Source organism: Lethenteron reissneri, unplaced genomic scaffold (genome assembly GCF_015708825.2).
Source record: "Lethenteron reissneri isolate LAM-NWPU_2019-01 unplaced genomic scaffold, ASM1570882v1 scaffold_1328, whole genome shotgun sequence".
Taxonomy (NCBI): Eukaryota; Metazoa; Chordata; class Hyperoartia; order Petromyzontiformes; family Petromyzontidae; genus Lethenteron; species Lethenteron reissneri.
The window spans coordinates 51,275-115,690 of NW_026891034.1; the positions used below are offsets into that span (position 1 = coordinate 51,275).

Below are 64,416 nucleotides of genomic sequence, written 5' to 3' on the forward strand. Positions count from 1 at the left end.
GAGCCGGCCGTAACGTGGCAGGGGAAAGAAGACTCAGCTCGGGGTGCGCCTAACACGGCTGCGGAACCTTTGAGACCCGCAGCCCTTCCAACCCCGCCGCGGTCGCGATTGCGGGACGCCCCTGATGCTGCGCCGGCAAGATTGGGGGACTGGGACGTTGCCAGGCTTCCAATAGCGACAGACGAACTTCAACCTGTCGCTCTTAAAACCCTGCCACGTTCTCGTTCAGCGGGAGGGCCGCCGACCGTCCGGGACGGTCCGGCGACCCGCACCCGCTCAAAATCCCTCACATTTCGTTAATTATTGTGTTGTGTTCTTGTTCTTCGATATAATATTGTGTGTTCTGTGTCCTTTTTCATATTCGGTCGTGTTCGCCCGCATTGTTGTTGGAGTTGTGTTCAGCCGAGGTCGGCTGGATTTTCTCTACGGGGGAGGGTGGTGTAATGCGGGCGTGGACGACCTTCCGGAGGTGACGTCATGGGGGGAGGAGTTACGTCACGTGGGGGAGAGGGTTCAGGTCTATAAGGGGAGAAACCGGAAGCAGTAGGGAGTGATCGGAGACTGGGAAAGTGTGAGGCCACCCAGGGCGGAGTGGGGAAGAGAGTGGCGAGATCGCCACACACACACACACTCCGAGGATCGGCACCGTCGGCCAACGGTGACCGACCCCGGGGCTGGAGGAGCAGCGAGGAGACTGCAGAGAGAGCAGCGGGTCTGCAAGGGTGGAGTTCGGCAGCGGGGGAGTCTGCACGACGAGACAGCAGCGGGTCTGCAAGGAGGGAAGTGGGCTACGTGAGCGACAGCAGCCTGGGGCTGCAGAGCGAAGAGTATATAGGGGAGTGCTGTGAAGTGGGCTACGTGAGCGATAGCAGCCTGGGGCTGCAGAGCGAAGAGTAAGGGGGAGTGCCGTGAGGGAAAAGAGATCGAACCCAAATAAAGGACACAGGACAGAGAGAAGCGTACGAGTCTTTTATTACAAACTTTAAAACAAGTGAATTTTGCCCTTGTCTTTTACAAGATCTTTCAGAAAGCAATAGTTTGTGTCACATCTACAGGTACATAACATCAACAGTTATAACCAAATCGTATTCAAAAGTTTAATAAAAACAAGTGCCATAAGTCCAAGTGTATTAGTGTGCTTTAGGCTTTTCACTGTTAATAGTGACAGATGTTACCGTTCAAAACACTCGATTTCAGATTGATCAAGGAACAGATAACTTGCTGACACTAATGAGAAGGGTGATACTGAGATCTAGATTTCAGTAAAGAGACCAGGTCTGGCTTGAGGGCAGTGGTTGAGATGCGTAAAATATCACTCAAGTGGGAGTCACTCATCCTTGACCTCAATCGGTTCTTGTTTAAGTTCATAACTGAGAATGTTTGCTCACACAAATATGTGGAGCCGAATAAGCTCAGCATTTTCTTAGCGAATGACCGCATTTCTGGAAATCTGCTTTTGTCCAGCTGCCGGTAAAAGTCAACAAGAGAACACTGCTTGTGTTTTCCGCGGCACTCATCGTCACATTGCAGCTCAATGAGCTCTAGCTGCAGCTGTGAAGGAGCATCATCAGGGTCCACGGAGAAGGGAGAAGAGAAAAGCAATATGTCCTTTTCAATAACTGCAAAGTCCCGAAAGCGTTTGTTAAATTCCACAGAAAGAAATACGATAGCTGTTGCATAACTCTTCATTTGCGCACCGATGTCCTGTGGAAAACTGTCAATGACCTCTTTCAAAGCTGGGAAGTGTGCGGTGCAGGGCTCTGTTTGGAACAAGTGTCTTTGGAAAAGTTGCAGTTTGGTTCCAAAGGCCTTGATGTGAGCGTATAGCTGGCTCACCACTGCAACTTTTCCTTGAAGATTAACTTTCAGCGCATTCAGATGCTTCGTTATGTCAACCAAAAAAGCCAGATTTGCCAGCCATACAGGATCGGACAGTTCTTCCATTGGTTGTCCCTTCTCACCCAAAAAATTTCCAATTTCCTCTTTGAGAGAGAAAAATCGCTGCAGTGAGGACCCCGACTTAGCCACCTCACATCGTTGATATATTACGTCACCGTATTCAGCCTGGATGTCACGCAAGAACTGCTGAAACTGTCGGTGGTATAGAGCTTTAGAGTGAATAGAATTGATTTCCTTTGCCACTGGTTTCATAACATCGTCAAATTTGAGATGTTTGGCGCAGAGATCCTGCTGGTGAATGATACAGTGAAGTTTAATAGCGTTTCCTGCTTCTTCGCTGACTTTATTGCAGATCAGTGTGGACAATCCACTTCGCTCACCATCCATGGCAGGCGCACCATCGGTAATGATCCCAGAAACTTTACTCCATGGTAGTTTCATATAATCAACAGCTTCACAAACAGAAACGAATACATCTGTTCCTCTGGTTTGCCTTTTAAGGCTTTTGAGGTCAAGCAACTCCTCTGTCACGTTCATGTTGTCATCAACTCCTCTTAAAAAAATAAGTAGTTGTGCAGTCTATTTTTAGTCTCAGCCTTTGTTATGCAGTCTATTTTTAGTCTTAAGCCTCACCTTACCATATTAATAAAAGTATGCGGCCCTTGCCCCACCACCTTCTCCAACCATTATATAAACGGAGTGGTAGCTTCTGCAATCTCTCATTTACTTGATACAGCTGTCGTGGCTGTGACGGTACCACCTGAAGACGGAAGCTTGTGTTGCCTCCGAAACGTCGTGATTTTTATTTATTTTTTATTTTACTTTTTAATGTTTTTTACCTACGTGACTTTACCGAAAAAACCTAAGAATATGAATCATTGCAGTCACGAAAGCGTCAAATCTAGAATTATTTATTCTCACAGAGCTAGCGAGCCATAAATAACACATTATAAGACCGAAGCTGCGGGCCGTATGAAATCTGACCGCGGGCCAATAACGGCCCGCGGGCCCGACTTTGGACATGCCTGATCTAAACATAACCAAAGTCAATATTTTACTCATCGGACCTCCAAAACAACTGGTTTCCTATGAGGCATTTAAACTGGAAATTGACAATGTACCGACTTGTCCCGTGAAAGTGGTTAACAAACTTTGAGTTTTGCTTGACCATTCACTCTCCTTCAATGCACACGTTTCTAAGATGGTCTGGATCTCCTTCTTCTACCTTAGAAACACTGCCCGCTTACGTCACATTCTGTCACCTACTCACCTCTAATGACGAGTGCACACCCTTGTCTTTTCTCGTATTATTGCGAGGCTTTGTTACCTGGGGATCCGGCCAAGGTCTTGGGCCGACTGAGGCTGGTTCAGAACGCAGTCGCCAGGATGCTCACGCGAACCTCATTCCGTGAGCACATTGCCCTTGTGTAGTGAATCCAACCGAGTCGCAGACGTTGTCTTGGGAGCAACACAATGTATTTCAGTAACTCAACATAACACAACCTACACTTGGGTGTTGAATGCCCATCTAGCCATGCTACAGCAGAACTAGACACGGTTCGCTATCCTGGCCCGGACCACAAGCTGGGTCTTGGACCGCGTGGCTAGAGGCTTATTTTACCCGACGTGGATCTTCATCACCAGCAACACGAAGAACCCTGAGCCCCTCACGGGGCCCCCCGTTATATCGGCCTCGGCTGGGGCTGGCTCCGTCCCTCGCCGCGCCCACCTTCTAGATCTCTCAGGCTCTTTCCCGAAGGCTCCCGAGAGCTCTTTTATACCACGTGACGGCCCAGCGGCCCCCGTCCACCGGGGGCCCCCCTCCAATATCATCCGGTCACGTGTCGGCAGGTCAACCAGCGTATCATGCCCCAATGTAACCCTGGCTGGCTGACACTCCCTCTCCCTCCTTCACCGGGAGCCCGCATCGCACACTGTACGTGGTGCCTCCGCGCTGACCGGCGCTCACCCAAGTCAAACACATTATCCGCCGTGGCTTCGTAAGTCCGGCACCACAGTGACAATCACAGTCACTACACCTGTAATAAAATATCTGCATTGGCTTTCAATTAAATTTAGGGTCCAATTTAAAGTGTTGCTGCTAACATACAAGGGCCTTAAACGGCCTTGCGCCATTTTACATTCAACAGCTGATTCACTCACACGTACCATCACGACCTCGCTGATCTGCTAATTTACATCTGCTCCATGTGCTGAGAACTGGACTCTGCACCTGGGGTGATCGATCCTTTGCATGTGCTGCACCAAAACTATGGAATGCCCTGCCACCAGTGGACTCTGCACTATTTATATTTCTTAACTCCGTGCATGGCTCACTGAGATCCTTGAACGAATTGCACCAGAATTTACTTTGAAACCAGCAGTGGTCATGTTAATCTCTGCACGGTGGATGGGATTGATGACATTGCTGATCTCCAGATAAGAGGAAATCTGCCACCAGATTGCAAAAACTGTGCAAGCGCCTTCTAATACTTTAGATGCATGCAGACATGCGCTTTATTGACGAAAGCCGGCGGACATGTAAGATGCGCGGAGGGCAGTCTCCGTTTTAATCCTCGCGACTACCGTCTCCATACGACGTTGATGGCAGCGGCGGTGATGGTGTGCCGCCTTTGCCGTGCTTCAGCCACCGGTGCGCCACCAGCTGCGGGCCGCGCGAGAATCCCCCGTCGTAGTCAGCGCACGCCGCCACGGGCGGCTCTCCGCTGTGGGTCCTCCGGTGCCTCTTGAGGTTGGGCACCTGGGAGAAGGCCTTGCCGCAGAGGTCACACTCGTAGGGCCGCTCGCCCGTGTGCGTCCTGCAGTGGCGCGTCAGGTGCGATGCCTTGGAGAAGCACTTTCCGCAGGCGTCGCACAAGTGGGGCCAGCGGCCTGACGCGTGGACCACCGCGTGCTTTTTGAGGTCGGCAGGGCTGGCAAAGCTCCGGCCACACTCCTCGCACGGGAACGGCTTCTCTGCGCCCATCGCTGCGACATGGGGTTGGGGCACCGTCACACCCAGCGGCTTATTATGCACTTGTGAATAATAAAAGTAGCAATACGTTGTTGTTATTCCGCTTGTTTACCCATGAAAACCCGGCGGAGGCACCATCACACCCAGCAGCTTATGCCCTTGTGAATAATAATGAAAACCCTGGTTGCTGAACGAATACAGCATTATCAAGTCGCACTCCTTTACACAGAAAGTGCTTGCCACAAATGAACCATGATACCTCACTGATCTCGTCAAGGAGCATAAACTATCATCACGTAAACTCCGGTCACCTCGCAGCAGCAGTGGCTTTTGGTTAGCCCATTGAACAAAGAAGGTCACCACATCGCGCGGTGCTTTCGGATGCATTTGTGCGGCCGTCTAGAATGCTCTTCCTTCCGATATTAGGAAGCCACCGGAGCTATGCACTTTTAAATCTTCATCGAGATTGAGAACTCATTTATTGTGTTTAGTTTGTTGTCCTTCCCCCCGCACCTCCGATTAGCACGGTCAGCTACGTACGGTGAGAAAGAAGTTCAACATACATACATATATAGTTTGTTCATGGGAAGCCTGCCAAGTTTTGTCAGGAGGGGGCAATGTTGTTCTCGCTGTGGGTGTTTTCCCCCATTGAGTCATTTGCAGGTAAATTTAAATAATCGGTTTGTTGCGGCCAATACAAGTTACACTGTACGGTGTTTTGTTAGCTCTGGGAGGAAGCCACAGAACCCCGAGGAAACCGTCCACAACAGGGTGAGAAGATACAAACTCCACACAGAGATAGAGGTTTTTGGGTTAAATCGCGTAAATATAAACGTGTCTTTTTGGTTCTTTCGGTAAAGTCATGTAGAAGGGAAGTAATAAAGTAATAAAAATAAAAGAATGAAATAATTCTCACGACGTTTCGGCCACAACGCAAGCAGCCGTCCACAGGTGAAGAATGACCTGATGACAGCTGCTTGCGTTGTGGCCGAAACGTCGTGAGAATTATTTTATTATGTTTTATTTTTATTATTTTATTACTTCCCTTCTACGAGACTTTACCGAAAGAACCAAGAAAATGAATCCCTGCAGTCACGAAAGCTTTAAATCGAAATTTATAAACGTGTCGTTAAATTCGCCACCACCCAACAACCAATAAGTAATGTTTGTCACGTAAACAAAATGTGCCAATTAGTTACCAGTTCAGCACAAAGGTGTGTTGGAGCTTAAACCAACAACATTTACAATTCGAGTACAACGTTTTTGCCAATAATTACAACCAGCTTCATCAAGCGATAGCCAGAGTTGTGGAGAAATCCTCCTGCAAGTACGTTTAACTTATTTCGTACCGTACGTATCCAATCGTGCTAATTGAAGGTGCTTCATTTATCACGTGATCAGTGAAGATTTGCTGATGTATTCCTTGTGTATGGTTGTAAGCCATCGTGCACCCCTCAGGAATTACGGTGAAACGTAAAACACAAATACACTACGTGGTAGCGTAGCAGTTAGCACTACGCTGCACTACGAACCCCGTGACCTGAGCTCAATTCCTGCTCACGACCAACACCAGTGACGATTATCTGAACTGGTTTCTGGGCCTCACCTAGGTCGACTCAGCCTCCACTGAGCACCTGGTGCGATGTGTTAATATCGCCACTTGGGAGACAAAGGCGGCTGGGCGTGGTGCTGGCCACCCACCCCGTCGTGTGCCGTGCCGGCCTTCATAGGTGCTCGCCAAAAGCACTTGGATCTTTGTCTTTGCATGACAATACCAAGGCATAGTAAACCTGCGTTATACGTTATACTATCTCTATGTGAAAAGCAAGGAAATGTCACTGGTATGCTGAATGTAACCTCCACAATAGCAGCATTTGCTATGAAGGACAACTGGCCTATGTTACCAACTGTATACATGTAATTCTAATTAATGGTTTCAAAATGTTACATTATTTTCAGTATGCCCGTTGCCCTCCACCTAACGAGTCCAGATTTTACGAGGCTTTACTGGGACGTCTCCTGACCCACCAGCATCTCAATAACGTCCCTTACCACCACCGCTTAATATCGCGCTGCAAACCCTTTTGGGCTACATGTGCTCAACCTGCAAGAATGTAACTTAAATCCTGATTATGATGATGACGATGATAAAAGCTTGGAAAGCCAAATGGAGTTGACAAGAAGTCACAACCAAACACCTCCTTGTGAAAGACCCGATGCCGCAGAAGATCCCTAGGTTTTTTTGATCTTCCGTGGAGCTTATAGAGCTACAACCCGAAACAGGATCCACTGCACAAACCACGGCAGCAGATGTGGACGCTTGATCGTGCACAATCGAAAAAAAGTAAAATGCTCCAGCTGTGTGCTGAGCCTGTGGTCGCCCACAACAGACGGTGGAACAAATAACGACGACTCAATGCCCAATCCACAAATACGAGGAGGCATCGTCATCACAGCAATGATTCGCCACTGCACATTACTCCCAACGCAATTATCCGACCTGAACAACCTCAATTCAAAATTGTAGCCGTTGCACATCGACATCAGCCATATGAAGAAGACCGCATCGTGAAATGCCTGACATCTCTTTACCGAAGCAGATTAGAACGTCGTCGATGTTCTGTGCTTTACCTCTCAGAGACTCGTAGGAAGAAACGGCTTCAACTTGTTCCAGCTTAATTCTGTTCCACAGGTGGTTTGCGTTTGCGCAATCCATGGATGAGGTCAGCACGTCGTCTTCACCCGCAGCTGAGCAAGCAGAAAGGAAGCGGCTTCATCACGTAACCTCAACCAGACAGTGCCCTGGTGACTTGAGAGTGCTCATTCAAAAAGTCAACTTACGATCGTCTTGGAACAAATTAAGCCCTTTAACATGTATTTTATATATTCGATTAACGATAATTCCAATTACCGATGGTTTTCGTGGAGCCAATTGATATCATTCACTGAGGGATCCACATTTCCAGTACACCCACAACATAACCAAACATTTAACACGTAGGCTTTCACGACCAATATCATCCATAATAGAGGTTTTTGGGGTTAGATCGTGTAAATATATAATGTGTCATTAAAACCCGCCACCACCCGACGCAACCAACTAGTAAGGGATGTCACGTAAACAGAACGTGCCAATTCGTCACTAGTACAGCACACCGGTGTGTTGGAGAGCCAAGCCACCACATTTATAAACTGAGTACGGCGTTTCGCCAGTAATTACAACTAGCTTCATCAGGTGACAGACAGATTTGTGTAGAAGTCTGTTTCGTTCCTTATATAGCGGCGTAGATGTGGTGGCCACACTTCTGCGCTCTTTCGCAAAGTAGGGGGGGTTAATGAGTCAACGTACATTATGCATGTGTATTATGCGAGCCCTTTGATCTTGTCCTTCCTGTCTATTGTGTATTAAAATAGCCGTACCAACGGTAATCCCTATTGAAGTATGGTGCCCTTTATAGGCATGCATTTAAATTATGTATTATTTGATGATTCGCTTCTACGCAGCACTAAGGCAGTAGTTATCCGAACAGTTAAAATTATTTGTATTTCTTTCAATTTCGATAGATTCTCTAAGTAGTCTTTACCAGTAGTAGCTAGTTTTGCACAGAACTTCAACATTATCAAAATCAATCGAGTGTCCTTATTGGCACGTGTGTTCTGCTACTGCTGACAGTTGTATTTCGGAGTATTCAATATTTCTCTGATGTTCTTGCGTCTCGTGCTGATCATTCGTCCTGTTTGCCCAACATAACATTTATCACACGTGCAGTTGATCTTGCACACACCTTCTGTTGATAGCTTCAGTAATACATATTTTGTACCAGATATTAATTTCTGTATTTTATGTACCGTGCTAAATTTGACATGGATGTTTTGTTTTTCCAAACATCTGGCTAGTTTATCAGTTACTCCCACAATGCATGGTATTTTTATCATTTTAATTACTTGGGCAGTTTCAATGCTCATGTTATTTGATTTGGTATTGGCATTCAATGCCCTGTTGATTTGTGCTATACGGTAACAGAGTGTGGAGCTTCTTCGTGTTCAGCCGCTCATGTAAATGTAGTGTTGTACAGACTGACTCTTCGACGTATTTTGTAGCACACACTTTTATTCGTCTTATGAACACAGTCCCTATGCACTGAGGGGTATACGGTCCCCTCACCCGTTACACTCAGAACGTACAAGCCTCCTCACCCTACAGGCTACTTAATACCCCGCTCTTTCAATGTCCTCTGACTGGACCTAGGGAGATGTCTCCCCGACCACTGGTTACTCTGAACCCTAGCCCTTATAAGGGCTGGAGGGCTTGGTCCAGGGTCCTAGGCTTCTTCCGCCGTCTTGGGTCTTCGTGTAGTCGAACTCCCCGAGAGCTCTGAGCGCTCTGGCTTTATACTTGTTCGTGGCCGGGTTGTCCAATCCCCGGCCACCTTGTGGAACCCTGTGATTGGTCGTTCCCAATCTGCTCTTCGATCCCAATTCACCCTATCTGACCCTGACCGTTTGGTCGCGCGGGAAAACCTTGTTTACGGTCAGCTCTCACAGCTTGTGAGACCCTGACCGTTAGTTTGAGCGGGAAAACCTTGTTAACGATTTGCTCTCCCAGTTTGTGAACATCGAGTAGTTAACTCTACTACATAAACATTCATCTTCCAACTGCTTTGAAATCACGAGAACTGATTTTGACACACCACCACCCAGCAAGATTTTCTGACCGAGGTTGCGAATTGCGGGAAAATAAATAATTATTGGAAATTTTTGTTCTTTTTACTGCGCACCATCAACGGTGTACCGCTAATACGTTAAAATAAGCTCCAACCATACACGACGCGCCGCAGTGATTTACACTGCCTCGATAGAAATCCACCAATGGGTGCCGCTTACCCGGGTTGGTCCACTCAGGAGCTTCGAAAGCCTGAGCCGATGAGGGGGGTTCAAAGTTTCCAAACTCTGCGCAGTTAACTGAGAAAGAGAAACCAACAATGCCCTTACAGTTGAAGTCTGTTCAGAAACCCACAGCACATTTCCCCCACCTCATATTAGCACGGTTGGTTACATTGGGGTGCGAAAGAAGTTTAACGCACACATATACATACATACAGAGAAACCAGAAACAGGCGCCAAATATCAATTTCCAATACTGGAACAGGACTCCGGGTGGACATGATTAAAACAGCTCACTGTTACTTGAGAGTTTACGCTCGTCCGCTTCACCGCGGTTATCCTCCGTCGTGGTGCTCCTCAACCTCTCCGTCTGCGGGGTCGTCCGGCCGCCGTCCAACTCCCCCAGCTTCTGCGCGGAGAGCAGCAGCTCCCGGCCGAGTCCGCCGAACAGCACCACCAGCACGTCCAGCAGGTCGCCCAGCGCCGTCTCTGACCGCGGCCCCTCGGCCTCCGGCAGGTGCAGCGAGCGCACGAACTGGCGCAGCACGGCGTAGAAGCCGAAGGGCAGGCGGTCGCGCGCCGCGGCCAGAAGCTCGGCGCGGACGTGGCCGTCGCCCACGCAGGCGCGCAGGACTCCGTAGTCGCGGATGCCGAGCTCAGAGTCTATGGCCCGGGCTACCTCGGCATTCACGCCCTGCGCCTTCAGCCACGCCGAGAAGTCCACGCACGAGTCCACAGCCAGCGCGGAGGCCATCGGCTCACTGTGAGATGAGATGGTGCACGCACTCAGTGTGTGTGTGGCGTGTTACCTAATGGGCCATCTGACCAACAAGATTCCAAAACAGCCTGCCCAGGTAGGTGGCTCAGCGGTAGAGCGAACGGCTCCCAATAAAAAAAGTTGCCAGTTCAAGTCCTGGTTAATGGTTGACTCAGCCCATCTTCCGTCCCTCCTGGGTTCATAAAACGAGTACCACTTTGTGGGGAAGTGAACAGTGGTTGTCCTTTTGGATAGACTCACCCCGCTATAGGAACATGAACTTTCCACCGCTGGCTCAGAGCTGTAAACAGAAGATGAGCACCAATGCCTCAACGCACATTTGAGCAGCAGGAGTTCACCCTGACCATCCCACCAGCAAGATAGTGACAGGCGGACTGGAGAACTACACAAATATCTGCAGCGCCGATTCCAGAATTTGTGTCTTTGGCGACTCAACCGATTCCTGGAACTCACTCTGCGATATCAGCGTTGTCTGTTAGCCTCCATCACCACCTGGAGGGCCGTCCATCTCATTGGGCTCCCATGTTCAAGATCACACAATCAAGCTGCGTATGTGTGAATGCCTTTTTGGCGGTAGTGTCGCGGTCAGTGCTCTACTCTACGAACCTGGCGACCTGAGTTCGATTCGTGCTCTTGGCCAACACCAGTGACGATTATCTGAACTGGTTATGGGTCAATTCAGCCTCAAATGAGTACCTGGTACAATGTGTAAATACCGCCACTTGGGTGATAAAGACGTCCGGGCCTGGTGCTGGCCACCCACCCCCTCGTGTGCTGCACCAGTATTCATAGACGCTCGCTAAACGCACTTGATCCAAAAGTCCGTTAAGCCTATATGGCGGATCTGTCTTTTAACAAAGCATTCACTGCGGGTATAATGACGTATTGCTGTTGTGTAATAGAACCCAGTGGAGGACTCTGCGTATTTGTCCAAAGGAATGCCTCTGCACGCCTGTGGAATACCCATTCCACGCCACCCCTGGCGGGTCTGAATCTGCACAAGAATGCAAGGCCATGCACACACACGCCTCTCTCCCTAGCCTGCGTACAGGCTTCAGAAAGCAGTCCGTGCAGTGGCAGTGATTACGGTGACAATACAATAAGCACGTGACAACGATTGAGGCAACGCTAACACGTGGCACTACTTGAAAAAATTCAAGCAAGTGACAGTTATTGTGATAATTCAAGCACGTGACAGTTCTTCTCACAATTCAAGAATGTTACAGTTCTTGTGACAATCCTAACGCGTGATAGTTCTTGTGACAATCCTTGTGACAAGAACGTAACGGTTGTGATAATACAATTACGGGACAGTTCGTGTGACAATACTAACACGTGAGACAGTTGTGACAATACAAACTCCTTGACAGTTGAGACAAACCAATCACGTGACAGTTTATGTGACAAGCACGTGAGAGTCATTATGACGACACCAGCACGTGACAGCTGCTGCGACAATACAAGAGTCGAGTGAACGCGACCGACTCACTGAGACACTGGCGCGGGAGAGACAAAGACGGACGCTGCTCTGCGACCTGGAGGCTGCGGGAAGGAGTGGAGGCGCTCTCTGTGACACGCGAGAGAGAGCAGGGGGAGTGCAGGGAGACAGACGAGGGAGTGTGCAGAGAAGATGGACTGCGAAGCTGTGCAGATGCCGGAGAGTAGCAGTAGAGAGAGTGGTGCGTTGAGTAGAGAGGAGTGTGTAGAGTAGAGACGGGTGTAAGAGTGGTGAGGAGTGTGTGGGGCAGAGGAGAGAGGAGATGAGTGTGTAGCGTATGCAGAGGCTGTAATGCGGCGTGTAGAATAAGAGAGTCGGATGTCGAGTCGACAAGAGAGCAGTGTGCAGTGGGAAGAGTAGAGATATGTGTGTAGCGTAGTATGTGGAGGAGATAGTAGGGTGTAGAGTAGAGAGTGTTACGGTAGAGTGTGTAGAATAGAGAGTGTAGAGAGTGTAGAGAGAATACAGTGGAGAGAGTAGAGAGTGTAGTGTAGAGAGTGTAGACAGTGTAGAGAGTGTAGACAGTGTAGAGAGAGTAGTGTAGAGTAGGGAGAGTACAGTAGAGAGAGTATATAGTGTAGAGAGAGTGTAGAGTAGCGAGCTGTGTGTGTGGTGCAGAGTGTGCAGAGTGGTGCGGATACTGTCGCGAGTACAGTAGAGCGAGTACAGTGCGCGTGGTCTCCGCCTCCCTCGCGCCAAGGGGTCGCGGCGAATCGCGCCCCACGCGCGGCCCCCAAGAGGAGGCAGCGAGCCGCGGGTGCCGAGGGGGTCCCCTCCCTGGGTGGTGGTGGCCTCAGGTGGCACTGAGCCCAGGGCCGACTCACCCTCCCACAGGGGCCATGTTATCCCATAGGCCATGTTTTTGTTGATTGTATGATAAAAAGTAATCTTAAACCAAGATATATAATTAAATATTTTTATATCGCAAGGATTGGCACAGCGTTTTTTTAAAGAGGGAGAGTCGTGACAATGTCAATCGGTTTTTGTTCATAACGTTAAATAAATTAACACCGGAGATGAACTTTTCGAGATTTTTTTCCTTGCAAAATTAGCAACAGCAGCATTACCGCTGTTGCAGCAGCAGCTGTATGATTACTACTTATGCCGCAGCATTACTACTGCAGAAGCAGCATAATTACTACTGCTGCAGCAGCATTACTACTGCAGAAGCAGCATGATTACTACTGCAGCAGTGGTGTCCACTTGTCCTCTTCCCAGCTAGAGGCGCTGAGCTCCAGGCTGCCTGGAGCTCCAGGCTGCCTCCCTCGAGCTCCAGGCTGACTGGAGCTCCAGGCTGACTGCCTCGAGCTCCAGGCTGCCTCGAGCTCCAGGCTGCCTCGAGCTCCAGGCTGCCTCGAGCTCCAGGCTGCCTCGAGCTCCAGGCTGCCTCGAGCTCCAGGCTGCCTCGAGCTCCAGGCTGCCTCCCTCGAGCTCCAGGCTGACTGCCTCGAGCTCCAGGCTGACTGGAGCTCCAGGCTGACTGCCTCGAGCTCCAGGCTGCCTCGAGCTCCAGGCTGCCTCGAGCTCCAGGCTGCCTCCCTCGAGCTCCAGGCTGACTGCCTCGAGCTCCAGGCTGACTGCCTCGAGCTCCAGGCTGACTGTAGCTCCAGGCTGCCTCGAGCTCCAGGCTGCCTCCCTCGAGCTCCAGGCTGACTGCCTCGATCTCCAGGTGGACTGTCTCGAGCTGCAGGCTGACTGCCTCGAGCTCCAGGCTGACTGACTGGAGCTCCAGGCTGACTGCCTCGAGCTCCAGGCTGACTGGAGCTCCAGGCTGACTGCCTCGAACTCCAGACTGCCTCGAGCTCCAGGCTGACTGGAGCTCCAGGCTGACTGTCTCGAGCTCCAGGCTGACTGACTGGAGCGCCAGGCTGACTGCTTTGAGCTCCAGGCTGACTGGAGCTCCAGGCTGACTGCTTTGAGCTCCAGGCTGACTGCCTCAAGCTCCAGGCTGACTGCTTTGAGCTCCAGGCTGACTGTCTCGAGCTCCAGGCTGACTACTTTGAGCTCTAGGCTAACTGCCTCGAGCTCCAGGCTGACTACCTCGAGCTCCAGGCTGACTACCTCGAGCTCCAGGCTGACTGCCTCGAGCTCCAGGTGGACTGCCTCGAGCTCCAGGCTGACTGACTGGAGCTCCAGGCTGACTGACTGGAGCTTCAGGCTGACTGGAGCTCCAGGCTGACTGACTGGAGCTCCAGGCTGACTGACTGGAGCTCAAGGCTGACTGTCTCGAGCTCCAGGCTGACTGCCTCGAGCTCCAGGCTGACTGCCTCAATCTCCAGGTGGACTGCCTCGGAGACGTCTGCTGTCAAACCGGAGACGGTGATGAGCACACTGCCCAGCTATTGGAAACTCTCCACTCTCTGCACAACTGCCTCATCGCCAATTGGGAGCTGTGGGGGTGGAGTGTCTGATGGTACAAAATACCCAGGCAGGTGCTTAGTTTTGGTGGGGCTGATGGTAAGGCCCCACACCTCTTAGTGGCACGCTCCAGTCTCAGCAACAGCACCTCCAACTCCTCCTCTCAGTGAGCAGCAATTACCAGATCATTGGCATACATAACGTGGTTGACCAACAGGGAGCCATCCCTTGACCGCACCCGGGCATCGATCAGCATCCCAATGTATCTGTACCAGATGGAAATTCGCCCGGTACAGCCATCAAGGCTTCACTAACTACGTGGTCAAAAAAGATTTTAAATAATGTAGGAACCAGAGGACATCCCTGTCGCATCCCAAGGTGAACAGGAAATGGCTCCGACTCCCGGCCACGTAGTTTTACCCGGGCCCACTCAACATCATGAAGGTCCTTAATGATCGTGAGCAGAGGGTCAGGGACTCCGAAAGCACGAAGAACAACCCAGAGCCCAGGCCTACTGATGGTATCATAGGGCTTCACCAGATCAATAAAGCAGACATGTAGGTCTTGATGGAATTCTCTACACCTCTGCTGTAGCAGACGGACAGAAAAAATGGCGTCTGTGCACACTGAGGAGTAAATAATCCTTGCCCAGACCTTGCCCGGCAATCTGAGGAGTGAGATGCCCCTGTAGTTGTTACAGTCTGTGCAGTCCCCCTTCTTAAAGAGGGGGACCACCAGGGCATCCTTCCAGTCCTGCGGAACCCGTCCAGTGGTCCAGACTGTCGTTATGATGTCATATAGGGCAGTCTGTGCACAAACGCCACCCTCCCTCAGCATTTCGCTTGGGAGATCATCTCTGCCCGGTGCCTTTCCTGGTCTCAGACTCCAGATCGCCTTCAGGACTTCCTCAACAGCTGGCACCTCAGCTAGCCACTCACAGGGGGTGACTTCTTCTTCCGAGGCCTCAGCAGGATCATCCCCAGTTTGTCCCGCGATGTTTTCCATGCCAAGGCATTTCCCCTTTCCCAGGACTTCACAGAAATGCTCAGCAAATCTGCAAATCTGTTCCTCAGGGTCGGAGATTGGATCACCGTTTTTTCCCCTAATGATGGTAATAGGTGTGGTGCTGCAGGTTACTTTTTGATGGAGTTTAACACGTAGGCTTTCATGACCAATATCATCCGTAATAGAGATTTGTTTTGGGTTAGATCGCGTAAATAGATACACTGATACGCATTTATAAATCATCTCAACTTGCAAAACCCATCCATCCAGTTCACCATGGAAGTGGAAGCTGACATAACGTTACCATTTCTAGATATTCTGCTCGGACGGGGTAGAAATGGTAAAATAACATACTGACGCCTATCTGAATGCAGTCACACCATCACACCGCACAGAATACTGCTCTTATCAAAACACTCATTCATTGAGCTAAAAAAGTATCAGATGGTGACAGTCTGAGAAGTGAAATTCAATATGTTAAGGAAGCGCTGCAAATGAACGGCTACAATGATGCACAAATCAACAAAGCATTGAATATCAAAACCAAATCAAATAACAAGAGCATTAAAACTGCACAAGTAATTCAAACAATCAAAATACCGTACATTGCGGGAGTAACTGATAAACTAGCCAGATGTTTGGAAAAACAAAACATCCGAGTCATTTGTATCTGGTACAAAAGATGTATTACCGAAGCTATCAACAGAAGGTGTGTTCAGGATCAACTGCACGTGTGGTAAATGTTATGTTGGGCAAACAGGACGAATGATCAGCACGAGACTAAAAGAACATCAGAGATATATTAAATTCTCCCAAATGCAACGGTCAGCAGTAGCAGAACATGCGTGTCAACCAGGACACTCAATTGATTTCGATGTTTAAGTGTTGTGCAAAACTAGCTACTACTGGCCAAGAATATGAGAGAATCTATAGAAATTTATAGAATTAAAAAAACTTTAACCATTCGGATAGCTACCGTATTAGTGCTGCGTGGAAGCGAATAATCAAAGAAATACATATTTAAATGCATTCCTACAAAGATCAGCGTACTTCAAAAGGGATTACCATTGGTAGGGCTATTTTAATAAACACAATAGACAGGAAGGACAAGATCAAAGGGCTCGCATAATGCACATGCATAATATACATTACCTCACAGAGGTCGCAAACGGGTTTTGATTCCTTACCCGTACCCGTATCCGGCCGCACCAGGGTTGCAAACGGGTACCTGTACCCGGCCGTACCCTACCCGTACCAGGCCGGGTACGGGTAGGGTACGGGTATCGGGTACCTGATTGCGACCTCTGGGATGAAGCCATGTTGCAGGCGCGGGTGGGTTGATTCTAGGAACTTGAATTTTGAGAAGAGACAAGACGTTGGGAAATGAGTGACAGTTACTCACCAGTGACTCACAGTCTACCCTTACCCGTACCCGGCCGCACCAGGGTCGCAAACGGGTACCCGTACCCGATCGGGTACGGGTAGCCGGGTATCGGGTAGGGTACGGGTATCGGGTACCCGGTTGCGACCTCTGTTACCTCAGTAATGCCCCCCCCCCCCCCACCCACATTGTGCAAGAGCGCAGAAGGGTGGTCAACACATCTACGCCTCTATATAAGGAACGAAACAGTAAGACTTCTCCACAAATCTGGCTGTCGCCTGATGAAGCTCGTTGTAATTACTGGCGAAACGTCATACTCAGATTGTTAATGTTGTGGCTTGGCTCTCCAACACACCGGTGTGCTGTACTAGTGACGAATTGGCATGTTCTGTTTACGTGACAGCCATTACTAGTTGGCTGTGTCGGGTGGTGGCTGGTTTTAACAACACAATTTTTGATGAAGTTAAATAGTGATTTGTGATTGTGGACGATTGAGGCAGACTCCATCTCCTCAGCAACCCGCGACCACCCTTCCTTGCAGCACCTCACGGCTCTCCGAACCTCCGAGCGAAGGCTGCGGTAAGCCTCCTCATTCTCCGACGTGGGATACTGAAGCCGATGAGAGTGGGCCTGTCGCTTTTTCTCAGCCAGCTTGAACACCTGCTCTGTCAGCCAGGGTCTTTGGGGGGTCTGGACCGCTTACCCAAAGCAACCATTGCAGCTGCAAGAGCCACAGTCCTAAACCTCGCCCATTTCCCCTCGAGATCTGGAGGAGTGGGGGACGATGCTAACCCCAGCCGCAGGCGATGATTAAATTCTCACTTACAACTTTCATCAGCTTTCTGAGACCAGGCCACCTTGGGTGTGAATGGGGTCCTGGGTTTTGCACCCACCACCGGAGTGAAAGAATGGCAGGCGCATCTTACAGATGACTAGTCAATGGTCAATGGGCAGATCAACTCCACGGTAGGTCCCGGTGTCAAGGACATGGGCCCGCATCCACTGTTCCGTCACTATGTAGTCCAGCAGATGTTCTTGCTTGGACCCGGCATGCATCCATGATGCTGTGTGGATGCATCGATGCCGGAACAGCGTGTTGGTAATTACAAGCCCATGGGTTGCACACAAATCTAGCAGCCTCCTACCGTTGTTATTGAGCTGATCTGGCCCATGTCTTCCAATCACTCTAGACCAGGTGCCAGCATCATGACCAACTCGGGCATTGAAGTCACCCAACAAGATGACTCAGTCCCAAGGGGCCACTTTAGCCAACACCTGTGACAGGTCATAGAAGGCATCTGACTCATTGGCTTTGCCTGCATCCCTCCACGGACGTTTGTCTTCGGTTGGGACATAAGTAACCTTGACCACCACTCCTCGCCTCTGGTTGATGGGAAGGTGAGCCCAAAGTAGCCTGGGGCTTGCAGCTTCCCACACCTCACCGCCACGCTCCCATGCCCTCTTCATTATTTTGTTCAGAAGAGCCACTCCCTATTGTTTGGCAGTCTCCTGCCCTGAGTAAAGGACTCATGGTAGCAGGATTCAGAGCCGGTCCACCGGACCTCCTGAATACCAGAGATACAGGTGGTACCGGTCCAGCTCCCAACAGAGGATTAGCAGCCTCTCCTCCGCAGTGAGCGTTCGAACATTCCACATGGCCACCCGCAGTGTTTTTTTGTTGTTTCTGGAGGAGCCCCGAGGGTAAACATTCATAGATGCCTGTCCCCCCGGGGCCTCCGGCACAAGCTTATTAATTCAATATTTTATGTGGTTTTGTGTAATTCAAGGTGGAGCGGTTACCAGCCCCTCACACCCGTCCAGAGCCCCCATGTAGCCGCTGTGGTGGTTACAAACCCCATGAGGGGAATGGTCAATCTAAATTGGCCCTCGCCCCACGGCACTGCCCATCACAGGGTTGCCGTCCGGCACCACGAGGTAGGGAGTTGTTTTCTACAGGCTCATAGAGACCCGCATAAATATAGAGACCCACAGAAACCCACTGCGAGCCCAGAGAGATCCACTCATTTAGCCCCATAATTTAACTCAACAACTTTTTTTACTTTAGCCAGTAAAGCTGACTGAGCTATGTACCTTCTTTTTCAGAAGCGCCCACCTGGCTCTCACAAGCGATAGCTCAACGAAGCCATCGTCTTATCATCACGTGGAAATCTATAGCAGCCAAATAGTCAAAATGCATGACGTTAATGAGGAAATAAAAACAGAGGACCCGTAGAAAAATCCACACCACCACGGGCAAAGGAGACACGCAAACTCCAAATATACAGCAGCAGCAGGCGTCTTCAGGGTCGGGATCGTACCCACGACCTCCAGCGTAGCAGGTGAGGTAGTTAACATCTCCTATCCATTGTGATGATGATGATGAGAGATGCAAACTCCAAATATACAGCAGCAGTAACAGGCGTCTTCAGGGTCGGGATCGTACCCACGATCTCCTGCGTACCAGGTAAGGTAGTTAACATCTCCTATCCACTGTGATGATGATGATGAGAGATGCAAACTCCAAATCTACAGCAGCAGTAACAGGCGTCTTCAGGGTCGGGATCGTACCCACGACCTCCTGCGTACCAGGTGAGGTAGTTAACATCTCCTATCCACTGTGATGATGATGATGAGAGATGCAAACTCCAAATCTACAGCAGCAGTAACAGGCGTCTGGACTTTTGCAGCCGTTTTAGACTAATTTCAGGGTGCTGATTCCAAATCTGATCTCATATTTGCTCTATCACATCTAATTTTTATGCTGTATTTTTAGAATAGTGTGTTTATAATTTTATGTAGATATCCACATTTATTTAATATTTTTCTTCTGCAGTTTTTATTGAAAATGCAATATTTGATATCTCAAAAACCTGATGTGATAGACAAAAACTGAGATTTGAAATACCTTATGCCAGACAAAGTGTGTTGACCAGTGAAAGTCAGACAAATATTTGTGTTTTACAAGGGCAGGCCTCCTCCTACTCGCTCTCAAGGCCTTAGGGAGACATTCACTTTCACACAATTCGTGGTCGGGCTTTTGTGTACTTGGGGATTTTAATTTAAATCTTTCATATTCTTGGTTCTTTCGGTAAAGTCGCGTAGAAGGAAAACAATAAAATGATAAAAATATTAAACAATAAAAATCTCGCGACGTTTCGACTTTACCGAGAGAACCAAGAATACTTGGGGATTGTTAACAAATTTTATTTCACACACTCTAACACCCACATTCACACACAGACACACACTCTCACACCCACCCACCCACCCACACTCACACCCATCCACACTCTCACACCCACCCACCCACACTCACACCCATCCACACTCTCACACCCACACACACACACTCTCACACACTCTCACACCCACCCACACACTCTCACACCCACCCACACGCTCTCACACCCACCCACACGCTCTCACACCCACCCACACGCTCTCACACCCACCCACACGCTCTCACACCCACCCACACGCTCTCACACCCACCCACACGCACTCACACCCACCCACACACTCACACCCACCCACGTCCGCCATTGTCCACGGGGCGTGTTTGCTGCAACACAACACGTGGGGGTGTAGAGGGTGTTGGTGTTGAGGGTGTTGGTGGTGAGGGTGTTGAGGGTGTTGATGGGTGTTGCTGCATAGCGGCGAGAAATGCCTACATCTTACTACAACAACTAGTGTTGTTGTTGTTGTGATACTCACAGGGTGGTGCTAGTTGTGGTGGTAATAAGAGTTGTGGTGGCAATAAGAGTTGTTGTGATAATAAGAGTGGTGGTGGTAGTAGTCGTGATAAGAGTGCTAGTAATACTCACAAGGTAGTAGTAGTGGTGGTGGTTGTTGCTGTGGTAGTTGTTGTTGTGGTTGTTGTTGTTGTTGCTGGGCGATGTCCCAGCGTCTCTTCCCACCAAGGCGACCTCCTCGCGCGCTGAAGCCCCGCCCACAGCAGGCGCGAGACGCTCTCTGATTGGCTGCCGGCGCTGACGCGTCACCCCGCAGCCCCCTCGCTTCTAATTGGTGGATTGAAACCCCACCGCGTGGAAACTTCCGCTTTGATAATCGAAGGGGGTTCCCCCTTTCTGGCCACAATAAAACCCTCGTGTGTTTAAGACGTTAAAACACCAAACTGAAACCTTTGCAAGGAATCATGTCTGCATTTACCACACAAAGACAAAGATCCCCCGTGTAGCCTAAACAGACTGTAGGGGCAAGTGCTGTTAGCGAGCACCTATGAAGGCCGGAACGGTACACGAGGGGGTGGGTGGCCAGCACCACGCCCGACCGCCTTTGTCTCCCCAGTGGCGATGTTTACACACCGAACCAGGTACTCATTTAAGGCTGAGTCGACCTAGGTGAGGCCCAGGACCGGTTCAGATAATCGTCACTGGTGTTGGCCGTGAGCGGGAATCGAACCCGGGTCGCCAGGTTCATAGCGCAGCGCGCTAACCGCTACACTACCGCTCCCCACGCACGCACACACACACACACACGCACACTCACGCACACGCACACACGTACACACACACACACGCACATACACGCACACACACTCACGCACACGCACACACATGCACACACATGCGCACACACACGCACACTCACACACACGCACCCGCACACACGCACACACATGCACACACAACAACAACCGCCATTCGCCACTAAGTGGCGGTGACGTCACCACGACGCTTGTGCCAGGCCATGTGCACCATGCCACGCACACACACGCTCTCAGGTGTGAGCACACCTGTAGTGTCACGTGACCTGTAATGCCCGGTTACTTGTCAAATTCCTTCTTGAGTACTTTTGCACGCGGAGAAAGCCAATGCGTTTCATTGGACACGCGCGTGGAGATGGGTCACGTGTAGAGAGTGGTGAGTGAACCCTGTTGCTTGAGCGACTCGTAAAGCCGCCTCCACAACTTCCCTAATTAAATTATTAAATCCACGAGGCGCTACTCGGGGGGGGGGGGGAATGCCACGAATACGATCTGACTTTTTAGTTGCTGCAGGAAATTAAATCGGCTATTTTACGCGTCCAAATGCAAAGACTCGTTTGAGGAAGAGAACGTAGCGTGCCACTCTGCTCGAGTCGGCGTTCTCTCGCATGCGATGAAGCCTCTTGCATTCGTTATGGAAATGTCAGGAGTGACCTTTCGCCAGTGTGGCTAAGTAAACACACGACGGCAGGACTGGACTCGATTAACGATTGCTTTCAAGGGCAGATTGAAAGTGAGAGCACTTTTATAAAGCAAACGCATTCCCAGCCCCCTGAACAAAAGAAACTGGTACGATCCTCTCTGCAATCTAAACGTGTGCGTCTCTGACTGCTGCAATGTCTATAAACGCAAACATCTGTCTTAGTTCACAAAGCATGGCCCACTGAGCGACGTAGCGCTCTTGCAGAAGCGACCTGGCTTTCACAAATGATAGCCACATTGAAATGGCTGATGACGTGAACACTTAAAGCAGCCAAACGCTCTAAACGCGTGATGTTGATTCTAAATGTGGAGGGGGAAAACCGGAGGACCCGGAGACAAATCCACGGGGAGAATATCATGCAGATGGTGGGTGGTGAAGGGTGATGTTTGCCATGGGTATTGTGCACGATCCATCCTGGGTTTAACCGGCAGGCTGGATTGTGTGAGGAGCTCACAAATCCTTGAAAGATCTGGGCAAAGTCCCTTTGGTGAGCTCCTCCGGCAGGCAAGGCTGCGTTGGCTGGGTCATGTAGCCCGCATGCCCAGCCACCGCATGCCTAAACAGCTTTTGTTCGGCCGGATCGAGGGGGCTAAACGGGCGTGGCACGGGCTAGAGAAGAGATGGAGTGATGTGGTACAGGAGGACGTGCAGCTGAGTGGACTTGCCGATGACTGGTACCAGCGGCGTCAAAATTGGCCTCTGTGGAGGAGGCTCGTGAAGGACGCTACTGGGCAGTTTGAGGTAGTCGCCCTCCAACAACAACGGAGGGCGGAGGAGCGACGCTCACAACAACGAGCGGAGCGCCGGGTGGCTAAAACACAGCAAGTTGGCACAGTATGGGGCACAGGTGGTGCATCAGCCAGTCATCTCGGTCATCTCGGTCAGTCGACCCGTGGCACCTGCTGGGTCTGCCCCGTGACCTCCTGCCAGCGGGCGTTCGACACTTCACGTGGCCTCAAGGTGCACATGGCCTGGCACAAGCGTCGTGGTGACGTCACCGCCACTTAGTGGCGAATGGCGGTTGTTGTTGTTGTGTGTTTAGCAGCACCTGCCCCCACAAAGTGTGTGGAGGCTACACGGGGGAGCTTTGCCGTTGTAGTGAAGGATGTTGCGGGCGGGGTGGTCTGGTTTCCCACAGCCTCAAGATTGCACAACTTTGACAACGACTCGTCACGAGCGGGTGGTGGTGCTGGTGGTGGTGGTGCTGCTGGTGGTGGTGCTGGTGATGTTGGAAGGGGAACATCACCACTGGGGAGACAAAGGCGGTCGGGCGTGTACCCGTGATATAGGTACCCGCTAACAGCACTTGCCCCTACAGACCTGCTAGAGGCTACCTGGCGTAGCTTTGTCTGTCCGTGACACTCTTAATTGGATCAATTAAGAGATGACAGACCACGTGATGTGGGCGTGATGACATCGGCCGCTGATGCAGGGCGACGTTTCAGGCGGTGGCTCTGAAAGAGGACACGCCCATAACACAGACAAAGCTCCCCCAGGTAGCCTCTAGCAGGGCTGTTGGGGCAAGTGCTTCTAGTAGCGAGTAGCCCCGCCTATGATACACACACAGACAAAGCTCCCCCAGGTAGCCTCTAGCAGGGCTGTAGGGGCAAGTGCTGCTAGTAGCGAGTAGCACCGCCTATGATACACACACAGACAAAGCTCCCCCAGGTAGCCTCTAGCAGGGCTGTAGGGGCAAGTGCTGCTAGTAGCGAGTAGCCCCGCCTATGATACACACACAGACAAAGCTCCCCCAGGTAGCCTCTAGCAGGGTTGTAGGGGGAAGTGCTGCTAGTAGCGAGTAGCCCCGCCTCTGATACACACACAGACAAAGCTCCCCCAGGTAGCCTCTAGTAGGGCTGTAGGGGCAAGTGCTGCTCGTAGCGAGTAGCACCGCCTATGATACACACACAGACAAAGCTCCCCCAGGTAGCCTCTAGCAGGGCTGTTGGGGCAAGTGCTACTAGTATCGAGTAGCCCCGCCTATGATACACACACAGACAAAGCTCCCACAGGTAGCCTCTAGCAGGGCTGTAGGGGCAAGTTCTGCTAGTAGCGAGTAGCCCCGCCTATGATACACACACAGACAAAGCTCCCCCAGGTAGCCTCTAGCAGGGTTGTAGGGGGAAGTGCTGCTAGTAGCGAGTAGCCCCGCCTCTGATACACACACAGACAAAGCTCCCCCAGGTAGCCTCTAGTAGGGCTGTAGGGGCAAGTGCTGCTCGTAGCGAGTAGCACCGCCTATGACACACAGACAAAGCTCCCCCAGGTAGCCTCTAGGCGGCTGTAGGGGCAAGTGCTGCTAGTAGCGAGTAGCACCGCCTATGATACACACACAGACAAAGCTCCCCCAGGTAGCCTCTAGCAGGGCTGTAGGGGCAAGTGCTGCTAGTAGCGAGTAGCACCGCCTATGATACACACACAGACAAAGCTCCCCCAGGTAGCCTCTAACAGGGCTGTAGGGGCAAGTGCTGCTAGTAGCGAGTAGCACCGCCTATGATACACACACAGACAAAGCTCCCCCAGGTAGCCTCTAGCAGGGCTGTTGGGGCAAGTGCTACTAGTATCGAGTAGCCCCGCCTATGATACACACACAGACAAAGCTCCCACACGTAGCCTCTAGCAGGGTTGTAGGGGCAAGTGCTGCTAGTAGCGAGTAGCACCGCCTATGATACACACACAGACAAAGCTCCCCCAGGTAGCCTCTAGCAGGGTTGTAGGGGCAAGTGCTGCTAGTAGCGAGTAGCACCGCCTATGATACACACACAGACAAAGGTCCCCCAGGTAGCTTCTAGCTGTCCCAAGCTTGTTGGAACGGTTTGCGGTTCATGACGTTTTTGGAAAAATGCAGTTGGCCATTTGTGCCGACGTCAAGGTCCAAAATGATCAAACATTGTAAAAATGAGCTCGTGAATTACTTAGCTCTTATATATTTAAAAAAAACTGTGAACAATTGTTTTATTAGACTACTAGGTGAGGCCCACTGAACTATGTAGCACTCTCTCCCGAGCGACCTGCCCATCACTAGTGACAGCTGCACGAAGTGGCTTATCGTGTGGACATTTCTATCAGACAAACACTCTAGACGCACGTTTGTAAATGCGGAGTGACAAACCGGAGAAAAATCCACGCGACCACGGCAAGAGAGATATGCAAGCTCAAATATGCAGGCACCAGGGTTGGGATCGAACCCACGATCTCCTGCACACCAAGCAAGGAAGTTAACATCTCGCCACCGTGGCGCCCAGTTAAAGCAACGGTGCACTTAGTTGGAATATCCAAGGGCAACATCGCCCCCTACTGGAAGACTGTTGCCGCTGGCAGGCCGATGCTACGCTGCCTTGTAGCACCAAGGGACAGCGATCGACCGCGCGTCCCCTCGGCTTCAACGAGAACTACATCTGTCCGCGAGAGCGATCGAGGTGAGATGTGCGGCGCCGTGAGATGCCGGGGACATTTAAGCGCCACCGGATGGGCATCTTTCAAAAGCAACGTTCAGACTGAGCGTTCTAGCGAGCGGCATTTCATCCCGTCCTGAAAATAGCTTCTTCACTGCGGCTGAATGCATTGCGCAATGTGTCACTTACAACAAGAAAAACAAAACCGTGAACCACACTGAGCCATCACTCAATCAGTACAAGCCAATATACCCCAATCAGTCACGACTAGAGCAGCACAGCACAACGACCCTGTAGACGTGCAACAGTGGGCTCGTGTTGGTCACACGGTGACGTGCCACCATTGGCACGAGGCATGCTGAGTGTGACGCCACAGGCAGTGACAAGGGCAGACCTGTGGTCAAGCGTCGCTTGGATGAGGACCTCCCTATGGCGTGCAGGTCGCGGGGGTCGTGTCACCGCACTTGAGCGCGCTGAAGGCGGCGGGGGGGAGAAGACACGTTGCGTAGCAGTGCCGACAACTTGGCCGCAGGGTTAGATAGCGAAGACACATCTTGCACGCGGGTGGAATCTGCAATGTCACGAGATTTTGGACGATTTTTGACCCCCCCCCCCCCTTCGTCACACGGCGTCATAAAAAGTGAGACCCCCCCCTCATATATGACGTCACAAAGCTCTGCCCCCCCCCAAAAAAAATGCTTCAAATCGCTTTAAACTATTGTCATTGTGTAGTGCGTATTTAATGTGGCGCTGCACTCTGATGTAGGGGAAAACATTTATTACAAAGTCTATTTAATTAAGTAGAACGTGTCGTCTATATTTATTTAAAAAGTTGCGCATTTTGATGTGACGTCACATTTCTCAAACCCCCCCCCTCTCGTCACACATCGTCACAAATATCTGACCCCCCCCAGGTGCGTGACGTCATTTAATGTATTCACGCTCTAATTTATTCAGTTACGGGGTCGCTCGTTGTGGGAGGAACGTGGCTTGTAACCCGAAAGTGACGTCATGTCACTTGCTGCTGCCGCGTGACGTCACGAGGTAACAGGAAGCTGCCGCTGCAGCTGCGTGCTTACTGAACTCCGAGGTGAGAATTTCTCATCGTTGTGGTTGTTGTGGTTGTTGTTGTTGTGTACCAAGGTAGAGCCTCGCTGTTTCTCTCTCTCAGGGATGTCAACTGAGTAGCAGCGAGTGTTGGAATCGATGTCCAGATTGGAACTTTGCCCCGCGGGGCCTTGCCTCCTGCCCTCGCCTGATTGCGTTCAAGTTTAATTCTCTCGCTCAAGATAAATTTGTCTTCACGCGGCTCGCTACTCTGTAACTTTGGTTCGCTGTAGATATTAACGCAGTTTTTGTTCTTCGTGTTTGTTACCAGGCCAAGCCCGCTTGAGCTGCTGTACCGCTCTCGTTCTCAGAAGCGACCTGCCCACAACAACAACAACAACCACAACAACCACCACAACAACAACCACAACAACAACAACCACCACGAGGTGAGGCTTGTCAACAGCATGGCGGTGTTCACTCTGGACGCGGCACCGCGAGTCGGTGTCTGTGGGTCACAGGCGCTCAGCGCCGCGTGCCGCTGTTCACTCTGAACGAGTGGAGGGGGGCACCGCGGGGGGGGGGGGGGGGGCAGGAGGTAAATCGACGCCGCCGCCACGGGGAGAGGGAGAGACACGGGGAGCGCCTCGGCTGTGTCGGTTGATCCTCCATTCGTTACTTGGTGGAGTGACGCGGCATTAATGTCACCGCTAGAAACCTCCTGGTTCCACCAGCCCACAGGGGATTATTGTGTCCGTCCGTCCGTCGTGCATCCAGAAATGGGTGGGGAGGGGCTGGGTGGGGAGGGGAGGGTGGGGAGGGGCTGGGTGCGGAGGGTGGAGAGGGGCTGGGTGGGGAGGGTGGGGCTGGGTGGAGGGTGGGAGGGGCTGGGTGGAGAGGGGAGGGTGGGGCTGGGTGGAAGGTGGGAGGGGAGGGGCTGGGTGGGGAGGGGCTGGGTGGGGAGGGGCTAGGTGGGGTGGTGCTGGGTGGGGAGGGGCTGGGTGGGGAGGGGCTAGGTGGGGTGGGGCTGGGTGGGGAGGGGCTGGTCACCCCGTGGTGCCCTTATAAAACTCAACGTTTCACCTACTCACGCCGGCTTGTGCCCGCCCTCACAGTCGGCATATTTGCGGAATACACCACGTAACCGTTGACCCTGCAGGCCATTGACCGAGCAACCCAACGTTCCTACCAGCTCCCTCCACAGCAGGAATGTGTTAAGCGGATGAAGGTGGCCAGGCATGGTTCTGGACACACCACCGCCTGTTTACCCATGGCAGTGTGTGACAGTGTAAACTTTGTGTTTGCAGTAAAGTCTATCAACTCTGTTGAACACGGAGGTTGTATCAAAGCTGTAGTTTATTTTTGTTTTCCTCTGGAACTCTTTATACGAATGGAAACAGGAAGTTTTCACAGCACACACGTGCAGCAGCTGAAGTCAGATCAGTTCATCTCAGCATTCAGGACATCGTGAGCCTGGCTGGCTTCACACCTCTAAGTTGCGATTGAACATTAATTTATGCATTTCTGCATAACACAAATAGTATTATTTTCAACACCTTTTGCTATGTCAGCTGAATTTAGCTTTCATAAATATTCATTTTGTAGCTTGACATCCGAAATTGTGTGCTCAGAGCTTTGGGTTAACATTCATTTTGAAGAATAGAGGCCCTCCAGGCATGTTTGTGACCATTCACCCTCTCATTGTGTGCCATAACAGCCCGTGTGATGAATTTAGGACGCTTTTTCACTACATCATGCATATCTATGAATAAGTATAGACGTGTAAGTCACGTGTGACTGTGTATATATGCATTCCACTGTGCCTCGATACTGACGTGTAGATATTCTTTTTTTCTGTCTGCAGCTGTTGCTTCCTCTGCAGAATTGGTCTGATGGAGCAAAGGCACTCGGCGCAGCTCGGTGCCAAAAGGCATCAATGCGACCGGTGTGCATACAGCACGAATCATACTGGACATTTTACACGGCACCAGAGAACTCACACAGGAGAGAAACCCTTCAAGTGCTGTGTGTGTGGGAAGGCGTTTGCACAGTCATCTGCTGTTGTAGAACACCAGAGAACACACACGGGAGAGAAACCCTTCAAGTGCACTCCATGCGGGAAGGCGTTTGCACAGTCATCACATCTTCATGTACACCAGAGAACACACAAGCATCACAAGATCCACAAGGAGTGGAGTCTGAAAGCTTGTGAAAGTCAAAGTGCTGCAATGAGCCCATCCCTCATCAAACAAGAACCAGAAGAAAATCTCAGCTTGGACACTTTTAAAGGTACCAAGGTGAAATATGAAGAGGTGAAGGTGAAATGTGAAGAAGTGATGGTGGAATATGAAGAGGTGATGGTGAAGAGCGAAGAAGTGAAGGTAAAATGTGAAGATGAAGATTCAAGTCCAGAATGGGACCTTCGCATCAATGGAGGCAACGTGAAGCAGGAGGAGAATTCTGACTGTGAGGCAGAGCGAGGCAACTCCCAGCAGCAGTTTGTGGAGGTGGAGGTGTGGATGGACTTCCTCCGAGACAATTCAAAGTCAAATGGAGACCCGGTAGATGTGTAAGCTTGAGACGATGTCGCTCCAATAGATGCACCGTTGTCACAGGCCTTTAATGACAAGAATGTGAAGTTGAACACTCAGTTCCTAGGTTCAACCTGCAGGGTAAGGGTGGCCAGTCTTTGTGGACCTGTGTGTTGGGTAGATCTCTAACCAGGAGCGAGAGCCAATAAGCTCCCAAGCATTCACTCTGTTCTCATAATTGCATTTATATGGTGCTTGCTTAATCACCTCGGCAACTCGGAGTTTTGTATCGTACCTCATCTCAAACACTCGAAGAGCACCCCAAGTGGCAGCTGCCCCTGTGTGGCACAAGGTGGTGGCCCTGCACCGGCCTGCGTATGAACAAGAGCCTGTCAGTAGGGGGCGATGATTGATGTGGCATCTTAGTTGTGTCGTTTGTAGGTAATGTTTAGAATTAAATCGCGACGTTTCGGGCGCGACACAACCTCATGACGGGCGCTTGTGTTGCCCTCGAAACGTGATTTATTTTACTTCTACCCACGTGACTTTACCGAAAGAACCAAAGAGTCTGTGCTTACCAGTTTTTCTACGCGACAATGTATCTTTCTTTCCTTGTTACGGTGACAAAATAAATAAGGTGTCTGTCGCCAAGGCTGTGTCGCGTTCTTGGTGTCGGAAATCGTCGTCGTCATCGTCACGATGGGAAAGCGCGGCGTTCTATCCTTGGGTGCATCGGGACGGTCATGGGACACCCTGGGCTGTGACGTTGAGGCTGCGGGTGGTGCTCCGGTGGCTATGAGATGTTAACTCTCTCGCCTGGTATGCAGGAGGTCGTGGGTTCTATCCAAACTCTGACGCCTGCTGCTGTATATTTGGAGTTTGCGTGTCTCATCATCATTACGGTGGCTAGGAGATGTTGACTACCTCGCCTGGTATACAGGTTGTGGGTTCTATCCAGACCCTGACGCTTGCTGTATATTTGGAGTCTGCGTGTCTCTCATCATCACGGTGGCTAGGAGATGTTGACTACCTCGCCTGGTATACAGGAGGTCGTGGGTTCGATCCCGATCCTAACGCCTGCTGCTGTATATTTGAAGTCTGCGTGTCTCTCTTCCCGTGGCCACGTGGATTTCTCTCCGGGTTTTCCCTCAACATTTAGAATCACAAGGCCCTCAAGAGTGTGTGCATGCTTTAATTTCACCGGTGGGGTAAAATGTGGGTGGTGGTGGTCAACATTTCCGACTGGATATCTGTGATGAAGAGCTTCACAGCTCATCGGATTCCTCCAAGATACATCATCACCGATTCTGTGTAGTCCTACCTCTCCTAAAACAAAGTATCGGCCAGCGTGGAAGAGTAGGCCAAGTTACATCCCACGGAGGCTCTCTCTCCAGAGCTCCCTCGAGAAAACCTACCGTCACAGCGGTGACGCGAGCACTTGCAGGACTGCACCTTTACCCATCGGCATTAGCCGCTTTAAGTCTGCTCCTGTGACCGGGTTACACGTCAACATCGCTACGAGTGTATTTGGGTGAAGTTATTTTTACAACGGCCGAACGTACACACACGCAATGCGCATGCATCGTGTGCATGCGTGATCAACATACGTTGTGTGTGTCGATATAACCCAGTCAGTGACAGACACCCGCTGTCATTCACGACGACATTCACCCCCCCCCCCCTTCTGGTCTGCACAACTGATTGCCGAGTTTGTGTTTCGCAATCGGAAGAGGTGTTTGGTTCGTTACTGGAGAAATCTGCCGAGCCACGCGGCTTATTTGTGTTCATTTACACAGATTTCCGGCAAGTTGCAACAAAGAAAGTGACACAAACAACAGCTTCTGCTCTGTGTGTTGAACTTCTTTCGCACCGTACGTAGCCCAGCCGTGCTGATCCACTCGCTGTTCACTACTCACGATGTTTGTCGTTTGCCTTTGCTGCTGTTTAGTTATTTGAGCGGCGCCTCAACGCTGAAGGTCACAGGCAGTCTCAGTCCAGGGCCGTTCAAATAAGTGACTTTCATATTCTTGGTTCTTTCGGTAAAGTCACGTAGAAGGGGAATAATAAAATAATGTAAATATAAAACAATAAAATTTCTCACGTTTCGACTGCAACACAAGCAATCATCATCATCAGGTGTGAAATCCACAGCAAGAAAATTTTAAAAATGTTTTTTCTGTGGATTTCACACCTGATGATTGCTTGTGTTGCAGTCGAAACGTGAGAAATGTTATTGTTTTAAATATTGTATTATTTCCCTTCTACGTGACTTTACCGAAACAACCAAGAATATGAATCCCTGCAGTCACGAAAGCTTTAAAATAGAAATTTAAGTGACTTTCATTTGACCGACGTCGCACGTACAAACACACTGGGCTCGCAACGTGACGCCAATCATTGACTCAGAAGGTCAAACAACCCAGAGGTCACCGCTCCGTCACCCGCCGTCGCTACGGCAGCTGAACCAATGGACACGTTTCTCAAACGCACCCAGCCACCACCCGGTCCAGTCGGTGGGGTAGAGTGTGGGCTACCCCCACTCTGGTGTGTTTTCCCACGGCGTCTGTAGACGTCAGCGTGGAAGAGTAGGCCAAGTAGCCCATCGAAGAACTCTGTCCAGAGCTCCTCAGAGTGGGAAGGCCGTTCTGCCAACAAGAGCCTGAGTAGGGGAATTGCAGGGACCGCACCTTTATCTTCTTTTATCAGCGGATGCTTTGGAGTGGATTGTCAGTGGCGGATCTACAATTCCTTACTGGCTGTCGTGTGTGGCGTAGTGTGTGTGGTGTGTGTGTAGTGTGGTGTGTGTAGTGTGTGTGGTGTGTGTGTAGTGTGTGTAGCGTGTGTGGTGTGTGTAGCGTGTGTGGTGTGTGTAGTGTAGTGTGGCGTGTGTGTGTGGTGTGTGGTGTGTGTGGCGTGTGTGTGTGGCGTGTGTGGTGTGTGTGGTGTGTGTGCGGCGTGTGTGTGTGGCGTGGGTGGCGTAGTGTGTGTGGTGTGTGTGCGGCGTGTGTGTGTGGCGTGGGTGGCGTAGTGTGTGTGGTGTGTAGTGTAGTGTGTGTAGCGTGTGTGGTGTGTGTAGCGTGTGTGGTGTGTGTAGTGTAGTGTGGCGTGTGTGTGTGGCGTGTGTGGTCTGTGTGGTGTGTGTGGCGTGTGTGTGTGGTGTGTGTGCGGCGTGTGTGTGTGGCGTGGGTGGCGTAGTGTGTGTGGTGTAGTGTGTGGGGTGGTGTGTGTATAGTGTGGTGTGTGGTGTGTGTGTGGTGTGAGTGTGTGGCGTAGTGTGTGGCGTGGCGTGTGTAGTGTGTGTGGGTACTTTAACCGTACACCCTGTGGTTCGTGAGCCAAATCCTTAGCAAGTTTCATCCACACACACAGATAAAGAGACAAAAATGACTTTTATAGGTGAGACACTGCATACAAGTGCAGTGCGAAGTCGTGTGAAGTAGTAGATTCAGTGTGACGCGGCTCGCAGGGAAGGGTGCGACGGACCTCGCTGTGAATCCCAACAAGCGCCGAGTGAACGTTGCCCAGATTTGGCAAACGCGGCGTTAACGAGAACAAAGGAATAAACGGAACAACGCCACTTGGTCGCTAAGCGCATTCAAGTGGCGACGTCACAAAACAACGGCGCTTCCACATCGTGAAGATGAAGCGCATGCAGAGTGTGTAGTAGGGTAGTGCATAGTAGGGTAGTGCATAGTGTATATTAGGGTAGTGTATAGTGTATAGTAGGGTAGTGCATAGTGCAGTGTATCAGAGTGTGGCTGGTGGCGTGTCGCACGCGAGTGAAGTGTGTATAGTAGAACGCAGCTCGTAGTGAGGGGTACACGCTGGATGTCGATGCCATAAACAACTTTGTGGGGGTCGCGATCTCAGTCGAGGCCCCCCCTCCACTGGGGCTGGAGGCTACTTGCAAGCGAATTGATCGACGGTCCACGGGCAAAGCTTGCACTTGACGTTCTCCTTGAGCTGCTCCTTGCATCCGCACTGCGTCTCCAGCGTGACTGGGGAGGGAACAGCAGAGGGGAGAGAGCTCACGAGATCGTCGCTATTGTGCGACCGCCGTTAACGTCGAGCTGAACAACATCTCCGCGCACTTCTCCTCCCGACGTCAAACGACCAGAGGTCGCAACCGGGTACCCGATACCCGTACCCTACCCGACACCAGTACCCTACCCGATACCCGTACCCTACCAGATACCCGTACCCTACCCGATACCCGTACCCTACCCGATACCTGTACCCTACCCGATACCTGTACCCTACCCGATACCCGTACCCTACCCGATACCCGTACCCTACCCGATACCCGCACCCTACCGGATACCCGGCTACCCGTACCCGGCCGGGTACGGGTAGCCGTTTGCGACCCTGGTGCGGCCGGGTACGGGTAGACCGTGAGTCACTGGTGAGTCACCGTTTGTCACTCATTTCCCAACGTCTTGTCTCTTCTCACAATTCAAGTTCCTAGAATCAACCCACCCGCGCCTGCAACATGGCTTCGTCCCAGAGGTCGCAAGCGGGTACCCGATACCCGAACCCTACCCGTACCCGGCCGGGTACGGGTACGAGGGGTAAGGAATCAGAACCCGTTTGCGACCTCTGCGAATGACCCGCGGGGAAGCGGCCGTCGCAGAGCCACTGCCGACGAGATCCCTTCGAGCGAGCTAAGGATCACGGAAAGCAGTTCTACAGAAATGCATTTTCGGTGTGATTGCGTGGTGTACGGTACTTATAGTAGTGAAGACTGTGCGTAGTGGTATAGGGTGTGATGGCGTGGTGTACGGTACTTATAGTAGTGAAGACTGTGCGTAGTGGTATAGGGTGTGATGGCGTGGTGTACGGTACTTATAGTAGTGAAGACTGTGCGTAGTGGTATAGGGTGTGATGGCGTGGTGTACGGTACTTATAGTGTTGAAGACTGTGCGTAGTGGTATAGGGTGTGATGGCGTGGTGTATGGTACTTATAGTAGTGAAGACTGTGCGTAGTGGTATAGGGTGTGATGGCGTGGTGTACGGTACTTATAGTAGTGAAGACTGTGCGTAGTGGTATAGGGACGGTGTGATTGCGTGTGTGTACGGTACTACTGTATAGTGGTGAAGAACAGTGTGAAGTGGTATGGAGACAGGGTGATTAGAGAGAGACTGGTGCATGCGTGGAGACAATTAAAATGCAAATCAATTTATAACATGTGGCATGCGTTTTTCTGGATTGTTGCTGTTATTCTGTCTTTTACTGTTCAAATAACCCCACCATTAAAATTACAGACTGATCATTTCTTTGTCAGCGGGCAAACGTACAAAATCAGCAGGGGATAAAATACTTGTTTCCCTCACTGTAACAAGCTGAGATTAGGAGCACTCCCTTTAAGAGTGTGCTCCTAACCTCAGCTCGTTACCTGTATAAAAGACACCTGGGAGCCAGAAATCTTTCTGATTGAGAGGGGGTCAAATACTTATTTTCTTCATTAAAATGCAAATCAATTTATAACATTTTTGACATGCGTTTTTCTGGATTTTGTTGCTGTTATTCTGTCGTTTAATGTTCAAATAAACCTACCATTAAAATTATAGACTGATCATTTCTTTATCAGTGGGAAAACGTACAAAATCAGCAGGGGATCAAATACTTTTTTCCCTCACTGTAGCTCACTGGGCCTTGCCTGGTCAAATATGAAATAGTTGTTGCTTATTAAATCCTTTATATTAAGTTCACTTGCTTGCGCGCTTACGACCGTGCAAATCTTTCGGTCGTTTTTTAACCCACTTCCCGTGATCCAATCGAGCTGACATTTTCCACACAGACTCGTTGTGCGTGACAATTTATTTTCGTGAAATTTTTTTTCCATAACTTTACACTTATTAGGAAAAAATATATATATTTAATTACCAATTGCTTAATGGTGGCAGGCAATCATCTGACCCATAGGTGGCAGCCATCTCAAGCCAGAGGACGAGAGGACTCGAGCCGTCACGCATATAAAGGATTTATAGTGAAAAACTTTGTTTTTACGGGTTAATTTTTAATGACTAGTTTTAGTTAATTTTCGGGGGGGGGGGGGGTAGGGAGAGGTGAGGGGCGAGGGGCTCACCTTGTGAGATGTCGTATCCTCTGTCACAGCACGTGATGACGGAGCATGCCTCCTTGCCCTCGGAGGTGACGTTGCACCGCCGCCGCACCGTGCCGTTGATGCCGCCAGCGTCGTTGCGCTCGCAGTATCCGGGGCTGGCGCTCACGTGCACCAGATCGCTCACTGTGGGCGCCGTCAAGCGCTCGTTCACCGGCTCCAGACGCCAGCGGGACCAGCGGGTGGCACCAGCAACGCTGCTGCTGCTGTTGTGGCGGACCAGCCGCATGGCGGAACTTGTGTCGTACTTGTGCTGCAACCACCATCATCACCATCGTCATCATCATTATCATCATCAATATCATCACCATTATCACTATCATCACCATCATCATTATTATCACCACCATCATCACCATCATCATTATCATCATTATCATCATCACCATCATCATCACCATCATCATCATCACCATCATCATCACCACCATCATCATCACCACGAACACCACCACCATCATCACCATCACCATCATCGGGGGATGTGGTGGTTGTCGAGTGAATGCGGGGAGCTCCCTTAGCTGTTAGGGACCCCCCCCCCCGCCTGTAACCCCCCAATGGATGAATCCTCGTCACACCCACCCACCACACTCCCTCTGGGGGCAGTCCCACCCAGCAGCTGTGAGCAGCTCACCTTCAGCAAGTTCCCAACTTGGTGGAAGTCGGCGAGCTGCTGCCAGCAGATCTTCAGCATGCAGCGGCCAAAAAGCAGGTGGCACTTGCAGTCCATGTGCGCCAGATTGTACACCGCCTGTAGCACCACCACCACCACTACCAGCGTCACTACCACCACCACCACCGTCATCACCACCACCAGACATCACCACCACCACCACCGTCATCACCACCACCAGACATCACCACCACCACCAGCGTCACTACCACCACCACTACCACCACCGTCATCACCACCACCAGACATCATTACGCTAAAACATTACCCGTAGAAGTTCAAGCGAGAACCATTGCGTTAATCACGATTGGTAATACAACCTTAGGCAAGGAGGCCAAACCTAATTAGCATGGAGTAACTTTTTTTTATTATTAAAAAAAAAGACAACATCTACAACGACCCACCACCCCGTTCACACACTCACCAGCCGACCCGCCTCGTTGTCGTGCAAATTCATCGCCAAAGACTCCCCTCTCTGCCTGCTACGACTGCCATCGCCCACATTCACGAACCACTTGGCGAACTGGTATCCGTATTCGACGTCGTCCGATGAGCCGCCCCGCCGAGCACGCGGCGGTAGCCTCATGGCGTCGGGAACGACCCAGGAGCAGCTGCCCCGGAACTGCCCCTGGCGGCAGCCGCGCGCCACCACGTGGGACACTCCGGCGGCGACGATGGCGGAGAGGAACGCATCCTCGCGAGAGCCGGGGGACACGCCGGGGAACACTCCCATGGTGTAGCGCGTGAAGCCTGCCGGGGCGGCGGGGGGAGGAGGACATGCCGAGCAGGTGTAGGGGGGAACGTTGGCTATTTGTAACGTGAGGTTACATCCGGGTCGTTGACGGATTACAACTCGTCACGATGATTGGCTCTGCCGGTCCTGGTCCATAGCCAATGGGGGGAAGCCTGGGGGCGTGGCCCTGACGTCATGGCAAGGTGACAGCTGTTTGTAGATGATTGGCCCTGCTGGCTTTGGCCACAGCCAATGGGGAGACGAGTCAGGGGCGTGGTCCCGGGAGCCTACGATGGAGTCTGGAAGATTCCATGGAGGCTAACCGGGATTGGTGGAAACGTACCACGTGACCCGGGTATTAAATAGGGGTGGAGACGAACAACACGTGGTCAGAACGGGAACGAACGGAGGAAGGGGGCCACGCAAGAACGGGGGTCCAGGCTGCCACGTGGCTGCGCGTGTCTCTCTCTGTCTATCCCTCTTACGCTGCCTGTCAGCAGCGTGTCAATGTCACTACCACCACCACCGTCAAGTCACTATCACCACCACCACCACCACCGTCAATGTCACTACCACCACCACCGTCATCGTCACCACCGTCACCACCACCACCATCGTCAAGTCACTATCACCACCACCATCGTCAAGTCACTACCACCACCACCACCACAGTCATCGTCACCACCACCACCACCATCGTCAAGTCACTGCCACCACCACCAAAAGCCGAGTGGCGTAGGGGAGGGGGACCCCCGTGGAGGAGGGACGCGGCAACTCTGAAGTGGAAAGTTGCGATGGGGAGCTGGACGACCCCCCCCCCTTCACCCCCCCACGCAGCTCGTGTGCGCCTCGGGGAAGCGGCAGGAGACCCTAGGTGCGAGTGGACGTGGCGGGCGAACAAACGTCAACGTCGAGGGGAAACTCGCTTGTTGCCGGCAGAGGCTCCGACCCGGGGCGACGGTCCCCTTACCTGACTCGGGGTCCGGCGCGTTCTCCGCGCCAGGCACGGTGCAGTCCCACCGCTTGCCCTTGAACTGGTCGCGACACTCATGCAGCGCCAGGCGGACGCCCTGCACCACCGCGTGCATGTGGTCCAGGCGGCGCAGGCACATCTTGCGCTGCACGGGGGATAGTCCCGGAGCCCCGATGCACAGCGGCCGATACTCGGTGGTGTTAGAGTGGAGGGCCCACTGCGCAAGCGGCCTGCAGAGGGGTGGGAGTCGCGGTGGCTAGGAGATGTTAACTACCTCGCCTGGTGTACAGGAGGTCGTGGGTTAGATCCCGAACCTGACGCCTGCTGCTGCTGTATATTTGGAGTTTGCGTGTTTCTCTCTCTCATCATCACGGTGGCTAGGAGATGTTGACTACCTCGCCTGGTGTGCAGGAGGTTGTGGGTTCGATCCCGACCCTGACGCCTGCTGCTGTAGATTTGGAGTTTGCGTGTCTCTCTCTCTCTCATCATCATCACGGTGGCCAGGAGATGTTGACTACCTCGCCTGGTCTACAGAAGGTCGTAGGTTCGATCCCGACCCTGACGCCTGCTGCTGTATATTTAGAGTCTGCGTGTTTCTCTCTCATCATCATCATGGTGGCTAGGAGATGCTAACTCCCTCGCCTGGTGTGCAGGAGGTCGTGGGTTCGATCCCGACCCTGACGCCTGCTGCTGTATATTTGGAGTCTGCGTGTCTCTCTCATCATCATCACGGTGGCTAGGAGATGTTAACTACCTCGCCTGGTACGCAGGCAGTCGTGGGTTCGATCCCAACCCCTTAAAAAATGCCTGCTGCTGCATGTACGTGTTGAGTTTGTGTGTCTCTCCCCATGGTCGCGTGGATTTTTCTCCAGGTCCCTCTGGTTTTTCCTCCTCCTCCTCCTTCGCATTTAGAATCAACGTCTCTACGCGTTTGGGGGGTCATCCGCTATAAATGACCACGTGATGATGATAATATCGGCCACTCCCTTGAGCTACAATGTGCGACAGACAGACCACTCCTGAGAGAGCTGCAATATACAATGTCAAAGAGCTATCTGTGGAATTTCTACAGGTTTTAAATGTGAATATTATTACGCCATGTATACACACACCAGAGGTCGCAACCGGGTACCCGATACCCGTACCCTACCCGATACCCGGCTACCCGTACCCGGCCGGGTAGGGTACAGGTACGGCTACCCGATTGCGACCTCTGGGATGAAGCCATGTTGCAGGCGCGGGTGGGTTGATTCTAGGAACTTGAATTGTGAGAAGAGACAAGACGTTGGGAAATGAGTGACAAACGGTGACTCACCAGTGACTCACGGCCTACCCGTACCCGGCCGCACCAGGGTCGCAAACGGGTACACGTACCCGGCCGGAGGACCACAGAATAAAAAAAAAAGCTTATACGACCACGGGGAAAACATAGCAACTCCAACTATACGGCGTGTTATAAGGTCGCAATTGAACCCACGACCTCCTGCATAACAGCCGAGGTAGTCAACATCTCCTAGCCACCGTGGTGCCCGCTAGACATTGTGTACCTAGTGTATATACACACACGCACACGCGCACGAGATAAAACAAACATTCCCGTACAACAACCGTATGGGGTGTGCAACATATTGGCGAGATAAGAAGGTTGCTTAACGTCGAAACTTGTGCGATCGTCGCAGCAGTGAGGAGGAAGACAGCAGCGTTGGCGTCTCGCGTTTACCACCAAGAGGAGCTGCCCACTGCCCACAGCTGTGTCAAGACGCAGAGACCCAGCAGAGGGCAGCAGTCCATGCAGTGCAGGGAGCCCATCGCAATCCTCGTGGTCAGCTGCGCGCCGCAGAAGAGACGCGGGCCGTGACGATGTTAACACCCTCGCCTGGTACGCAAGAGGTCGTGGGTTCGATCCCGACCCTGACGATGCCTGCTGCCGTATCTTTTTAGTTTTGATGTCTCGCTCATCGTCATCGTCATCATCATAACGGTGGCTGGGAGATGTTAATGACCCCGTGTGGTACGTGGGATCGAACCCACGACCGCTTGCGTACCAGGCAAGGAGTTAACATCTCAAGTTCAAGTTCAAGTACTAGGTGTAGCGCTGTGAGCCATTCGGCTCTTGAATTGGGTGCAACCGCAACAAACAAAAGACAAAAACATGAACAAGAAAACATCTTAAAGTGACTATGTGACTAAGTGCAAACAGAAAATCCAAGAAACGACAGCAAAATGTTGCAGAAAAAAACACCGTTACACCAACGCTGTGCAAACATCCCAGTGGGATGCAAGTCAAACAACAACAACAACAACAACCACAAGACAACTTAGATTAAGGCCATCAGTCTTACTCCGTACTACAACAAACGTGGTCAAACCAGTAAACTTTTCGAAATCACCAAAATAAAAGCAATGAAACAGTGATCATAGGAACTGTGACGGAATTTTCACAATCTATATATATAAAATCGTGAATCTGTCTGTCTATCTGTCTGTCTGTGTGTCTGTGTGTCTCCGGACCATACGCACTTTCATTGGACGCCGGTTGCCCCTGCCAACGGCTAGCGACGCCTTCGCCGCTTTCATTGGACCTGGCAACGGCTAGCGACGCCTTCGCCAAGGGCTGCAGTTTCATTAGACGGCGGTTGCCCCTGCCAATGGCTAGCCACGCCTTCGCCACTTTCATAGGCTCCGTAATTAATTAAATAATAGCCATTACTCAGTATTGTTCGAGCGCTAGGGGGGGGGACCGGCACCCGTACCCAGCGTCAGCCGGGTGGGAAAATCAGGCGAGGCGGGAGGCTCTGCACGGTGCTAGGCCTCGACACCCACCACGCGAATCTAAGGTAAATTAATAAAAGTTTCACGTCCTCTACAGAGTCGTGAGGGAGGAAGAGTGGCGAGGGAGGGAGAGTGGCGAGGGAGGGACTCAGCCTCAAAACGAGTAACTGGTGTGGCGTTTTCACATCGGCACTGGGGAGACAAAGGCGGCCGGGCGTGGTGGATCCAAGTCCCGGGCGAAGCCGGGTCATGTGTATGTGTTTATGTGTATGTCTGTGTGTCTCTATGTATGTGTGTATGTATGTGTGTGTATGTGTTTGTGTGTTTGTATGTGTGTGTGTATGTATGTCGGTTTTTTTTATGTGTTTATGTGTATGTCTGCGTGTCTGTATGTATGTGTGTATGTACGTGTGTGTATGTGTTTGTGTGTATGTATGTGTGTTTGTATGTATGTGTGTGTATGTGTTTCTGTGTATGTATGTGTGTGTATGTATGTGTGTTATGTGTCTGTCTGTGTGTCTGCATGTATGTGTGTGTGTATTGTGTATGTGTTTGTGTGTATGTATGTGTGTGTTTGTGTGTATGTGTATGTCTCTGTGTATGTATGTGTGTGTATGTGTGTGTATGTGTTTGTGTGTATGTATGTGTGTGTATGTGTGTGTGTCTGTGTGTGTGTCTGTGTGTGTGCGTGTGTGGTGTGTGGGGAGCGGTAGTGTAGTGGTTAGCGTGCTCTCGGTGTGTCTGTGTGTCTGTCTGTGTGTGTCTGCGTGTGTCTGTGTGTGTGTCTGTGTGTGTGTCTGTGTGTGTGTCTGTGCGTGTGTGGTGTGTGAGGAGCGGTGGGTGTAGTGGTTAACGCTACGCTGCGCTACCAACCCGGCGAACCGAGTTCCATTCCCGCTCACGGCCACCACCGGTGACGATTATTTGAACCTCCCCTAGGTCGACTCAGCCTCAAACGAGTAACTGGTGGCGTATTAACATCGCCACTGGGGAGACAAAGGCGGCCGTGCGTCAGTGGTGAGAGAGGGAGAGTGGTGAGGGAGGGAGAGTGGTGAGGGAGGGACTCAGCCGCAAAACGAGTAACTGGTGTGGCGTATTAACATCGCCACTGGGGAGACAAAGGCGGCCGGCCGTGGTGGATACAAGTCCCGGGCGAAGCCGGGTAGTACAGCTAGTAAACGACATAAACATGTACCACCAGAACCCTGCAGCCACAGCTGGCTGCTGCATGAGTCACTCCACAACAGCAGCAGCATCAATCGGAGTATCAACATTTTTCAATGCACCTTTAAGATCAGCACACTAAATCAAAACACAGGTTATACTTTGCAGCGATCATCCGGAGCGAAACATTTTATTTTAGGCCACTGAATAGCACATTACACTGGTAATGTGTTATATATATATACACACACACACAGTGTTATATATATACACACACACAGTGTTATATACACACACACACAGTGTTATACACACACACACACAGTGTTATACACATACACACACAGTGTTATACACATACACACACACAGTGTTATACACACACACACACCCAGTGGCGTACCAGGCACTCATGAGGCCGAGTAGACCTAGGGGAGGCCCATGACCGGTTCAGATAATCGTCACCGGTGTTGGCCGTGAGCGGGAATCGAACCTAACACTTGCACACACACACACAACACTGGTAATGTGTTATACACACACAGTGTTATACACACACACAGTGTTATACACACACACACAGTGTTATACACACACACACATACACACACACGTACCTTCGGGGCGAAGCGGCTAAGGAACGAAATCCTTTCGCGTGAAGACGAAAAGAAACCGCATCCGCAATGTGGCCCCATTCCTAATCAAATAGACGGCGATCGCAAACGAGTTTCCCCGTCGTCGGCACCATCTCACCTGGCAGGTAGACAGACAGGCACGCAGCCTGGCAGGCGGGCAGGCAGGTAGACAGGCAGGTGGGCAGGTAGACAGGCTGGCAGGCGGGCGGGCTGGCGGGCTGGCAGGTAGACAGGTGGGCAGGCAGGCAGGTAGGTCGGTAGGTAGGCAGGTACACAGACAGGCAGGTAGACAGGTAGTCAGACAGGCAGGTAGGCAGGTAGACAGGCAGGCAGGTAGACAGGCAGGTAGACAGGCAGGTAGACAGGCAGGTAGACAGGCAGGCATACAGGTAGACAGGTAGACAGGCAGGCAGGTAGACAGGCAGGCAGGTAGACAGGCAGGTATACAGGTAGGCAGGCTGGTATACAGGTAGGCAGGCTGGCTGGCAGCACAAGGTGAGGAATAAACTCCCCACCACCACTGCAGTGTCTGTGGCAAGCCCTTTTATCGAGTGGGTAGCCTTGTTGTTGTTGTATTTAGTCATGATGAGTCAGCAGGGCGTGCTGCTTGTGATGAGTCAGATCCCACGTGCTCCCGTGATGATCTAATCCCACACACGCGCGTCCCTCGCAAACAAGAGGCACCCTGCCCCGATCACTGTGACTTGGAGTTTGTTTGAATGTTTCGTTTGGTGGAGGATGATTGTTACTGCAGCTCGCCTTGAATCCGTGTGCAGCAGTCACCTGAATGTCACTCGCGTTTGACATGTTCATGGCTAATGCCGGGCGAAAACAATAACATGTCCCGCCTAATGTGAGAATTATGCAACGGCAGACGCTTTGAGCAAATCCCCTTGAGTTTCGATTTTATTTTAATTTAATTTAAATTTTACAAAAAAGGAATAATTTAAATACAAATTCATGAATTTTAATTTTATTTATATATGTAATACTTTTATTATTTTAGTATTTCCCTTCTACGTGACTTTACCGAAAGAGCCAAGAATACAACCCCCCCCCCCCCCTGGTTTCTCGATATTTCTGCGCTAATTGTGCACCCAGAGGAGCTGCTCTGAATAGTATTTTGATGAGCAGTGAGAGAACACACGAGTTGACATCCTGCCACGAGACGCTGCTCTATTAGAATGAATACATCCCGTTAAAAGCCGGTGCCGTTTTTAATCAGCGTTGATAGCAACTCGCAGTTTAGTACTCGTCAGCTTCATCACGAGATCAGATGGTTTTGATCGTTTTGTGATCGTGCCTTTCTTCTCTTTCGCGTGAACATTCGACAACTCTTGGAGGTGTTTTGGAACAATGCAGTGAGCGCTCTTAGCCTATTCTTATGTGTTTTTCGGTAAAGTCACCAGGTAGGTAAAACATTAAAATTAATAAAAGTAAAATAAAATAAAAATCACGACGTTTCGGAGGCACCACAAGCTACTGTCTTCAGGTGGAACCGTCACAGCACGACAGCTGTATCAAGTGAGAGAAATTCCAAGAAAACAGTCCTTGTATATGTAGTGGCGGTACGCGCTGACAAAGGGGCGGCGTGTGTGTGAGCGCGCCGGGTGTGGCTACATCAAGAGTGGTGGAGTTGACACGCGCCGAGAGTGATGGATCACGGGGCGGCGCGGGGTGCGTGGTTGTGCGCGCTGACACAATGTGGGAAATAGGATCGTGGGCAGCGCGCAGTGATTGGTCGACTGGGATGGGTGCTCTCAGCGACGTCCGCATGGAGGACTATAAAGGAGGACGCGCGGGAGCACTCGGGAGTTGATAACCAGTTGAAGATCGAAGACGGAGTTGAAGAGGTAGGGCCCTGAGACCCCTAGTCCCGCTGTCCTTGTAAGGGCCGGGACCCTGTGCGGCTCGGAGGCGAGACTGTGGGACCCGTGGTCTGACGTCCATGTGGGACGAGGCTGTGGGACCCAGAGTCGAGACGGACACCCCAGCCGGGTGGGTTCCGAGAAGCTACGGGGCGTAAGAGCCCGTGTGGGTGTAGCCAGGGGAACCCCGTGGGTTAGGCTGCAGTTAGCCACCCGTGTAATATAAGCTGGTGTTAATAAAGAGTGTGCTACCCGTAAGGTCGTCTCCCGTCAAGTTACTACATTAATAATAATAATAGTACAATTTGTAACGCGCGCAAATTTGCAGACGTAGTGGCCGCAACTCAGAGGCGCGGAGCCAAGCTCAGAGTCGCTCAAAAGCATGATTGTAGAGGTGAGTTTTTAAGTGTCTCTTGAAGGAGGCGATTGAGGTGATGCTGCGAATGTGCAGAGGGATATCGTTCCAGACTGTTGGGGCTGCCACCGAGAAGCGGCGCGTAGACATGACCATCCTGGATCTTGGTATCGAGAGGAGGTCGTGAGTCGCGCTGCGCAGGCATCTGCCGTGTGCTGAGCTGCAAGTTGTCAATAATGAAGAAAGATACGGCGGGCAGGCGGATATGAAGGCATTGTGGCAGAGGCAGGCGGTCTTGTATGTGACCCTACTGGCAATGGGGAGCCAGTTGAGAGCGCGGAGACGAGCTAGTGAGTCGAGGCGGGGATGAGTGTGGGCAATGACGACGCGTGCTAGGTTGTTTTGTAGTCTTTGAAGCTTCTTTAGGTTGCCAGCGGAGGTCCGGACAAGGACGGAGTTACAATAGTCAAGGCGAGACCCAACTATGCAACATGCCAAAATGTTGGCAATTTCAGTAGAGATGAGAGGACGTATGTGTCTAAGAGCCTTCAGGTGAAAGTTACATGAGCTGATGATATGGTTGGTTTGACGGTCGAAGGATAAAGTTGAATCTAGGATGACACCGAGGTAGCTGAAGTGGTCGGTGAACTTGATGCTGTGACCGAAGATGTGTATGTGTGTGGGGAGTGCTGCTGAATTGAGACGTTGCTTGGTACCTAACATGATGGCCACTGACTTTTTCGGATTAAGGGCTAGGTTGTGTGCAGTGAACCATTGTTGCACGGCGGTGGTACATTCCGAGAGCCTCTCGAATCCAGATGCATTGCTAGAATCGATGGGGGTGAATAGAATCGTGTCATCCGCATATGAGTGGTGCTTAACACCGAAGCTTGCAATGAGTCGGCCGATCGGGGAAGTGTAGGCTGTGAAGAGCAGGGGACCTAGAACAGAGCCCTGGGGAACCCCGCATAATGCTCTTGTTTTAGGCGATGTGGACATGCCCACCCTGACTGAGGATTGCCGGTCAGAAAGGTACGAAGCTATCCACTTGAGTGCTGAGCCGCATATACCGAAGTCGGATTTCAGGAGGGAAGTAAGGAGCGAATGGTTGATGGTGTCGAAGGCTGACGAAATGTCCAGACTTACAAGTGCAACAGTTGAGCCGGAATCAACGATCGTTAAAATGTCATCGAGCACCCTAGTGAGTGCTGTTTCTGTGGAATAGTTTTGACGGTAAGCTGACTGGAAGTTGCAGTAGTTTGCGGAGGAGGTGACGTGTGGTTGTAGCTGGGCGAGGGCTAGTCGTTCAAGGAGTTTAGAGAGGTTCGAGAGGTTAGTGATGGGACGATAACTAGATGGGTCATCCGGATCTAGATTTGGTTTCTTTAACAAGGGAGAAACCAGGCCAGATTTGAGGTTGGACGGAAAACACCCCGAAGAGAAGGAGGCATTTGCGATGTTCCTGATCATGATGGCGAGTTCCGGAGCACATTGCTTGAACAAGGAACCTGGGAGCACGTCGAGTGGAGATGACTTCAAAGGAAGTGATTCAATTAAAGCGAAAACGTCTTTTGTAGACACAGGCTTTAGCATAGTTAGAAGAGTGTCTGGGTTAGTGCTTACAATTTTAGGTACCATGAGCGGGGTACAATGGTGCAATGTGTCAGTAGACGTGCACGAGTTTGCGACGGCGATTAGCTTGTTGTTGAAGTAAGTATTAAAAGAGGTGGCAAGTTTCAGTGAGGCAAGGGGATCGCTAAGGTGAGGGACCATAGTGCTACCAGGATGGAGAAGATCTTTGAGAGTTTTCCATAGAATGCGCGGGTTTCCGGTTGCTTTTTTGATGCGTTCCTCAATGTGGGAGGAACGTGAGACAAGGATCAGTTTGTTAGTTTTCCTGCAGGCGACTCTGTAAGCAAGTCGATCAGCAGGTAGACCACTGCGGGATGCGATACGTTCAAGACGCCTCCTGGTTCGCTTAGCAATGATGGCATCTCTTGAGAGCCAGTGAGTGTCGTGAGAAGACTGCGTAGCGGTTCGTGATTTTAATGGAGCTAGTTTGTCCAGCGCCGCCCTCATGTCAGCTTCTAGTTGGAGAGCGCAGACGGTTGGATCCGATGATGGGGATAACATTGAAAGCGAGTTTGCAAGGAGGTGACGAAAAGCAGAAAATTCGATACCCTTAAAATTACGCAAGTTGCGGGTGAATTTGATGGTGATTGGCTTCGGAAATTGGAGGGAAGAAAGTATAAGGCGGTGGTCGGAGTAACCAGTTTGGAAAACTCCCAGTGCAGTGATGCGTCGGTGCTGGTTAGGTTCCAGAACCAGGTCGAGCATGCTCTCAACGTTTGTTGACGAAGCTCTGGTGGGGCCTGAGTTTGTGATGACCAGGTTATGGCAGGCCAAAGTTGACTCAAGGTGACTATCGATGGAGGCTGGGGTATTGCCGGGGCAATTGAAGTCGCCTGTAAGCACGAGCCTGTGAGATGGGTTAGGAATCAGATATAGGAATTCCGAAAGCTCATTTACGAAGGTGTTGATGCTGCCATCTGGACGGCGATAGATGGAAATAATGTAAAAGCACTCGTTGTTAGTAGTAAGGGATACGGACTGGACCTCGAATGTGGCCTGAGCCATTGGTAGATGGAGCTCTTTAATTTTCAAGTGAGCATTGTAAACGACCGCTAAGCCACCACCCCGCTGGTTAGTTGCGCGAGGTTTATGTAGAACCTTGTATCCTGGGGGCGCAACTTCCAGAGAGATAGCTGGCGGGGAGTCTTGCCTGCACCAGGTCTCAGTGATGAGCAAAAGGTCGATGTGGTGGTCCGAGATGGTATCATGAATCAGGGCTGATTTATTGGTGATGGAGCGTGCGTTGAGCAGACCGAGGCGGATATGTGAAGGTAGATGTGAAGATCCGTGCAGGTGAGGCGTCGAGGGAACAGAGGAGTTGGCTGGTTCGAGGTCGACCTGTGAACGGCGGCCCCTGCCACCTCTGCAACCACGGTGCCGATGCAGTCTTCGACGTTGGCCTCGGAGAGGCCCAAGGACAGAGAGCGTCCTCAGGAGTGCGGGTTGCAGGTGCAGATGATGAAGAGACGGTGCATGTCGTAGCCCTATTATATCAGCCCGTGCTGCAACGATGGTGCGGATGAAGGGGCCCGGATTCGGATGGACTCCAATCAGCGGCTCAGCTGCCCTGAGCAGCAAGTCGAGGTGTCGTTGTCCAAGCTCCACGCTATCAGCAAGCACTTCCCCGTACGTAGTGGATGCAAACACGCCCGTGTAAACACTCGCTGAGCGCGTACACGGGCGTACAGAACCACGCAGGCGGGGCGTACAATGGAGCAGCCAGAAGTACACGAAGTCCAGTGGATTAGCTGACCACGCTCTGTGCTCCAGCTCGCAGGTGGTGCAGCAGGATGGACGTACCTCGCAGAGCTCCCGTTCACTGGTGGTGCTGGGCAGCAGGCAAGCCAACTCTCTCGTGTTGAGGAGATGACAGTCTGCTTCGCGTTCCCATTCGCTGATGGTGGTGAACGTTGGACGGAGCACGTAGATCTCCCACTTGCTGGCGATGCTGGGGCACGCCAAGCTCACAGTCGCTGATGGTACCGGAAGAGGTGCCTTGTGAGGACGTTGCTGGTAGAAACCGTGCCCGGGGCGGATGTTAAGCCACGCCGCATGAACAATACAGCCAGCGTCCTCCAGCTTCGTGAATCGAAGCAACAGGCCTCGTTTACTCGCACTGCCCAACAGCTGTGCGATGCGGCAGTTAAGGCGAGTTGTGTGGCACTGCAGTAAACGGCATTTGTCGGCTGTTGTAGCGCCGCGAGGCGTGTGCAGTGAACACGGAGGCGGGCGGGTTTGGGTGCAGGGATCGGCCGCCACCCAAAACTCGGGCGACGCCAAAGTAATAATGAAAATAATGAAACAAAATAAATTATATGAAAAATGTAATGGAAGATGAAAGTAAGAAGAGTGGTGGTGAGTGGAGAAGGACGTGGGTAAGGTACGAGGTGTGGTTACGGTTGATAAACTGTGAGAGCGATCCGGGACTGCAGCCAGCTGCGGCGCTGTCGCCATCTTCCCATCCGGGTGTGTCGTCACTTTTGCCGGGGGAGCAGTGGCTGCTGGGAGTGACATCACTTCTGGGCTCAGCGCTGTCCAACCGAACAACGCCGCGTCATCAGCGCTGCGTCCCTCACCGCCGGGTGACAGCTGTTTGCAACCTAGCATACCGCGTCATCAGCGCTGCGACCGGACAGTGAGGACGCCATTCTTACTGTAACCGACGCCAGGGCTGGCACATCGACCGACACGCTGGTCACCGCCTTTGCTGCTCTGGCCGAAGGTTGGAGGTCGGGAGACCAGGCCCCTGACATTTCGTACATTTACGCGCTCCGGCTTAATGCTTTTTTTTGTTGACATTCTCTTCGTTGTCGTCGGGGAGTCGTGATTGTTGTTGGGTAAACTGTGTGGAGCTTCGCTCGTGAGTGTTGTCAATGTGTGCGAAACTTTGCTTGTGATTGTTAACAATGTATGGTTTGTATTGAGCTTTGTTCGTGATTGTTAATGTATAGCTTGTGCTGTCATTGTTAACGATGTATAGACTGTATGGGGCATTTATCTTGAGATGGTGACATGCTGCCAAGGATGGGAATTGTCATGCTGGCTCTCAAATATCTTGGGGTGCAGATCCTGACCAGGATGGCCCAGCGGGTGTTGCGTATCTAACACGAGAGTTGTGGTCCCGTCATGCTATGGCTGACGGCTTGACCTGACAGCCCGGAGATAGAGACACTCCGTGGCATGTCTAGCCTAGTGGGCTGTGTGCTCACATGGCTCGGAGAGTGTGGTCCCGTCATGCTATGGCTGAAGGCTTGACCTGACAGCCCGGAGATTGAAACACTCCGTGGCATGTCTAGCCTAGTGGGCTGTGCGCTCACATGGCTCGGAGAGTGTGGTCCCGTCATGGAGTAGCTGACGGCTTGACCTGACGGCCCGGAGGTTGAGACCCTCCGTGGTGCATCTGGAGCAGTAGGCTCACCCTGACGGCCCGGAGGTTGAAACACTCCGAGGCGCGTTGAAACAGTGGGCTGGAGATTCGTGGTGTTCAGGTGTAGTTGTCCCGTTACGTTGGGACTGTATCCCTCAGTTGTTAGGGTGCATGTTGTGCAGGAAGTGAACAATGGGTCGTCTCAGATCGGTCGGTACAGCTATATGCTGCGATGCGAGTCTTGGAGAGAGATTGGGTTTCAGCTCGGTCGGTACAGCTATATGCTGCGATGCGAGTCTTGGAGAGAGATTGGGTCTCAGATCAGTCGGTACAGCTATATGCTGCGATGCGAGTCTTGGAGAGAGATTGGGTCTCAGCTCGGTCATTACAGCTATATGCTGCGATGCGAGTCTTGGAGAGAGGTTGGGTCTCAGATTGGTCGGTACAGCTATATGCTGCGATGCGAGTCTTGGAGAGAGATTGGGTCTCAGATCGGTCGGTACAGCTATATGCTGCGATGCGAGTCTTGGAGAGAGACTGGGTTTAAGCCCCCCGATATGGCCGACGTGCGCGGTTTTAGGATGGAGACGCCACGTTGGAAAGGCGGGGGTGCTAACGGTTGACATGTAATATCGGTTGTGGTCCTCATTGAGGGCTGCTGGGACGCAAGCACGGGATGCCTTTTGGAGATGCGGTTCGTGCGTGCGGCCACCATTTATGGACAGGAGCAGGCAGATTTATTTTAGTTGTGTCATGTAAATTTTATATATATGTTTAAAAATGTAGATACTGGAGCAGCCCTGAAGTGCGACTTCTTTGCCCAGTACATGGGTCGGCCCTGAAGTACGACTTCTCGACCCGGGACGTAGACAGACGTCCGGATAAGTGTGTGTAGAGGGATGCTCGACATGTTGGTCTTCGCCTTTTCTCCACCTGACGGATGGGAGGTTGGCAGGGTGGTGTGGAACCCTGCCATCCATGCGGTGGTTGTGCATCCAACGCGTCGGAATCTGTATATTTGTTGTTGTTAATTCCCCGTTTTTTATGCGGATCCCGAGGAGGGCTAGGTGTGCCGCGGGTCGTTTGTTCACGTGTCATTGCTTCACCTTTTTGTTGATTGATGCTTGTATATAGTGTAGAGTTGTACAGGTTGGTTATGGTATTTATGGTTGCTTTCTTGTTCTCTTTTCTTTTCCTGTTGAGGCTCGCGTATTTTTTTTCTCTCTCTCCCTTTCGTTAATTTAAACTTTCTAATTATTGACAGCCGGGACGGCTGGAGGCTACGTAGAGGGGGGTAATGTAGTGACATAAGAAGGGAGGGACTGCTGGGGGCTCTGGGTTCCCGGGCAGGTCCAGACGCTTAAGCCTCTGGGCGCCAGGCATTGGGTTCCCAGGGGGTCCAGACGCTTAAGCCTCTGGTCGCCGCCAACGGGGGGGGGGGGGGCTGTGTGTGCTCTGTGGGATGTCTGGTGGCGCACACGGCCCCACCCCTCGTTGGACCAGGCATAAAAGGAGAGCTCCCTGGACGATCGGGGCCCAGTTGTAACTCAAGACCCAAGACCCACGACCAGCCATCTGAAGACCCTGGGATGCTGTGAGAGCCAGCGCTGGGACTCTGGAACTTCCGACTCTACGACCTTGTGAGGGCGAGTTCCGGAGCGTAGCCAGAGTAGAGTATCTAGGCTGTGTAGCTAGGCTGTGTACCTAGGCTGTAACAGAGTATCAGGACTGTTGGAGAGTTGGACTGTTGGAGTGTTGTATTGTAATAAAGAAGTTACCTCTACAAGTGTCTCCGGAACCCGTTACACAATCACTGATCTGAATTCCCACATCGTGCTCAATTCCTAGATGCCACGATTTCACCTAACCCATCGCCCCTCTGTGCTATATTTGTCTTAACTATTTCTCAATTCTCACTTGTGTAATGAGCCCAGTTCATCAGTTGGTTCCATGGTGTAATGGTTAGCACTCAGGACTCTGAACCCTGTGTTCTGCGTTCAAATCTCGGTGGAACCAAGTGTCTTTTTGTGTCGCAATAAATACGTCTCCGCATGTCGAGTTCAATCAATGTATTCGTTCTTATTTGACAAGTTAAATTTCTTTGGGTCTAGTAAGTTTTCTTGAAACCCATCTTGCTCTTACAAGAGCTGATTTCAATGCTACAGCTCCCACCACAGCTCAGTTCACAATTCCTTAGCAGGCGCCGTTTTCTAGTTCGCCTTTAACGCCCTGAAAAGTTCCACGTAAACGGCCTTCAGACAAATAAAAGTCTTTACTGCACTAACTCCTTAGAGGGCTTAAGCTCTGCATGTTGGTCAGTGATTAATCGATTCAAATTTTTATTGAGAACACTTCATTGGTGCTAAAAAGAAAAACCTGCGGCCACGATCTATCAACCGCCCGATGAAGATACCCGCACATTGCCGCAAATTCACATCGGGTGAAGAAACAATTGATTGTGGAGCAACGATTATTTAATCACTCCATCTCTGGTGCACGTGTTCTAGGGCACTCAAACCTGAGCTCGCACACTTCGATTTAATTTATGGATGTACTGCCTCCTGTTCATACGTTTACACAATCATAAAACATTACCAAATGTGTGAATAATGTGCGTGTTAAACCCCGTTTTTCTCTCCCCAATAATTTATTTAGAAGCAAATCTTTAAAAAATGCACAACACAGGCTCCACCGAGATTTGAACTCGGATCGCAGGATTCAAAGTCCTGAGTGCTAACCATTACACCATGGAACCAACTGATGAAGCAGGCTCATTACACACGTGAGAATTGAGAAAAAGTGAAGATGACAGAGGGGACATAGGCAGGTGTCACCGTGGCATCTCGGAATTGAGCACGAAGTTGGAAATCAGATCAGTGATTGCAGATTTAGTGGTTGTCACGTGGAGTGATTTTGGGAGCACAGCACTCACTTTTGGCTCAGCAGTCAGGCTGCCTTAGATCCTGAAGTCAAATTAAAACTCACATCTCGTAATTTGAATGACAAAACTACTGAAATTTTTTTTAAACGTGGTGGGGTTATAAACGAGACGTGAACATAGTTCACAGGATTTAGAGTCCTGAGTGCTAATAACCATTATAACCGGCACACTTGCCCTACTAACTTCATAATCTCTTAACAGCAACCACTCATTCTTAAAAAAAAGTTGGAAGCAGCATTATTGTTTTAATGATTTAATACAATTGATTGAACCCACTCTCGTGTTGACTGTGTAACAAGGTTTCTGTGTGAAGGTTCCATGGTGTAATGGTTAGCACTCAGGACTTTGAATCCTGCGATCTGAGTTCAAATCTCGGTGGAACCAAGTCACGAGTTCTTAGTAATTGTTTAAACTGATTTTTCGTTATATAGGTAGGAACAATATGTTCCACACTGCTCACCAGGGATTTTTTGTCTGTCTGTCGTGCATAAATAAATATATAATATAAACAGCTCTTTGATTGGTGGAGACCTCCTGCCGGTACGGAGAGGGGAGGTGCCTAAGGGAGGAGGGTCAGTCAGGGGAGGGGCCTGAGGGGGGGGGTCAGGGGAGGGGCCTAAGGGAGGGGGGGTCAGGGGAGGGGCCTAAGGGAGGGGGGGGGTCAGGGGAGGGGCCTAAGGGAGGGGTGTCAGGGGAGGGGCCTAAGGGAGGGGGGGTCAGGGGAGGGGCCTAAGGGAGGGGGGGTCAGGGGAGGGGCCTAAGGGAGGGGGGGTCAGGGGAGGGGCCTAAGGGAGGGGGGGTCAGGGGAGGGGCCTAAGGGAGGGGAGGGGAGGGGAGGGGGGGTCAGGGGAGGGGCCTAGGGGAGGGGCCGATAGTGAAGGGGGCTGTCTGCCTGGCTACCTCAAGTCACGTGATCTTGTACACAGCAGGTAGGAACAACAGTTCCGCACTGCTGCCCACCAGGGATTATTTGTCTGTCTGTCTGTCGTGCATGGCCCCTCCCAAACACGTACGCTTTCGGATTGGTTGAAGTGCGTCACGTGATCACGAGCCAGCAGCCAACCAGAGGTGCGCCCCTCCCGGATGGGTTGAGCCAAGTTCCTACCTGCCCACTCCGAAGGAACGTGTCTTCGGTAAAGTCACGTGGGTAGAAATAAAACAAAATCAATCACGGCGTGTCGATAGCAACACAAGCCTCGTGCTGCTGGCAGCAGACATCGCGGCAATCGCGACTTTCACCTGAACACAATCGCTTGTGTTGCTATCGAAACGTCGTGATAATGTTTCTTTATTTCTAACTACGTGACTTTTCCGAAAGAACCAAAGAGTAAAGATTCCTGCAGTCACGAAAGCTTCAAATCAAGAATGTTTCAGCTTCTAAGGCAGCCTGAACAGTGAGTCAACATTGAGTCCTGTCCCCCCAAAATCATTCCGCATGACAATTACTAAATCTGCAATCACTGATCTGAATGTCAACATCGTGCTGAATTACTCGATGCCACAGTTACACCTGCCCATGTCCCCTCTGTCATTTGGCTCGATTTGCCTTCACTTTTTCTCAGTTTTCACTCGTGTCATGAAACTAGTTCATAAGGTGGTTCCTGGTGTAATGGTTAGCACTCAGGAATCTGAATACTGCAATTTGATCAAATCTTAAATTTAATAAAATCTTAAATTGATAGGTTTTTCATGAAAATCAGGAGATTTGCGTTTTGATTTTGACTCAACATGATTCAGTTTCTAAGACATCCTGCTTGCTCAGTAAAAAGTGAGAGAAATTAGCTCCATTGTTATGTTCCAGGATGACACCTGCCCACATCCCTCGTGTCGTGTGTCGCAACTCTCTTTCCTGTCCCACTCGTGTCGTCGTGTTTACGAGGCGCTTCCGTTGTGTTATGGTTCGCCCTCATGGCTCTGAATCCTGCAATTTGAGTTCCAGTCTCAGCGGGTTCTTCCAAAACGTTGGCATACGTTTGCAAAACGTACAATGTTTTAATCTTGAGTTGAAGCTTTCGTGACTGCAGTATGGATTCCAATGTTTCGTTCCATCATTATGAAAATCACGAGTTTTCAGTTTTTTTTATTTTAACTTGTGATGGAAAGAGTATTTATTATAATGGCTATTGGAAATATGTCATAATGTGTGTTTGACCGGGGAATGGTACAGCTCAGATTCTTTAGTTTATCACGATGAGAGGAACGTTTGGGTGACTGGAACAAGCCACATGGAGGAGTCAATGAGACTCCTTTTGATATTTGGGCCTCCCAGACAAGCACGAGTATTTACATTGAATACAGTCACAATAATAATATTACTGTCTAAACCAACTAACTTCTTACATTTCTAACCGTGGCCTTTTCATTAAAATAATATTTCCCTTTTATCAAAGATCCTCTTTCAGAAGGGTACTGCTTTGGGATGTTTGAAAAATGGTAAGAAACCAGTGTACAGAGAAAACCCATGCAATACGAGGAGGGAAATACCCAAAGTTCAGCTAAATTTAGATTCAATTAATTTCTGTACTAACATCTCCATAGCACCTTCGCTTGTGCATTCAATGGATCATTACTGGATACGTGCAAATACACCATGACACATGCAACTACATAACTTCACACGCAACTTCACCATTATACATGCAAACGCATAATTTCACATGCAGATGCGTACCCAGGAGGTGACTTGGCCTCATAACTACATTCGAGAGGACAAAAAGCTGAACATTTGATTTTGATCCAGTCAGCTTATGCAATTGAATTTTTGATTTTCTTTTTTACTAAAACTTAAAATAAGTTTCTTTGTCGGTAAAAAAAAATAATTCTAGATTTGAAGCTTTCGTGACTGCAAGGATTCATGCTTATAGGTTTTTCGGTAAAGTCACGTAGGTAGAAAAAAAAATAATAATAAAATAAAATAAAAAATAAATCACATTTATTTTATTTCTATTATTATTTACATTAATTATTTTTTTTACCTACGTGACTTTACCGAAAAACCTAAGAGTATAACACAAACTTAACTTGGAGCTTTCGTGACTGCAGGAATTACTCTTTGGTTCTTTCGGTCAAGTCACGTATAAAGAGAAAAAATTATTATTTGTAGGTCCCACCGAGATTTGAACTCGGATCGCAGGATTCAGAGTCCTGAGTGCTAACCATTACACCACGGAACCCCCACGTAGAGCTGCCTCATTGCACAACCTCTCGGCAGCAGCTGCTGAGCCCACATTTAGAAAAGTGTTTTCTGAGAACCGAGCCATCTGCACTTGCTCCTGACACCGTATATCCTTTCTGTACTGCCATCTCCTGGCCAGTTTCACAAAGATAATTCATTTTAATATCAAACACGTGAAGGGGCATTACTTTTCCATCAATTCATTTGAAAACGTTAACTCAAAATTTGTATTATTTTACTGAGTTTTATTTTGAGTTATTTTTATGGAACTCTCCATTTTAAACGCTACTAAAAATGTTTACACCTGGCACAATCACAGGGGCTACCAACAGAAAGCGCACGTGACATGAGTGCACACTCATCAAGAAATCAACGCACTCACCATTGGCTCCATCCCTCAGTGCTATTCAGAAAAATATTCAATGAGTCCAACGTGAGATGATTGTCTCTTTGCAACCCTTGAATCTTGAGTTCAAGTTTCAGCGTGACCTCTTGGTTTTATATTTTACGCTATGTTCAAAAAAAGGTTGGATTTTTAATTTAAATCTAGTTAAGTCTTGCTGGATCGTGATAAAGTGTCACTCTTTTCGTCTTGATAATTGGTTTTTTACCCTTTTATCTGGCAACAAAACTGACACCTTTTTTTACGAGGAGTCATGTTTGCATAGACCACAATACCTGCAGTCATAATGCAAACAAAAAACACAACTCTGATAATGTATGCACTGTCCTTGAAGTTGATTGGTCCACACCCAAGACAGCTTTCCACTTTAGATGATGTTATTAATGATGTTGCTGATGATGTTGTTGTTGATGCTGCTGATGATGTTGTTGTTGTTGATGCTGATGATGTTGTTGTTGTTGATGCTGATGATGTTGATGTTGTTGTATATGATGGTGTAAATGATGTTTATTGATAATGTTGATGATCGCCACATAAACATAATTTATTAATTTATTCAGTTAGGGTAGCCTCTCATTGTGGGAGGGGAGGGTCTTGTACCCCAGAAAGTGACGTCATGTCATCTGCTGCCGCGTGACGTCACGAGCTAACAGGAAGCTGGAGGTCCGCGCGTGAACTGCAATCCGAGGTGAGAAATTTTCATCGTTGTGGTTGTTGTTGTGGTTGTTGTTGTGGTTGTTGTTGTTTACCAAGCTAGAGCCTCGCTCTCTCTCTCTCGTAGGGATGTCAATAGAGCAGCAGCAGCTTGTGAATCGATGTCCAAGTTGGAACTTTACAACGCGGGGCCTAGACACGCGGGGCCTTGCCTCCTGCCCTCGCCTGGTCGCGTTTGCTTTAATTCCCTCCCTTAAGTTTAATTTGTCTTCACGCGGCTCGCTACTTTGTCACTTTGGTTTACTGTAGATATTAACGCAGTTTTTTTTTTCGTTTTTTTTACCAGCCCAAGCCCGCCTGAGCTGCTGTACCGCTCTTGTTTACAGAAGCTACCTGCCCACAACAACAAGGTGGGTTTTGTCAACGCGTGTCTCGGTGTTTTGACTTAAAACTTTAGTAACTCCAGCAATTCATATTCTTGGTTCTTTCGGTGAAGTCACGGAGATAAAAAAAAATAACAGATAATAATGTTAAATAAAATTTAAAAATTGCAAATAAAGAATAAACCCATGACGTTTCGATCGCCACACAAGTGGTCATTATTTAATTTAATTTCATGATCTGTTATTTGTATTTGCTATCTACGTGACTTTACCGAACGAACCAAGACTACGTGTGTCAATGTCTGTCTGTCAAAGACGCTGATGTTGAATGTGGAGGGGAAAACCGGGAGGGGGGTCTGGTGTAAACTCCACACCACCACTACCTGTTTACCATGGCACTGTGTGTGACAGTGTCAAGTTTGTGTTTGCAGTAAAGTCTAACAACTCTGTGTGTGACAGTGTCAAGTTTGTGTTTGCAGTAAAGTCTATCAACTCTGTTGTGACAGTGTCAAGTTTGTGTTTGCAGTAAAGTCTAACAACTCTGTGTGTGACAGTGTCAAGTTTGTGTTTGCAGTAAAGTCTAACAACTCTGTGTGTGACAGTGTCAAGTTTGTGTTTGCAGTAAAGTCTAACAACTCTGTGTGTGACAGTGTCAAGTTTGTGTTTGCAGTAAAGTCTATCAACTCTGTTGTGACAGTGTCAAGTTTGTGTTTGCAGTAAAGTCTATCAACTCTGTGTTGTGACAGTGTCAAGTTTGTGTTTGCAGTAAAGTCTATCAACTCTGTTGTGACAGTGTCAAGTTTGTGTTTGCAGTAAAGTCTAACAACTCTGTGTGTGACAGTGTCAAGTTTGTGTTTGCAGTAAAGTCTAACAACTCTGTGTGTGACAGTGTCAAGTTTGTGTTTGCAGTAAAGTCTATCAACTCTGTTGTGACAGTGTCAAGTTTGTGTTTGCAGTAAAGTCTATCAACTCTGTGTTGTGACAGTGTCAAGTTTGTGTTTGCAGTAAAGTCTATCAACTCTGTTGTGACTGTGTAAAGTTTGTGTTTGCAGTAAAGTCTATCAACTCTGTTGTGACAGTGTCAAGTTTGTGTTTGCAGTAAAGTCTATCAGTGTGTGACAGTGTAAAGTATATTAACTCTGATGAACACGGAGGTTGTATCAAAACAATAGTTTATTTTAGTTTTCCTCTGGAACTCTTTATAAGAGTGGAAGTTAGCACAGCACACACACGTGCAGCAGCTGACGTCAGATCTGTTCATCCCATCATTCAAGGACATCTGAGCCTGGCTTCATACCGCTAAGTTGCCACTGAACAACATTCCTGCTGCTGTGGAGGGAGCTGGTAGGAACGTCGGGTTGCTCGCTCAATGGCCTGCAGGGTCAACGGCGGCGTGGTGCATTCCGCAAATATGCCCGACTGTGAGGGCGGGCACACGCCGGCGTGAGTAGGTGAAACGTTGAGTTTTATAAGGGCACCACGGGGTGGCCAGCCCCTCTCCACCCAGCCCCACCCCTCCCACCCGCCACCCAGCCCCACCCCTCCCACCCCCCCACCCAGCCCCACCCCTCCCACCCACCACCCAGCCCCACCCAGCCCCTCTCCACCCTCTCCACCCAGCCCCTCCCTTCACGACGGACACAACAATCCCCTGTGGGCTGGTGTAACCAGGAGGTTCCTACCAGTATTTATTTACACATCTCTGCATAACACAAATAGGATTGTTTCCAACACCCTTTGCTATGTCAGCCGAATTTAGCTCTTATAAATATTTCTTTTTTAGCCAGACAGCCGAAATTGTGTGCTCGGAGTTTTGGGTTCACATTCATTTTGAAGATGCGAGGGCTTCCAGGCATATTAATGACCATTTAGTCTCTCATTGTGTGCAATAACAGCCCGTGTGATGAATTTGGTAAACTGTTTCACTATATCATGCATATATGAATAAGTATAGACGTGTAAGTCACGTGTGACTGTGTATATATGCATTCCGCTGTGCCTCGATACTAACGTGTAGATGGTGTTGCTTCCTCTGCAGAATTGGTCTGATGGAGCAAAGGCACTCGGCGCGACTCGGTGCGACAAGGCAACAATGCGACCGGTGTGCATACAGCACGGATCATCCTGGACATTTGACACGGCACCAGAGAACTCACACAGGGGAGAAACCCTTCAAGTGCAGTGTGTGTGGGAAGGCGTTTGCACTTTCAGCAAATCTTCATGTACACCAGAGAACACACACGGGAGAGAAACCCTTCAAGTGCAGCGTGTGTGGGAAGGCGTTTTCACAGTCATCTACTCTTGTAGCACACCAGAGAACACACACGGGAGAGAAACCCTTCAAGTGCGGTGTGTGTGGGAAGGCGTTTGCACATTCATCTACTCTTGTAGCACACCAGAGAACACACACGGGAGAGAAACCCTTCAAGTGCAGTGTCTGTGGGAAGACGTTTTCAGATTCATCTACTCTTGTAGAACACCAGAGAACACACACGGGAGAGAAACCCTTCAGGTGCACTCCGTGCGGGAAGGCGTTTGCACAGTCAGAACATCTTCATGTACACCAGAGAACACACAAGCATCAGAAGATCCACCAGGAGTGGAGTCTGAAATCAGCTTGTGAAAGTCAAAGTGCTGCAATGAGCCCATCTGTCATCAAACAAGAACCGGAAGAAAATCCCAGCTTGGACACTTTTAAAGGTAACGAGGTGGAATATGAAGAGGTGAAGGTGAAATGTGAAGAAGTGATGGTGAAGAGCGAAGAAGTGAAAGTAAAATGTGAAGATGAAGATTCAACTCCAAAATGGGACCTTCACATCGATGGAGGCAACGTGAAGCAGGAGGAGAATTCTGACTGTGAGGCAGAGCGAGGCAACTCCCAGCAGTTTGTGTGGGTGGACTTCATAGACAATACAAAGTGAAATGGTTACCCGGTAGATGTGTAAGCTTGAGACGATGTCGGTCTAAGCCAGGGGTCCTCAAACTTTTTAAACAGGGGGCCAGTTCACTGTCCCTCAGACCGTTGGAGGGCCGGACTATAGTTTAAAAAAAACTTTGAACAAATTCCTATGCACACTGCATATATCTTATTTTGAAGTGAAGAAACAAAACGGGAATAAATACAATATTTAAAATGAAGAACAAGTAAAGTTAAATCAACAAACTTGCCAGTATTTCAATGGGAACTATGGGCCTGCTTTTGGCTAATGAGATGGTCAATGTCCGGTTCCATATTTGTCACTGCTCGTCGTAACAAGTGATGCAAGTGTGCATCCATTAGTCTAGATCTGGTTGGAGATTTCAAATGTTTCATTCTGGAAAAGTCTGTTCACAGACATAAGTGCTGCCAAAGATGGTTGCCATTTTGAGTGCATGGTTCCTGAGATGAGGATATGTCTCAGAGGGGAGAGATGCATAGAAATTATGAAGGCTGCTTGACTTGAATGCGTCTTTCAGAGAGTCACAATTCTGCAGTTCAGCCAGTTCCATTTGGTAAATTGTATCCACATTTTCAATGTCAATAGAAAATGGGTTACGGAAAAGCTGTATGTCCTGTTCATGGAGATGAAGCTCTTTAAATCCAAATTGGAACTCCTTTTGCAATTTTTCCAGTGAATCCACACGTTTTGTTTGGGAATGCAACCAATGGTTTTTCCGCTAACAGATTTTGAGTTGTGGGGAGATGGCAGAAGTTTTCCTCCTTCACTTGTTTGATGAGGAGGCCTAATATTACTTCAAATGCTTTGACATGTGATTGCATATAACAGATGAGCTTCCCCTTTCCTTGAAGTTGCACATTGAAACTGTTGAGTAGCTCTGTTACATCTGTCAGAAAGGCAAGGTGCCATTTCCATTCTGCATCATTGAGCTCTGGTACTTCTTTGTTTTTTTAAAGCAGAAAAGCTGTCATAGAAACGTTTCAAAACTCTCCCTCGACTCAGCCAACGGACTTCTGTGTGATACAGAACATCTTCATAGTCAACATTTAGCTCAGACAGAAATGCTTGAAATTGTCTGTGGTTTAGTGCATGAGCTCTAATGAAGTTAACACAAGATACCACAAATTTCATAAGAGTCCCACTTCAGTGATTTACTACACAGCGCTTGTTGGTGGATGAGGCAGTGTATGGCTATTGGATGAGAATGGTTATGTTTGTCCATCTCTTGGTTAATGCGAGCAATTACTCCTTTCTTAGACCCCACCATGCTAGGAGCACCATCAGTTGTCACACTGGCTAGTTTAGCCCAGTTCAGCTCCAAACCATTCACAGTTTGGCAAACCTTTTCATAGATATCCTCTCTTCTTGGTTTTTTCGGTAAAGTCACGTAGAAGGGAAGTAATAAAATAATAAAAATAAAACATAATAAAATAATTCTCACGACGTTTCGGCCACAACGCAAGCAGCCGTCCTCAGGTGAAAGCCAGGTCTGTCGGGGAGACAGCGTCTGAATGAAACCACACGAGCTTGGAGCATATATAAGCTGGGTTGGAAACGGGGGAAAGAGCGCCTTGACAAATAATTTGTATATCAAGAGGAATTTAGCATATTTATGGGACATGCAGGAATGTTATTAGTAGCACGGGCATATGTAGTACTAATCACATTCCTGCATTTCCCATAAATATGCTAAATTCCTCTTGATATTGAAATTATTTTGTCAAGGCGCTCTTTCCCCCGCTTCCAACAAAGCTTATATATGCTCCAAGCTCGTGTGCTGTTTCATTCAGACGCTGTCTCCCCAACAGACCTGGTTTTCACCTGAGGACGGCTGCTTGCGTTGTGGCCGAAACGTCGTGAGAATTATTTTATTACTTCCCTTCTATGTGACTTTGCCGAAAGAACCAAGAAGATGAGTCCCTGCAGTCACGAAAGCTTTAAATCGAAAGATATCCTCTCCTGTAGTTGTTCCTTTGATGCTTTGCAGTGCAGCAAGCTCTTCTGTGACTTCGAAATAGTCATTCGTCGCACGAATAAAAATTTGAAGTTGTGCAGAATCACGAACATCATTGCTTTCGTCGAGTGCCAAGGAAAAATAGGAAAGTTTTTTGTGGAGTTTTGCAAATGCTGATGCAAATTGTCTCCCATTTCTTCAATCCTCCGTGTAATTGTAGGTCCTAAAAGACTCACTGTACTAAATAAATCGGCCTTCTCTGGACACATCTCTTTGGCAACAGAAAGAAGGCATTCTTTAACAAATTCTCCCTCCACGAATGGTCTGCCAGTGCACGCTATTAGCTTGGAAACTTGAAAACTTGCTCGCAGTGATGAAATATTTAGCTGCTTCTGCTTCACTAAACTATTTCGCTGAGTTGTTAATGTATTTTTCAGTTTTAATATTTTATCTTTTCTCACTTCTCCGACCAAACAAGCATATTTATCTTTATGTTGAGTTTTATAGTGTTGACGTAAATTGTATTCTTTGAACACAGACACTATATTCTGGCATATCAGACACACAGCTCTTTCCTTGTACTGCATGAACAAATAATCATAAGTCCACTGTTCTTTGAATATCCTACACTCCGAGTCAATTTTTCTCTTTCTTGACATCATTGTTTCCTAGGGAGTCAAAATTGCTATTAGTAAAATACCAATATATACAGCGCTACAAAAACAATATACCAGCAATAACTTTGCCCACACAGAGACATACAGACTGCACTGCCCATCAATGCAGTCTGATTGGGGGAACTCCGCCCCCTCTCCCTCTTCCACCAATGACCGTCCTTCTCATGTAGAAAAAAAGTAACAGACAGGCAGCGGCGGCAAAAACACCCGGCGGGCCGGATAAATGTCCTCGGCGGGCCGCATGTGGCCCGCGGGCCGTAGTTTGAGGACCCCTGGTTTAGACCTTTATGCATGTAGGTGTGTGTGTGCGTGCGTGTGTGCTGCGTCGATGGTGTTGGTTGCACCACACCCTCGTGCCAGCCTTCATTGGTGCACCCTCGCAACACTTGTCCCAAGAGTCGACGCGGGCTTCACGGGCGATCTTTGTCATTGCGTGCGTGTGTATGATAGAGGGCAGCGTGTGTATGATAGGGGCAGCGTGTGTATGATAGGGGCAGTGTGTGTGTGATAGGGGCAGTGTGTGTATGATAGGGGCAGCGTGTGTATGATAGGGGCAGTGTGTGTGTGATAGGGGCAGTGTGTGTATGATAGGGGCAGCGTGTGTATGATAGGGGCAGCGTGTGTGTGATAGGGGCAGCGTGTGTGTGATAGGGGCGGCGTGTGTGTGTGATAGGGGCAGCGTGTGTGTGATAGGGGCAGCGTGTGTGTGATAGGGGCAGTGTGTGTGTGATAGGGGCAGCGTGTGTGTGATAGGGGCAGCGTGTGTGTGATAGGGGCAGCGTGTGTGTGATAGGGGCAGCGTGTGTATGATAGGGGCAGCGTGTGTATGATAGGGGCAGCGTGTGTGTGATAGGGGCAGCGTGTGTGTGATAGGGGCAGCGGGTATGATAGGGGCAGCGTGTGTATGATAGGGGCAGCGTGTGTATGATAGGGGCAGCGTGTGTATGATAGGGGCAGCGTGTGTGTGATAGGGGCAGCGTGTGTGTGATAGGGGCAGCGTGTGTGATAGGGGCAGCGTGTGTGTGATAGGGGGCAGCGTGTGTATGATAGGGGCAGCGTGTGTGTGATAGGGGCAGCGTGTGTATGATAGGGGCAGTGTGTGTGATAGGGGCAGCGTGTGTGTGATAGGTGGCAGCGTGTGTATGATAGGGGCAGTGTGTGTATGATGGGGGCAGCGTGTGTGTGATAGGGGGCAGTGTGTGTGATAGGGGCAGTGTGTGTATGATGGGGGCAGTGTGTGTATGATAGGGGCAGCGTGTGTATGATAGGGGGCAGTGTGTGTATGATAGGGGGCAGTGTGTGTATGATAGGGGCAGTGTGTGTATGATAGGGGGCAGTGTGTGTATGATAGGGGGCAGTGTGTGTGATAGGGGCAGTGTGTGTGATGGGGGCAGTGTGTGTATGATGGGGGCAGTGTGTGTGTGATGGGGGCAGTGTGTGTATGATAGGGGCAGTGTGTGTGTGTGATAGGGGCAGTGTGTGTATGATGGGGGCAGTGTGTGTATGATAGGGGCAGTGGTGTATGATAGGGGCAGTGTGTGTATGATAGGGGGCAGTGTGTGTGATAGGGGCAGTGTGTGTGTGATAGGGGCAGTGTGTGTATGATAGGGGCAGTGTGTGTATGATAGGGGGCAGTGTGTGTGTATGATAGGGGCAGTGGTGTATGATAGGGGCAGTGTGTGTATGATAGGGGCAGTGTGTGGTATGATAGGGGGCAGTGTGTGATGATAGGGGCAGTGTGTGTATGATAGGGGGCGCTGTGTGTATGATAGGGGCAGTGTGTGTATGATAGGGGGCAGTGTGTGTTATGATAAGGGGCAGTGTGTGTATGATAGGGGCAGCTGTGTGTGTGATAGGGGCAGTGGTGTATGATAGGGGCCAGCGTGTGTATGATAGGGGGCAGCGTGTGTATGATAGGGGCAGCGTGTGTGTGATAGGGGGCAGTGTGTGTATGATAGGGGCAGCGTTGTGGTGTGATAGGGTGTGTATAGGGGCCGGGTGGTATGATAGGGGGCAGCGTGTGTATGATAGGGGCA

At 50.1% G+C, this 64,416-nt stretch overlaps 4 protein-coding genes and 3 non-coding genes across 7 annotated transcripts; 3 read left to right on the forward strand and 4 right to left on the reverse strand.

The window, feature by feature from the left end:
- Positions 1-4,439: 4,439 nt before the first annotated feature.
- LOC133362008 (zinc finger protein 391-like) lies at positions 4,440-10,511 on the reverse strand. Its single transcript, XM_061580979.1, has 4 exons — positions 10,055-10,511; positions 9,758-9,835; positions 7,505-7,621; positions 4,440-4,887 (listed from the first exon to the last, which is right to left on the reverse strand). The coding sequence occupies exons 1-4, from the start codon at positions 10,509-10,511 to the stop codon at positions 4,469-4,471; spliced, it is 1,071 nt and encodes a 356-aa protein (XP_061436963.1). The 3' UTR covers positions 4,440-4,468.
- Positions 10,512-26,819: 16,308 nt separating this feature from the next.
- LOC133362007 (zinc finger protein 626-like) lies at positions 26,820-29,591 on the forward strand. Its single transcript, XM_061580978.1, has 2 exons — positions 26,820-26,878; positions 28,294-29,591. The coding sequence occupies exon 2, from the start codon at positions 28,322-28,324 to the stop codon at positions 29,000-29,002; it is 681 nt and encodes a 226-aa protein (XP_061436962.1). The 5' UTR covers positions 26,820-26,878; positions 28,294-28,321; the 3' UTR covers positions 29,003-29,591.
- Positions 29,592-32,860: 3,269 nt separating this feature from the next.
- On the reverse strand, positions 32,861-39,270 carry LOC133362009 (protein Wnt-5a-like). The gene is made up of 6 exons (XM_061580980.1): positions 39,202-39,270; positions 37,459-37,606; positions 36,180-36,505; positions 35,717-35,833; positions 35,047-35,335; positions 32,861-32,958 (listed from the first exon to the last, which is right to left on the reverse strand). The coding sequence occupies exons 1-6, from the start codon at positions 39,268-39,270 to the stop codon at positions 32,861-32,863; spliced, it is 1,047 nt and encodes a 348-aa protein (XP_061436964.1).
- Positions 39,271-51,937: 12,667 nt separating this feature from the next.
- Positions 51,938-52,009, reverse strand: TRNAQ-UUG (transfer RNA glutamine (anticodon UUG)). The gene has a single exon. It is a non-coding gene; the product is annotated as a tRNA-Gln (tRNA).
- Positions 52,010-52,507: 498 nt separating this feature from the next.
- TRNAQ-UUG (transfer RNA glutamine (anticodon UUG)) lies at positions 52,508-52,579 on the forward strand. The gene has a single exon. It is a non-coding gene; the product is annotated as a tRNA-Gln (tRNA).
- Positions 52,580-55,296: 2,717 nt separating this feature from the next.
- Positions 55,297-55,368, reverse strand: TRNAQ-CUG (transfer RNA glutamine (anticodon CUG)). The gene has a single exon. It is a non-coding gene; the product is annotated as a tRNA-Gln (tRNA).
- A 1,062-nt stretch (positions 55,369-56,430) lies between these two features.
- LOC133362005 (zinc finger protein 664-like) lies at positions 56,431-59,359 on the forward strand (the record flags this gene model as incomplete). The annotated part of the gene is made up of 3 exons (XM_061580975.1): positions 56,431-56,461; positions 56,774-56,837; positions 58,849-59,359. A coding segment is annotated over exon 3 (501 nt), but the record flags the coding sequence as incomplete, so codon positions are not given.
- Positions 59,360-64,416: the final 5,057 nt, after the last annotated feature.

What these genes read in the sequence shown, in the direction of transcription:
- LOC133362008 (XM_061580979.1), bottom strand. Translation starts at nt 10,511, where the DNA reads ATGGCCTCCGCGCTGGCTGTGGACTCGTGCGTGGACTTCTCGGCGTGG. An exon ending in GCGTAAACTCTCAAGTAACA is followed by an intron (nt 9,836 to 10,054) that starts GTGAGCTGTTTT and finishes TCTCTTTCTCAG; the next exon opens with TTAACTGCGCAGAGTTTGGA. An exon ending in TCCTGAGTGGACCAACCCGG is followed by an intron (nt 7,622 to 9,757) that starts GTAAGCGGCACC and finishes CTGCTTGCTCAG; the next exon opens with CTGCGGGTGAAGACGACGTG.
- LOC133362007 (XM_061580978.1), top strand. Translation starts at nt 28,322, where the DNA reads ATGGAGCAAAGGCACTCGGCGCAGCTCGGTGCCAAAAGGCATCAATGC.
- LOC133362009 (XM_061580980.1), bottom strand. Translation starts at nt 39,270, where the DNA reads ATGGGCTCCCTGCACTGCATGGACTGCTGCCCTCTGCTGGGTCTCTGC. An exon ending in CGCGCCGGACCCCGAGTCAG is followed by an intron (nt 36,506 to 37,458) that starts GTAAGGGGACCG and finishes CCGCCCCGGCAG; the next exon opens with GCTTCACGCGCTACACCATG. An exon ending in AAGTTGGGAACTTGCTGAAG is followed by an intron (nt 35,336 to 35,716) that starts GTGAGCTGCTCA and finishes TGGTGGTTGCAG; the next exon opens with CACAAGTACGACACAAGTTC.